At 45.7% G+C, this 60948-nt stretch overlaps 3 protein-coding genes and 2 long non-coding RNA genes across 15 annotated transcripts; 2 read left to right on the top strand and 3 right to left on the bottom strand.

Moving 5' to 3' along the window:
* Positions 1-2201: 2201 nt before the first annotated feature.
* Positions 2202-12533, bottom strand: Spz5 (spatzle 5 Toll-1 receptor). Of its 3 annotated transcripts, none has more exons than XM_076807244.1 (8): positions 11554-12530; positions 11276-11479; positions 8506-8660; positions 4624-4713; positions 4256-4411; positions 3994-4164; positions 3077-3322; positions 2202-2987 (listed from the first exon to the last, which is right to left on the bottom strand). In XM_076807244.1, the coding sequence occupies exons 2-8, from the start codon at positions 11303-11305 to the stop codon at positions 2810-2812; spliced, it is 1026 nt and encodes a 341-aa protein (XP_076663359.1). In that variant the 5' UTR covers positions 11306-11479; positions 11554-12530; the 3' UTR covers positions 2202-2809. The 3 variants fall into 3 exon arrangements, with proteins under 3 accessions (XP_076663359.1, XP_076663358.1, XP_076663360.1); XM_076807243.1 differs by having other exon boundaries at positions 3994-4170; positions 11554-12520; XM_076807245.1 differs by lacking the exon at positions 3994-4164 and having other exon boundaries at positions 11554-12533.
* Positions 12534-12857: 324 nt separating this feature from the next.
* On the top strand, positions 12858-19965 carry LOC143366298 (endoplasmic reticulum transmembrane helix translocase). The gene is made up of 18 exons (XM_076807234.1): positions 12858-13370; positions 13589-13854; positions 13930-14158; positions 14233-14386; positions 14459-14611; positions 14677-14859; positions 14927-15064; positions 15150-15270; positions 15342-15496; positions 15977-16152; positions 16228-16467; positions 16534-16749; positions 16823-17012; positions 17087-17341; positions 17412-17748; positions 17828-18008; positions 18092-18232; positions 18318-19965. The coding sequence occupies exons 1-18, from the start codon at positions 13104-13106 to the stop codon at positions 18423-18425; spliced, it is 3510 nt and encodes a 1169-aa protein (XP_076663349.1). The 5' UTR covers positions 12858-13103; the 3' UTR covers positions 18426-19965.
* LOC143366301 (uncharacterized) lies at positions 19580-23332 on the bottom strand. 3 transcript variants are annotated; one of them, XR_013084714.1, is made up of 2 exons: positions 22223-23332; positions 19580-21976 (listed from the first exon to the last, which is right to left on the bottom strand). It is a non-coding gene; the product is annotated as an uncharacterized LOC143366301 (long non-coding RNA). The 3 variants fall into 3 exon arrangements; XR_013084715.1 differs by having other exon boundaries at positions 19580-21840; XR_013084716.1 differs by having other exon boundaries at positions 19580-21817.
* On the top strand, positions 20221-28835 carry LOC143366299 (sodium-coupled monocarboxylate transporter 1). 7 transcript variants are annotated; one of them, XM_076807236.1, is made up of 17 exons: positions 20222-20849; positions 21206-21261; positions 21386-21721; positions 23331-23536; positions 24091-24250; positions 24357-24422; positions 24814-24865; positions 24939-25006; positions 26250-26401; positions 26473-26613; positions 26816-27040; positions 27154-27337; positions 27413-27499; positions 27595-27764; positions 27985-28143; positions 28215-28326; positions 28416-28835. In XM_076807236.1, the coding sequence occupies exons 4-17, from the start codon at positions 23349-23351 to the stop codon at positions 28449-28451; spliced, it is 1800 nt and encodes a 599-aa protein (XP_076663351.1). In that variant the 5' UTR covers positions 20222-20849; positions 21206-21261; positions 21386-21721; positions 23331-23348; the 3' UTR covers positions 28452-28835. The 7 variants fall into 7 exon arrangements, with proteins under 7 accessions (XP_076663352.1, XP_076663357.1, XP_076663351.1 ...); XM_076807237.1 differs by having other exon boundaries at positions 20221-21261; positions 23313-23536; XM_076807241.1 differs by lacking the exon at positions 21206-21261 and having other exon boundaries at positions 21389-21721.
* Positions 28836-29346: 511 nt separating this feature from the next.
* Positions 29347-34413, bottom strand: LOC143378443 (uncharacterized). Its single transcript, XR_013088268.1, has 3 exons — positions 34085-34413; positions 32623-32808; positions 29347-31870 (listed from the first exon to the last, which is right to left on the bottom strand). It is a non-coding gene; the product is annotated as an uncharacterized LOC143378443 (long non-coding RNA).
* Between the last annotated feature and the right edge of the window lie 26535 nt (positions 34414-60948).

The following is a 60948-nucleotide window of genomic DNA, read 5'->3' as shown; positions in this document are numbered from 1 at the left end:
GTTTTTGGGTGGTTGACGAAAACAGCGGAATTCGAGGCTTCGACTGTTTCTGAAAGAGCAGCGAGTTATTGAAATGTATCATGGTATTTTTGCATGCAGTTGGATAAATTCGTATAAACTCTACCCTGCAGGGCCACTGTCCTACTTTTCCAGATTCTTACGGTAACCAACCCTCGCGATATTTTCAACCCTCCTTAACGATATCTCCATTGAAATGCATTGAACACAGCGAGGTCAGACGTTTTGAGTTGGAAGCTACTGTCGACGGAAGATTCGAGGTGTCTTGAGGCCATCGCTACTGACAGCCCAGGACGAGGGTGGGAAGCGCGTAGAGCACAAGTGCACGCAGATAGTCGATGTAGGTGCGTTGCACGAGCGCTTACGTGCCTAGAAATTCACCCTTTTTTTCTGCTCCGCGTCTCTGTCTCTCTCTTTCTGCGTGGCAGGTGGCGGGATGGAAAGAGGGTGGCCGCGACGGGGGAGGCAGCGCGGCGGGCCAGAGGGCGAGAGGGAGGGCCTCGAGAGTGAATACGACACACGGAGCGGCACGCACAAGTACACCGTTTCGCAGAGTGGAGCGAAATCTATAGCGCGCACTTACGCGGCCGTATATGCGTGTACGCGTACGCGGCCGACGCACCCCCGAGGACACCAGCGGGGAGCTCTCAATTTTTCCTGCTGCCTTCGCGACCAGCCGGAAGCTGAGGTTCTCGCGGAAGAATACGCGGCTGCCATGGGCGTAGCCTAGGCCGCGCGTCACACCCTTTTTAGGAAATTTTTCCATTCCTTTCCTGTTTTTTTTTTTTTTTTTAAATATAATGAGTATCACTCTCAGCGATTGAGGAGTCTCTATTTGCGATCGCAAGAAGAGACGCATTACCTACCCCGAAATGGTCGCTGGTGGACCGATCGGACGGAGCGCCGGAAACGGGACGCCAGCGCGCCGCCGAAAATATTCCGAACGCGTGCGTCGCCCATTGGCGCTCCTCAATCTAACGTAATTTTCTATGCCGGGCGGATTTTGCATCTCGTCGAATTAACGCCCGGCCGATTTAAACCCGTCCGTACGTAATCATCGGCCTCCTCCGCCCCTCCTCGCGCCTGGCGAGGAGAAAAACATCGCCGATCGTTACTATCCCTCGCTTCCTGCCGCCTTTTCCCGGGAAAAGGGATTCTTTCTCTCCTCTCCCGTCTTCCGTCATCCCCGACTATTCCTCGAAACGGAGCGCCGCGGCTCGCCGTTAATGAGTTTCCCGAAATTCGATCGATATCGCGGCCGAGGACCGACGGAACGGAACTGTCGGGGGGGTTGGAAACTCGAGCGATCGTAAAAAACCGCGTAAAACGAAGGGTGTGCGTGGCCTCGCGGTGAGAAAATTCCGCGCATCCTGCGCGTGTCTGACCTCCTGGCAGTTATCCCCCCCCCCCTACCCTCCCCCCTCGCCACACCCCAACCGTCCCAAACTCTCCCCCTTGTGCTTCTCCTTTTGATCCTTTTTATATCAGTCGCGCGGCGCGAGTCGGTATCCTTTTATTTCATGGGCTGCGCGAGGCCGTGCTCGCGTCTCGGCGATATACGGGTTAACCCATATCTCGCTCTGTCCTTGATAACCAGTTACGCTCTCCCGTAAATCGCTTCCCGTTTTGCGCGATATCCTTCGAGCGTTGTATGCGGACCGCCTGCAAACCGGCCCTCCACGCTGGCCCTCGCTGTTCCTTTTCTCCTTTCCAGGGACGGGAACAAGGCTCGTCGAAGTTGATTGAAGCCGCTGCGAGGGGGTACTGTTACGCCGGGGAATAGGGAACGTTCGCGAATGGTTGTTGGGTAGTTTCGTCAAGCTGGTAATTAAATGGGAGTGATTTAACGCGACGCGCGAATGTCGACCTTGGAACGGCGACGTCTGTGTGTGTGCGTAGCTGAAGAACAGTTTTCACGAGCCGTTTAGGAGACGATCGATGGACTGTGAACTCGTGAGCCAGTTCACGTCGCAGCTTTACCGAGGAGGACGCGTCGTCGAAACGGTGTTGTTGCTGTAATTCGTCCGGTGACTGGAGAAATGTAACTTTAGGAGAAAATGATTGGGAGCGTTCCTAGAGATGGGTGTTTAGAAAACGCAAAGTTTGCGATGTCCTTCGAGGAAGGCACGGGGACTTATAATTTCGAGGTAACTAGCGACATCTAATGGCGGAGCACGCGGTAGTACCGTTTCTTACGTGTATTGTTAGCAAGTAAATGTCTGTTGTCGATGTTTTGTAACGCAGCCTTAAATATCCTAAGAATCTATTTACATAAAGGTTACAGCGTTTGCGACGCGTTATCGATCTACGCATGCTCGCCTACATTACCAGCCATAGAAATGTTTGCTCGGCATAGTCCTCCGATGGTAACTACGAAATTGCTACTCGAAATCATAAATACTCGAACTACCTTAAATATCGCGCATTGAAATGGTAGATGCCTACACTAAGCTGAACAGAAAAACTACGTACAGTAAAAAAAAGAAGGTAAAAGCCACTTAAGTCTGAAACAGATAAATGTCAGACTGTATTAATTACTCGAAGTCCACCGTGACTTCGGCTTTCGTTGTATGTTCTCCCCATTGTCTCTTTCGAAGTCTTCGCATTCCAATTTCTACTTCCTATATACAAGAATCATGATGCATGCTCACACATCTTCCATTGCCTGTATTCTTCGCTTCTCCCTTACGACTTGAAAATCTCCTCCGTTCCCAATCCTTGAGTATCTCTCGATTCGTTCTCTAACGGATCACGGAAACCCCACAATGCTGCGTTAACCGAGGATTATGGTTCACTTTGAATAATTAGCCATAATCTGACACGAGCAACCGTGGGGAATCCAGAATACGTCGGTGTACAATTGGTTCCCACTTCCTTCCAGGGCGACCAATCGCTTCTGGACATACTGCTGCTGACACTTGCTGGTGTAACCAGCTGGAATGGAGCAGATACCGTTGCATACGCTTGTTCTGGAAGAGACGAGACATGCGACGGTTGATTTCGAGCTTCGCTTGAAATGCTTACATAGCACGAGGAGAAACATTGCGTGGCTACTCACCTGCATCTCTCGCTCTTCACGAGTTGCGTGTACTTCTGGTTCTGGTCCTGAAGATTCACCACGTACATCCAGTTCCCTTGATTGTTCAGAGCAGCCCTGGGCGTGATGTACTGCGCGTCAGTTGGACAAAGTGAAATGGCGTCCAGATTGGACTGCCTCCTTTTACGCGTCTTGCCCAGTTTGCTGTACCTCAACAATGGGTTCTCGTAGAGTGTGCGGAGTGCAACTCTGCTGCTCCTCGCGTATCTAGAAATAAACGTTCCTTCGCATTAATCAACTGTCTCGCTTGAAGGTTACCAATAGCAGAATCGATTGTTCGTAACATAATTTAATAAGGGAAAGAACGATACGACGATCTACCAGGGCACTGCGCGGTAGATCCAGGAATCTATTCAAAAGAACCAACATCTAGAGCAGTGATGAGCAACCCACGGTCCGCATTTGGCCCTCCTGCCTGCCGCCCGCAATTAAAAAGAACATTTTATTGTAAATCTATGCCAGAGACATCAAATTCACCCCATGCATTACAATTCTTTGATTAGTATAATTAAAGTATTTAATATTGCGGCCCGCGTAGAATATTAGCTTTCCACTTTTGGCCAACTACGGCCCAAAGGTTGCTCATGTAGAGGATACCTCGAACTAACAGAAACCGATCGACGAATCCTCCACTGACACCAGCTCCAAAAATTCAAACCACACGCTCGACAGCTACGGCAACTCGACTTTTATCACTGAAAGCTTTACGCTCCAAGTTTCACCGCGACAGGATTTGCCAGCGCGAGGCTCGACCAACGCCATTCATCATCCTTGAAGCTCGTCGAGGAGGCGGAGGAGAGAAAAAAGGCGGTAATAGAGCGTGGCAACGTTAAACAGTATTATCAGAGCGGTCGTCCAACGCGTCCGTGAGTAATCACCTGTTTGCCCACCATGCTTGACCCTGCCCGAACGAGTTCAAGGATCCCGGCTGAGGGTAGAAGGGACGTTCGACGGGCCCGCGTTGGCTACCAGGGTGTACAGGATACTTGGCGGTCGGCGTTCCATCGATCAGAAACGGATTTCTCTGCGGCTGAGCGGGCGTGGTGTATCTGTAACTGCGATTCAGAAAGAGACGCACGGTGCCGAGGGACACCTGGGTGGTTCCGCCGCGGATAACAGAGGGATTAGCATTCAAATTACCCATTCTGGTTGGTGTCGTTCGACGGGGATCCATAAATTAAGGCCGGCTGCTCTCTCAGAGGATACTGCGACGGCACGAATGGTATCGCTTGCGTGTGTAATTGCGGCTCAACTCGCGGGGTGTAATCGTAACCCTCGAAGTAATCTGGGATTGACCTTGAACAAAATTCATTTGCTCTTCATCGATTTCAGTGGGTGTTCACTAATTCACCACCTAAGGGGGGGAGGGGGCAATCTCAATCTAGATGATCTACAGAGTTATTCTTGTTTGAAGGCTTAATTAGCTATCGTCTCTCGATATTTGTCTTTAAAGTCCCCACTTAGGGGGTTACTCGTCGAAGAGTTAACGAATCCGATGAACTATCTACCTGTACACGTTAAAGTCGTCTTTGGACTCGTCTTTCAGTGCAGAGCTGAAGTCGAAGCTGCACTTGTCCACGAGAAACTTGATCAGCTGCCTGGGAACAGAAGAAACACGTACCTATGTACAATGGAGATAATAGAAATTCCAAGGCGACAGAGTCGATAAAAAGAAATGGGACAGCATAGTTTCTTCGCTGCATTCTCGCGACGAACTTCGACCCAGCACGATGTAAATTACCACTGACATTTGTCACGATACCGGACCCAGCCGTTGCTCAAGACTTCTCGCCGGGACTTTAATAGAATCATTTTGAAGGCGAATAAAAAATTGCTTATCTCCCCATGCGTTATTCATGGCTTCACGGAAGCTAGGTTCTACGACCTATCCTATCTTACTCAAGCTCGTACAGCCAATTTCGGAACGGAAACAGATTAAACAGAGAGGGATAATGGGAATAGATAAAGTTACATTAACCAACGCGCGCGGAGCTTAAGCTCCAGAGGAACACCTTCCGAACTCCCATCGTCTGACTGACAATCGCTTCGATGAAAGCTGCTTCAGGATGTGAAAAGTGGATTGCGCAATCCTCTATAACAGCTCAGCTCTCTTCGATCATCGCTCGCCCGGTGTGTACCTTCCCACTAGCTTTCCCGCAGAGAAAACAGTTTCTTCCCCCTACAAGCTTTCATCTTCCTTATTCCTAAACCGCGTGTTCAACGATTTCAAAGGTACCAAGTCCGCGTATACTCGAGTTATTATCGTTCGCAGGTTCCGCGGACATAAAATTTCGCGATGGTCCGGCGGCGCTAAGTGTCCGCGCAAACACGACGAATTACGACGAACGGGGTGCCCCGTCCGCGGACGCCGAAACTTTCTCCGCGGTGAAAGACACGCTAGAGATGCGTCTTGATGTTTAATTCATGGAATCCGCGCCTAAAAGCTGGTTTCTCGCCGCTGCTCGACCGTCGGCCTGGATCACAGGCTGCATCTCGATCGCGTCGCTTCCCGTCAACGTCCACCGACTTTCGAATAAGCGTTGCTTGTCAATGGACGGCGATCGGGGGACACTATTGACCTCGAAACGACGCTTCGATTCATTCTCATACCCAGCGGACTCCTCGGTTACACTGGCTGATCCGCGGCATCGATAAAACGATAACGATCAAGGAAGCGAAGGTGTGTCGGAGTTTGAGGCTCGAGGAGGAAACGATCCCGGCGTAAACTCTCTCAGAAACGCCGGGAAATGACAGACAATACGGGGTATTAATGTTTCCTGTTATGCATCTTGCGTCACCGCGCGTCCCCGTGCAATTGCACCGCGGAGGAATCGCAGGGAACTCGTTCATCGGCGACGAACGCCAGTCGTCGCTATTTTATCGAAAGGCTGCCCCGGTGTCCCAAGCAGCGGCGCACCCAGAGGGGAGGTAAGGGGCGCTGACATCCCCAAAGAGAGAGAGCTTTGTAAAAGGAAAAGAAAACTGTATTTTAGTATAGAAATAAATTTTTATAATCACCTAACGAATTTGATTGAATTTTTATCCCCTCGGCTCGGCTCCTCCTAGGATTAAATCCTGAGTTGCGCCTTTGGTCCCAAGGACGCGAATGAGTGCTCTGATTTCTTAAACTTAGAGACTTCTCGGAAGAAGCATGTTGCATTTTGCAATTTTCGCGGCACTCGGCTTGAATCGCTCCAGATAAACATCCCCAAGATTCTTACGCAAGAATTCCACGCACGACAGCTTAGTTTCCCAGGGTCAACGGAACTTTGACTTCGCGTGCAAGTGAATAGGAGCAAGAGTAATGCGGAAATGCAGATAGAATTCTGTATCGCGAGGAAGCCTGCGGCGCTGATTACGTATTACGCGAATGATCGCTCGCGACGATACATACACACGGTCTATCAGGTTTGCACGCTCGGCCTCCCGACGATAGGACACCGAATGGCGATCGGGGCCCGATCGTAGCGGTTTCGATAATTATCTAGCAGGGCATGACCGCGGCAAGGCCACGGTCACGCTACGATGATCAAGGAATTAAACGTATCGGAACCGGCGTGGCATTCCTATTTACGCCGCCGCTCTTTTTTACGCAACCGTCGATCGCTTTCGGATCGCGAGCTGGCTTCGGCGTAAGAAAGGAATACGCGGAGACGGTCTAAAAGTAGTTCAAACTTAAGCTGGGTTTACACGTGACGAGTGACTCGGCCGAGTGAAAATCTTCCCCGCCGGATTACTCGGCCGAGTACTAGAATATGCGTTCGGACTGGGCGAGTGCTCGGCCCAGTGGGCTCAGCAATCGTCAGGTGTAAACTAAGCATGACGCTGTTGAATATTAAGCCATTCCGCTATGAAGAAAGAAAGTTAGTAACCGATTCCGTGTATGTGTAGCAGTAACTTTGAATACCTGCGAGACTTGGGCCGATCGTCCACGGCCGCAACGCAACCGCAGGGTTTTGTAATTCTTTAATCGGTCGAGTTGTAATTCCGCGACGACCGTGGACGAACGGCCTAATTTTTAATTTCGTAGAGAAAAAGTCTAAAGAATTTCCTTGAGTTATAGGTACACACGCCGTTGCGTGCAATCGTTTTTCTTTTTTGTTAAATTCCAGTTGCCTTGCGGCGATGGACGAACGGCCTTATTCGGTCAGTGCCGTTAGCCCATTTGTTATAAATAAAGAGATATAAATATACGGAATATTGAGACGTTCTGCGAGCAGGCGAAAAGGCCCAACGAATACAGAAAATCGACGAACAGCCATAATTGTTCGCCAGCCGCGTCCACCGTTTCCGTTACCGAGAAACCTTCCTCGGTCCCGCGCGGAGACCTAGCGAACGAAACGAAGCGCACGTGACGCAAGAACGCGACGATTTGCAGGATACCGCTGGGACAGTTTCGCGCCCACTGTTCCAGGACTTTCCCTTCCCGAAATTCGGCACACACAGTTCGGGCGATTCGTATGCAGAGGCCGTGCCGAGAGCGTCGCGAGGAATACGAATGGCGGGTCGCGTTTCTGTAAATTCTAGATTTTTCGGACACTCACGGAAGCAGTTTAACTTGTCGTTGAGCAACAGCTCGCCAGCTCGCTTAGGGCGTGCCGAGTGCTGCGATTGTTTCGCGAGATCGATCGATCCGGTGGAACTTTCTGCGGGCTAATTCATTTCCAACGAATGACTCGATCGTTTCAAGTGTTCCACGTGTTCTATTGATTCTTGTAGGAAAGCTTTAGCAACCGCCTAGCTCGGCGTTGATTCGTGACCCGAGATGCTGGCGCGTGTCGAATGGTCCCATTCTTTGGATTGCCTCGCTTGATCGACTGGTCCGACAACGGGCTACAGGCGACCGATACCTTGAAACGATATCCCTGTCTCGTTCTTGCGTAGCTGTTAACAGCCGGTATTATCATGCAAATGCGATAATAGGTCTGACATCATAGACCCGCGATGCGGTACCCACGAGCATTGTTCACGCGTAAGTGGCACACCGAAACCACCGATCTTTTTCGCGAATCTCGCGAAAACGCGTCCGGTGGTTGGTTACGTGATCGCTACCGTTCTCCTAATTCATCGACATTCGGCGGGGAAGATTATTCATCTGCGGAAACTGAAAGGGCGTGACGAAGATCATTGAGTCGACCCTCGCGATCAATAATGAAGTTCAATAAAGTTTAATCGAACGCAATGAATACCTTATCGTTACAACTGAGCAGAGGTAACTCGATTCTGATAAAAGAGCTTTGTCAGCGAGATTGCTCTGAATCCTGTAGCGATACCACACGCGCGAAGGAAAGATGATGGTTCCGTTAGACTGTAAATTGTAGGAGTACCTTATAAGCTATGGAATACTTCGTTCATAGTACTAAGTAGCTTAAACGAATTCAACTCCTTACCGAGGATAATGATCGAGGCTTTCACAGAACGTTTGCCCAGGCTTCGCGCAATTAGGCGTGTGCCCTGGAGGCGCAGGAACAAAGGGTTCGTAGTGAGGTCGTCCTGGACACCCGTACTCGAGGCAAGGCCCGCTGTGTCCGTTCGCCAAGGTTATCTGGAATTCAAAGAACGCGCATGACGCCAAAGGATGATCCGGTGTATTAAATTAAAACGCATTAGTGCTAACGATTCGCGAGACCTCGAGTTCCATTTGAACAGAACTGTGGGCAGTGGCGGATTTAAGGGAAAAGGCCCAGATCGCGAACGTTCTGAGGGGCCCATTTTTTCGGGAACATGTAGAGGTCGTTTACTAGGAACAGGCTAAGTGTAGTAGAACAGAAAAAAATATAGTGTTTGGATGAAATCATATTTTTTTTTTGAAGACGGGGCCCTAGGGGGCCTTCTAGGCAGGGGCCCAGACGGCAACTGCTCATCAGCCGCCCGTGAAATCCGCCACTGGCTGCGGGCACTTTACACCCAGATTTGATTAATTTTGAGAAGTTATATGCAGGGGAATGAGATAATCAGTAGGAAATGGATGCTTGTATGCATTTGATGCCAGCGAAGTTTGCATAGAATGCTGATGAAACGAGATTACAGGGACTGACGTAATCAGAGCGCTGGTTCTATAAAACTCTATAAGGGTTATTAGGAGAAATCTGTGGTCGGTTGCGAAATCCGAGTGAATCATGCTTCTATGAAATGGTTTCATTGACTCGAGGCATCCTATAGGTATGAAGGAATACGTACTCGGGTCATCTCCAAGCATTATTCTCATAAATATCAAAGTAATGCCCAGTTGGGTCGTATCGCTGAGACCAGATACAATCGGGGTTGCTATGTATTAGTTAAGTTATGTATTCTAAATAGAAGAGAACGCACCCCTAAAAATTGCAGATATGCAACTGGAAATTGAAATCTGAGTAACAAGTGGCGCGAGCAGGGTTTATTAAAATCCTATGTCCGAGTGTGAGTAGAGTAGCGTAGTTGATCGTGAATCGTGATAGAGATCGCGAAATAGACAGGAAACGCCAGCGTGCGTTATCGAAATCATCGCTAGGTGAAAATGAAGACCCACCATTCATAAATCTACTCCCATTGGCCTATTTTCGGCGGTGAAATTTTGAAATAACCCGTGCTATCTGATTCAGACATTAAACGGATTTAAGTCTGATGTAACATCCTTGCACACCGGCGTTTACAAGCTTTCTTATGCCACTTTCAATTGACTCATAGTATGGCACAGCCGATACCACTTTTTCTCGATCCCAGACTCAGCCCGCAGATCCCTAAGTAGTCGTTCGAATGTCGCGAAGTGGCCGATAAACGCTCAAATCGCGAGATTCAATGGCGCAATAGCGTTGGTACTAATGAAGTGAATAATACTTTGACCTATCATTCGTTAAGAAGACCTCGAATTTCAACATTTGGGAAGCAAAGCGATACCTTACAAAATTGGAAAGTAGAATCAGGTTCGTATATAGATTTTACTGAACCTCGCTATAGGACGTTACAAAACGTCGCAACGCATTGGAACGTAAGCATGTGCACGCTGGGCAGTGTTCCCCCCCAAAGCTTTCAAATTAACTGACACAAAGGCAGTCACACCCTTCGACTACTTTCGTAACTCTAAATTGTTCCTTGAATTACGCTACGCGCCAAACAGAATCGCTACATTTCACTCGGCTTTCACGCTGCGATGAATCACATTTCATAGAACGCTGCCCGATACGACGTACCTACGCAAACTCGGTCACGTGTGCCCGCCAGAAAATGCGTGACCACGAAAGATAGTCGCCTCGAAACAGTTCCACTAGAGCACTAAAGAGGTGTGTATACGCATCCGCCATATTGGATCCTCTGAAGAGGGAAGATTATTGAGTACCCGCCTTTTTGAGTATTGTCAAATTCGCTTTATAAACCAAATATAAACTTAAATGTAATAGAATCCTCTAATAATGTGTCGCGCTACTATGCATCAATATCAACGACGCATATTTTGTTTATAAAGTGAATCTGACAACACGCAAAAAGGCGGGTACTCAATAATCTTCTTTCTCCGGAAGATCCAATATGGCGGATGCGCATACTCACCTCTTTAGTGCTCCAGTTCCACTTTCACGCAACAGCGATCGCTAGAAACGCGCCCAATGTCGCGGCACTTGTATTAGAAACGCCGCGAACGCCCGGAAGTCTCCGCGAAATTTTACGCGATCGCGTTTCACAGGCCGTGACTATCGCGACGGAGCGATCGATGAAACGCGATTTCAGACAGCCCTCGATTTCGAGAATGTTTAATTCACCGGCGAGCTGACGGGTTGCACGTTTTCGTTATCGTTCCCGGCCGCGTTACACTTACATCTCCCCGTAGTAAAAGTTCCATTTCGATCGCCCTATATGTGCACACACGATGGTGCCTTGCACCGTTGCACCGGGCATGAAAACTGCGTGCTCTAATCTCCAGGATCGCTGAACCGATTCGAGCAAAACGTGTGACGCAATCGCTACGGCGATTGCTGCAGGCTATCGCTCGAGCCGCTTCAGTACGCCGCGGATTCTTTTTCCTTTTTCCAATTGACAGTTAATAGGGGGCGGCTTTAATTCACGCAATTACCTCGTTGATACGTATTATCGCGTTGGATCTGTTATTAAGGATCTTAGAGGTTCGCGATGTTACCGCAAGATCGATGTTTCTAATGCAACATAGTCGAAACACGCATTTCTACTTACCATCATCAGTATACCCAGAAACTCTCTCATTTTCGGTCGAAAGATGGCAGGCGTCAGTAGTCGGTCACCGTGGCGAATCCCACTTAAAGGCAACTCACCACTTCTCTCAACCAACCGTGTCACCACTTGTCTTATCGTTCTCAATCAGAACGGAGCGCATACACCTTTCGTGAGGGGCAGGTGTCCCGACGGAAACCGTAACGGCTAAATCACATAATTAGTATCGCGTGAGTCTCGTGAGAACCGAATCCGCCGCGACACGATAAGCTGTCGATTACCTGTTCGTGGAAGCACGTGCCGGTATCCGCGAAAGGATGCACCTCGCAACGATGCGTAATCATCGAGTCGTTCGCGACGCGATCGTAGACAGGTATTGTCAGCCGCGGGAAGATAATAATAGACCTCGCCGGGTGGACAATTAATCTTTCCTCGACGATCGAATTGAGAAACAATCGGGCACGTGTGATTCACTGGGACGGACGTTTTAACGCCCACGCGAGTCAATGGAACGCTTCTTGTCCTTCCGTACAGAGAAAGAGAAAATAATTTGCAAATCTCAGGCGTGACACCCGTGGCTAAAGCAGCGGTAGAGTTCACATGGCAGAGTGATTACAGTCACCGCTATATGGCGGTATAGTCGTACTGCCGAGGAGACGCGCGACCGTCGATGCTTCAGTCACCGTCCACTGTCACTCGTATAAGTATATTGTTGGGTCCAGACTTCGCTCGGGGCCTGTCCCGCGCGATTTTACACGCGACGATCTTGCCTATAGAAACGCGGGTAACACCAGCCGTACGTACACCTATACCCGCGTCCGTACCCCTTCCCCTAGCAAGCGTGCACGAGTTCCGATCTAGCGTGGGGTAGAGTGGGCTGCACGAGCGATATACTTTCACTGACGTCCGCGCTGTACGCTGTCTGAGCGACCTTATACGTTGACAAGATCATGCGTAGTCCTTTTCCTGAAAGGTGTCGTCAGAACGAGATCACTGAAATCGTGTTGGCTAGAAGGCTGACAATTTGCCGTTTTCTTCTTATATTCTTTTTCTGATGGGGGGGACTCGTTCGGAAATTGAGTGGGCAATGAGTATCCTGCGTGACTTGGTACATGTGAGAGTTTCGATTAAGGTACCGTTATTTGTCTACGGTTCCTAACGTTGAACCACGGTTCAGGTATAGGCTAGACCTAACGCCAGTAATGTTAGGTGTGTTCTGTACCTCGTCTGACCTCAAGCTTTATTGGAGTTCCTGTCATACGAACTGAAATACCGACTCGAGAATTCAGATTAAAGTCAGTTTTGATCTCATATATACCTGTGGTTCTACACCTGGTCTGTGGTGATAGGTCAATCCTATATCAGATACCTCGTCTGTGATCTCACGATTCAGGGCACGCGAGCTTCTTTATCGGCTTCGTCTCGCGTGCAACACTATCGATTCAATATCGGGGATTAAGTCGGTACTTCGGCTAGTGCGAGAAACTTCCGTAAGATGTTAGGTCTGTCATACTCCAGTGCCTCGTCTGTGAATGCAGTGAAAGCAATAATGACAGTACAAATGGTTGCCACAAGATGACGTAACGGCGTCCCGCATAAAATTCATTTTTGTCCTATTACTGTAAATTAGTATACACATAGAGCACCGAGGAAAGGTGCGAACAAGAAGTAAACATATTCGGAGCACCTTTCGTACGGTGCAGCTGTTACGTATAATCATTGCTCCGAGTGAGTTGGTTGAGTTGGTGGCGCTAGATCTCATGTGAAAGGAATCTGAATCCCTCGGACTGGAATCCATACGCCCCTGTTACGGCGTATTGTAATCATAAGCATGGCGACTATTACTTCATCGCGTGTAGACGATCTCGTGCAGACTGTTACGCTACATAATCCACGGAAGCTACTGTTCACAGGCTACATCTTGCCCTCTGTGCTATTGCACGTTTTATGGATCTACAGTTGGATTTTCATTTACGGGATCGACGAGTATTATGACGCGGGCTTAGTGGGCATCGCGGCTATCGGCTTGTTACAGATTTTCATATGTTTGTGTTGCCAGTGGTCGGTGCACGTGCATACTTTTCTAAACTGTAGCTCGGTGAGTTGATAACACTTGCGACATAGTAACGATTACACCGATTCAACGGCTCGCACGTGCTAGTCGTCTCGTTCAATATGCTTCGTTAACGTGGCATCCATTTGAACCGGCCTTCTGCTAGTTCAGGTCCCACTACTAATTGGCGGGAACGTTTGAATCCTGCAGCTGGAATGCACATGTAATTTCCCGTGGGAAGGTTAAATATTGCACTGTTTCAGGAGAAAGATCCTTATAAGGCGAAGATAGCAAAGGTAGTTCCTACTCCCAACAATGGAAGCTCGGAACTCGTTAAACTGTACCATTCGGAGCAGCAGGAGCCATGGTTTATATTTCAGAAGACCAAATATCTTTGGGACCCGAATAAAAAACGCTTCGAAGGCCTTCAGTTTCCTATTAATCATTCTGTTAAACATTATTGCGAATGGAAAGGGTACTTAGACGAAAAAGAGGTTACAGCAGCGGAGGACAAATACGGCAAGAACAAGTAAGAATAATACTTCTCCGTCGATATAGAAATCACTACTGTAATCACTTATAATTTTATGTTGCCTTTACGTAGATTAGATATGGTGGTACCAGAATTCAGAGAATTGTTCAAAGAAAGGGCGATTGCACCCTTCTTTGTTTTCCAAATGTTCTACGTAGCACTGTGGTGTTTGGATAGATATTGGTACTACAGTATCTTCACTCTCATCATGCTGATCATGTTCGAATGTACGCTTGTTCAGCAGCAACTGCGAAATATGGCTGAAATTAGAAAGATGGGGAATAAACCGTACATGATGATGGTGGGGTTACATTACGCATTACGCGCGAGTAGGGTTCGCCGACAGTATCTTTCATAATATTATTTTTATCAAAGGTTTATAGGAACAGACAATGGCGGTTCATGTTCACCGATCAATTGGTTCCTGGTGACATCGTATCGATAACAAGATCGCAGAATGATAATTTAGTGCCCTGCGACATGTTACTTCTTAGAGGACCTTGCGTAGTCGACGAGAGCATGCTAACAGGTGATTATTTAAGAGTAAGACGACGCGGTGTACAATGAATTACTTTCACATGATTTGATTACAAACCCATAGGAGAGTCGGTTCCACAGATGAAAGAGCCAATAGAGGACATCGATGGCAATAGAGAATTGGACATAGAGGGCGACGGCAAACTTCACGTACTCTTTGGAGGCACAAAAGTCGTGCAGCATAGTCCACCTAGTAAAACTGTACCTGGCCTTAAAGGTATGTATTTATTTTTATTATCCGATAGATCGTGCCATTCGTTTTTTGTACGGTGAAAATTTCAGCTACCGACAACGGTTGCGTGGCCTACGTGTTACGTACTGGATTCTCAACATCACAGGGTAAACTTCTGAGGACAATACTGTTTGGGGTGAAGCGAGTTACTGCCAATAATTTGGAAACATTCGGTTTTATCCTATTTCTACTAGTTTTCGCGATTGCTGCCGCGACGTACGTGTGGATTAAAGGTACATGGCGTAAGAATTCAAAACGTTCGAAGGTGCGTTCAAGTTACTAATAAGTTATTGGTTATAGGAAGCGAGGATCCTACTAGAAACAAATATAAACTATTTTTGGAATGTACACTTATTTTAACATCGGTTGTTCCACCAGAACTGCCTATTGAGTTGTCGCTAGCGGTTAATACGTCTCTACTAGCTTTATCTAAATTAGGTATGAATGAAATATATCGAAGTAACAATCATTCGCGCACTTGTTACGTGCTTGTACAATAACGTTCAGAGTTTCTTTTCCACAGGTGTCTTTTGCACCGAACCCTTTAGGATTCCATTTGCTGGAAAAGTTGAAATTTGCTGCTTCGATAAGACTGGTACTTTAACTAGTGACAACCTGGTCGTTGAGGGTATAGCGGGGATCGAGTAAGAATCAAACACTTCTTCCAAATAATACGAATCGTGTACGATACACGAGTAATCGTTCACTATTCAAGGGGAAAAGCAGATGTTCTACAGCTCGCTGATGCGCCTTTAGAAAGTATTCAGGTTCTTGCGACGTGCCATTCGCTTGTACAATTAGATGATGGAATTGTTGGAGATCCACTTGAGAAAGCTACACTGAAGGCTGTTAACTGGAGCCTCACGAAAAGTATGCTGCTGCTTCATTACAATTTACAGACTTTAATCCAGTGAAGGCCGCATCGGGCCATTTGGGAGCCCGGTCTTCCTGATGTTTACCATAGCCGCGCGGAAGGGGAGCTCGAAAGCCAATGGTAACGTGGGCGCGTCACGGATAGGGAAAACTGTAAGAGTGTAAGTAGTAGCGTGCGGTGCAGGCTCGTACCTCTCTGATGAAGTAACTGGGCCTCTTAGGAGCCCAAGTGGCAGCGATCACTGGGGCCCCCAAGATTCCCAGTCATTCAAGCCTATCGTACGGGTATGAGGCTGCACCGCACACTAATACAGTTTTCCCTATCCGTGACGCGCCCAAGTTACCATTGGCTTTCGAGCTCCCCTTCCGCGCGGCTATTGTAAACACCATGAAGACCGGGCTCCCAAATGGCCCGATGTGGCCTTCGCTGCTTTAATCCCTGGTACTATAACAATTCTAATATTAATCTTCTATCAGATGACTCTATGATACCCAGGAAAGGGCAGTCTCCCGTTTTGAAAATAGTGCAGAGACATCATTTTTCGTCTGCGTTGAAGCGCATGTCGGTCGTGGCCGGGTACACGATGCTTGGGTCATCGGAAATTAATTATATGACCACCGTAAAAGGAGCACCCGAGATTCTCAAGAGCATGGTATGTAGCAAAATGAAAAGCTGAATTTCCTTTATCGTTACCATATGTTGTAAATATGATTTCTCTCCTTCTCAGTTGTCATCCGTACCAGAGAATTACGACTCTACTTATTTATCACTTTCTCGTCGTGGCGCAAGGGTGTTAGCTCTAGGATACCGAAAAATCCCCGGTCCATTATCGTCTCAGGATTTGAGGGAACTAACGCGGGAACATTTGGAGAAAAATCTCACTTTTGCCGGATTTGTGATCATAAGCTGCCCTCTTAAACCTGACTCCGAGGCTGTCATCAAAGAGATCGTGGATGCTTCGCACTCGGTGAATATTTAATGCTCTAGTTATTCTCGTCATAAATGGTAGAGCAACATAACTTTGGTTTTACAGGTTGTCATGATCACTGGCGATAATCCGTTAACGGCCTGTCACGTTAGCCGCGGTTTACACTTTACGAAGAAACCAATTACGCTTATACTAACCGAGGTCGATGGAGAGTGGATATGGGAAAGCGTGGACAGAGCCATAACTGTACCCTTCGGAGTGGAAAATGCTTCTCGTGGCAGTGAAATTTGGCGGGAATACGCTCTTTGTCTAACAGGAGAGGTAAGCCAACTAGTATCCGAAATACTTTCTTTAATGTACATTTCACTCGCTATTCTTAACGTGCAACTTACAGGGTTTAACATATTTAAAAGAATGCGAACGGGAGCTTCTTCGTAAAATATTACCGCACATTGTGATTTTTGCAAGGTGCGAACCAAAGCAGAAAGAATTTATAATCGTGTCTCTGCAAGATTTAGGCTACTCAACGCTCATGTGCGGCGATGGTACTAATGATGTTGGTGCTTTGAAGCATGCTCAAGTGGGTTAGTTGATGACTGAAATTCATCTTTTCTTGTAACGAGCAAAAGTGCTCATGCTAATTGGTTGATTCTGTTAGGAGTCGCGATCCTCTCTAGTCCACCCGAACGGGTACACACGGATAAGCAGGACCACGTAAAGAGCGAGCGCGCGCTCGCGAATTCAACAGTAGCTAATGGCCCAAGAATGAATTCGAGAGGCTCCGGTAATACTAGAGTGAAATTACAAAAGATACTGAAGGAACTGAAAGAGCAGGAACAATCTGTTATTGTGAAGCTTGGAGATGCTTCAATTGCGGCGCCTTTTACTAGCAAAATGTCTTCGATTCAGTGCAGTGAGTAGGGTGTCTATAAAAAGCTAGGGTAAGCCTGCAGTATATAACTTTGGCTTCCGTTTCATTGCAGTATGCCACGTTATCAAGCAAGGACGGTGCACTTTGGTCACGACTTTGCAGATGTTTAAAATTCTGGCACTTAATGCATTGGGGCTCGCGTACAGCCAGTCTGTTCTCTATTTAGACGGGATAAAATTCAGCGACGCCCAAGCCACGCTGCAGGGCGTTCTTTTGGCCTCGTGCTTCTTATTCATATCAAGCTCGAAGCCACTGAAAACATTGTCCAAACAGAGGCCGCTTCCCAACATTTTTAATCTATATACTATATCTACCGTGCTGCTTCAGTTTGCCGTGCACTTTTTCTCACTCGTATACTCGGTAAGGGAAGCGACTTTACTGTCTCCAAGGTAAGTGTAAAGGAATGCGAGTTAAACGAGCTCGGGCGTTGTAATGGATCGCATATTAAGCTTTGTTGAATTTAATAAGGAGCGATAAGTTAGCAGCTATATTGGCTACAAATAATTCAGTCAGTCACAATGTAACTTCTACGGGTCTCGGCGATGGCGATGGCGATGACGATGAACCATTTGAAGCGAATTTGATAAACAGCACGGTTTATATTATTGCCATGTCGCTGCAAGTCTCCACATTTGCAGTCAATTATCGGGTAAATCATGAGGCTAAATGATATATATTAATGAGGATTATGCGAATATTGTTTTAATTCGAGGTAATGTTGTCACTGTATAGGGTCATCCGTACATGGAGAGTCTACTACAAAATAAGTCCTTACTGTACAGTCTTATAGGCATTGCTGCAGTTATATTGGGATTGTGTGGATTTTTACCTGAGTTAGCAGCGCAATTTGAAATTGTAGAGTTCCCGAGCGATGTAAGTGTCTGTAAATATAATTTAAATTACTTTGAATGCTTATGCAAGTGCACGGATACTAATTCGTAATATTCTCTGTTTCCAGTTTCGTACATTTTTAATTCAAGTACTAATAGCGGACTTCGTCCTTGCGTATATAGTCGATAGAGCCTGTTTATGGCTTTTCGGAGGAGGAAGACATCAAGAACTGTGATTAGAATGCATTCTCTATATTTCACTTTTAAATCCAAAAACACGTGCGCAACTGAACACGCAAGTTCGTTCCCTTTTTGTTTCACAAAGAATACATTGATTATCCGCATTATTATTCCTATATTTTACGAATTATATCGTTATAGTGTGAAGCATTACTTTTGCAAAGACTGACTGATACAATGGAAAGTTCATTACTTAAATATACGTATTCGTTGTGTTAATTGTACCGTACTAGTGATACATTTTCCATCTGCTGTAAAAGCTGATAATACTAATTCTTTGTGGAACAAGTTAATGAGAAAGATTGAAAAAGAAATTTATATATACATATATATATATATATATATATATATATATATGTATATGAGTACGTTGTATGCATGTGTTAATGAGTATAAGTATTATTACGCAAAGTGAAATAGAGGAATGAGTATGTGATGCGAGTATGTACAAATAGAAGTAAATAATTATTACGTCATTTCACTTTACTCGTGTTTCAAGGTCCCGGCTTATAAATGGTCACAAAATGTATCGGTTCCAATGCGTTGTAGAAAGAAAAGCGAAATGAGATGAGGAATTATTGCGAATCTGAAGGTTTATTGCATTCGAAAGTTATTCTATTCAAGTAGGACTTTATGATTCTTAAACTAACTGCAATTTGAATAATTTGCAACGTCACCTTGCAGGTAACACTTCTCACAAACTCAACGAACAATGCACATAATTTAATTTACATTTAATTTAATCATTAATTCAAGAAGTACATATAAGTGAACACGTAATAATGGGACAATGTTTGATGAAAAGCGAAAAAAAAACTTGTAATTACATTTACATTGAGTACGTGCTGTTAACGTTAACATTACAATGGAAGTAATTATAGTGGGATTTGTAAACTCTCCTGTATTTAGTCATTCCACTGAAGTGTGATCAATGATTATGAATAAAATTCGCGATTTTGATATGAACGTTATAAATTCTGTACGTGTCGCTGTGGCTAATTTTACGATCCACGCTTAGTTCGCGAACGAGCTTCTTGAATTATAAAAGATTAAGTTCCGAATGTGCTATAGATTGTACTGTTACGTTAAAAAACAAAAAATCGTTTTTTACTGTTCAAGGTAGTGTCGTATTGCCACATTCCAATTGTCCTCAAGTTTCACATTATTTGACTAATAAGGCAATTACTTTTAACCGCACCACAATATCGCTTTCATTTCGGCGGGTATTATTATTTTTACATTTATCCGAAAGACAAACAACATACTGCGCGCACGACGCGCGTGCAATTAGCGCGTTTAACGGACGTGTGTGCTTCAATTGATAGTACGATCTCGCGACTAAATCGAATGGCACGTGTTGTAAACAATCTCGTTTAAACTTCAACAATATTGCATCCATCGTGACGGTGGTGAACATTTTTACTGCATCATTCTTTTAGGCAAAGTGTTCCAGACAGAAGCTAATTGTACATCGTTGCCTTACGAACGTTTGTAATTCTCTATGATTATTGATAAAACGATATGTTGTAAATATAACGTCCAGTCTTTCCATCGGCATGCCCCCAAATTTCACTATGAACAGCCAATTTTATCCCAATTCTCCTACCATTTCTATCATTAATCAAATCGAAAGCAACGCACCGTCCGATATCAGTGGAATACGCTTGGGAGCACCATATGCTCGCGGCCATTGTTGAGAAGAAATCAGGAGTTACGCATGGCGTACGGACACGTATTCATGGGGGAGGGAGGGACCGTGCTTGTTCTCCATGGTAGAGCACTTGCGAGGTTATCGTTTCAATCGGAAATGGTCTAGGGAATTCATACCCGTCCACTGCATCTTTGCTTGACATCGTTTTATTAACGTTGAAAGCCGTAACAAGCTACGCGCTACGTGGTGTATTCAGCGTATACTTCTCCGTTCCATATTCGAACGAGTAATCCGCCATTCGATCGTGTTCCGAGGGTAATCCCCGCAGATCGCGAACGTATAGCGGGATTCATTGTTCCGTGACGGCCGATTGGATGAGTTACCGTTCAAATTTTGCTGGTTGTTGGAGTCGAACTGGAGGAGTTAGGCCTAGATCGAGGAAACCGGTTAGCTGACTGCTGGGCCTCCAACTTCACGACAGTCCGTCGTCGATCACGGCAGACAGTCGATCGTAACGTGGTCCTCCTCCGTTCGACTATATTTATTCGTCCCCGCGCCGTTACGCTGGACTTTCCAAAGATATTCCAATCGTGCGCGATTTAAGTGTCATATTCGCCGGCACGAATCGCCTCATCGAACGTGTAGCCCCGTACCTTTCCTCTACGATTTTCGTGTCCGTCGCTCTTATGCGCATCCTTCGCACAAATTAGGAACGCGCTCGATCGCTCGATCGATATTTCCGAAATTGTATGTTCTGGTGAACCGAGGCGTGAGTAAAGAAATTACCAACTGTGGTTAGATAACTATTCCGAAGGAATTATTTTTAGTAAATTATCACGTGCTGAAATAAAATGTCTGTTGACAAGTTTCAAGAGGATCCGAACGGTTTTCGCGTTTAATGGGTATAAAGGTTGTCTACTCTTGGGGCAGTTAATATTGCATTGTTTCGAGTAATCATATGTAACGGATTCGTGGGTCGCGATTTGCGTATTCGTCGATCGATATTTCGCTGTGCTGTCGCAACGAATTTTTGTGACCGCTGATTCAGCCGTAACCGTTTCGACGATTCATATCGGCGAATATTTGTATCACTTTTTTTTCCATTCGATTTGAAATTCTGATCAGCTGTTTGATTTCACGCGTGTTGATACGGTTGGCGAAGTAAGCAAATGCAAATAATGGTAATCAATTCTTTAATTAATTACGGTTCAAAGGATACTATCTGGGTGTGGGCTACGTTGTACGAGAAAGTAGCACGTTTTTATAGGAATAACAAAATGCGAGTATAGACGAATTACTTTCTAGAAGTGAGCCGATCGCGGACAGTATCCGTTGGAATCACGAGCCGCGAGGAAAGGCACTGGCCAGTAGGGAGCAAGATATAAAGAAAAGTAAAAGGAACAGCAATGTCATAACATATAATTGAAGGAAGTTACCTGTTTCTATTCCCTTACCGATCGTCGATCAAGATCGAGGTGATTCCAGCCGGAAGTACAATTAGAATATGTGGATATTGCGGGGCAACTGTGATCGTGACAATCTCGCTTAGTGATCGTGTTGAGAAGACGAACTTTGGATGTGTAACGAGACTGGACTGCTCGTTGTGCTAAATATAAAGAATACTATTTATAAAACTGAACAGTGAGTAGGTGTTTATCAACGGTCGGTACTTACCCTCTCCCTTTAACTGTTGGTACTGCTGCTAATCACCCTTCGTGTTGGTAGTTTTCTCCTTTACTTTAATACCACGTTGCATGGCACTCCATGTACGGGGCAATAAAAGGAAATATAGGTACCGCTTATTCTAGGAAGTAACTCGCGTAGCATGCAATTTATCAAACTCCTCCTCACAATTCAATGTAGTGGAATAATAAGAGACTGGAAACTGTCTTTATTCTGCGTAAACATTCTCTTTTGAATTTCTCTATTCAAACGAACTTGCGATTCGTGTGTAATTAAGTACTGACTTGATTCGAAAGTTATAAATACTTGATGGTAAAACAAACTTGTCGAAGTTTTTTGGTAAGTTTAAATGCAGGCTCGAAAATATTGTTTGTTTAAGCCAGTGAACACGGCATGACGTCACCGTGGCGAGAGACAGAAAGAATTCCGGTTTCAGGAAAAGAGAGCACAAAGCCTTACGTCTTCGATGCATCGTGTTTGCGCGAGTTCCTTGTCCCTTGTCTGGTAGTCATATTGCAGTTATTGTCCGAGTTCCTGGAATGCTCTGTCATTAAATCCTTTTACGTCTTTCACTTTGTTTCACACTCTACTGCTCCCCGATCATTCGTATTGCTCGGTGTACGGTGCTTATTCGACTTTCTCGAATTACAATTTTCTGCACCGTGCTGACATCTGCGGCACAGCAGCGGGTACTAACACCAGTCCCGCTACTTTTAATTGTCTAATATCATTTAATATACAATAATTGATCCTACAGGTCGATTGAAAGAATGCAATATTGTATCTCGGGAGGAACCTTTAAGAGTCATTTTCATCGTGTAATATAGCGAAAGGAATACCGATTAATGTTTCGAACACTGTAATCTGAACAGAACCTGAGGAAATTCCTTTAAACGAGGGTTCGAAGTAACATTTCATTGATCCTCTTTCTTACGCGACAAAGCGACAGGGAAACCAATATTTTACGTTATGGTATTCTCGCGAAGTGTAACGTTTATCAAGCTAACAAGCTTTATTGGAACACTTACAGCTGCGAACCGCGTTAGGGTCATCTGTCAAGTACCAATTAGGCGGCTGCATGTATTAGGTGTTGCAAAAACATAGCGAACGAGCGAAAGAGTAGCAGTTTTTACTCAAAAACTATCGAACCGTTTGTTAATATAACATCTGTTTCCAACGATTACAGTTGAACTGCAATCCGACCGTTTCCCTTAACTCATCAGATTTCCCTAAGCTCGTCGCTTGGAATACTAATTTTTCGAGCGGTAAGTGGTAACGCAAAGAGTAATGATTTTACACTGCTCGGACAGAACACGATATCTTCCTTCCTCGCACTCGCGCTCCACAACGCCCCGGCAACCATCCCATTTACTTCGGCAAACAAATTTATACTTTCGCGTTGCGTCGAATGGTGGCGGCGAAAACTAAATCCTCGTTGAAGATCCATTATGCGTATCATCGCGAGGGGCCATTAAGCTTTCATCCGTGTTACTTGACTCCATTACCGCTATTATCGGTGTTATCAAGCGGATCTGGCTTCATAAATCAGGTTTCCGTTCGCTTCCAGTTTCTCGGGAGTTGGGGAATGGAGGAAACACCGTGGAGAGGATACTTTCATTGGGCAGATTGGCTGGTGTTCGGGCTGATGCTCGCCGTGTCTGCAGCCGCTGGATTATGGCATTACAGAAAAGCACAGAAGTCGAGCACGGAAGATTATCTCCTCGGGGGAAGGAGTATGGCTCTCTTCCCCGTATCTGCTTCCCTCGTCGCAAGGTATCCCCGTCTCTGATCTTTCTAATTGCCGGTGAATTAAATCGTTACGCGTGCCCCTCTTGCCGATCTACGGTAGTTCTCTCAATATTGAATTCACTTGAACAAATATTACTTCATTCTTCATTCTGAAATGGAAAAAAATATCGTAAGAATTTCCCAACAGACGAATAGTCGGAACCCATTGGTGTTCGCTGTTCGACAATCCGTGATCGTCGAGGCAAAGCCATCGGTTCCGAGTCTTTAACATGTAAATATGAAGTACCGCGAATAAATGTATCTATTCCGGGAACTTGTATTCCGTGACCGCATCCGTGATCATTAATATAGACAAACGAAAATAGTGGCGCTCGGAAACTGATTCTTTCGAAGACGAAAGCCGGCGGCAGAAAAATTCTATTTCGTATTCCCGGCGTATTTTTAGCCTGGGAATCAGTGTATTCTAGATTGTGCTGCGAATCACGGAATGTATTGTATAATAACTCGCTTTCTCCCGTCTGAATATGAGTCCGAATCGTTACATGAATAATTCACGTGTTTGGTAAATGTTATCGTAGTTTCATATCTGGTGTAACGATTCTTGGGACACCATCGGAGATATACAATTTTGGGACCCAGTACTGGATCACCATTATCTCCATCCTGTTTTCGGGGCTGGTGGTGGCCGTTGTCTACGCTCCTGTCTTCGTCGAGATGAGGCTTAATTCCGTTTACGAGGTACATTTCTTCAGTCAGATAAACGCGAGAAAGTAAAAGGCACAAATTGCTCGCAATACGAACCCGTAGCACCCTCAACTTTTCTATTCTAACGATTCTGTTTCAGTACTTAGAAATAAGATTCAATCGAAGCGTAAGGACCCTCATATCGTTGATCTTCGTCATCGACGTGGTAAGCGAGACACGCGTCAACGAACTCTGAATACAGGCCGACATTTATCTAGATCTTGGACAACGTAAAGCTCGCGATACGCGGGGTAACGCAGATTAGAAACTTCGGGGAAAGTAATTCATCATTTACTTTAATTCGCGAGGGGGGCCCATTTAAAAATGAAGTTATGTCACGCTACGTTACGCGACAGAAACGCGAAACTTTAATCTGCACGGCTTATCAGAACACTCGAAAAAGCTAAACCCAAAGCGCACCGATTTCTGCAACTCTCGCGTCCAACAGAAATTATCGGTAGCGATGGTACAGGCGATGGTCATCTTCCTTGGAGAATTTTCTGTGGGAATGGCCGATCGGCCGTTCTGTTAATGATTCCGTAATGAACCAATTTCAGGTGCTTTACCAATCGATCGTGGTCTACGTTCCAGCGTTAGCGCTAAACCAAGGTATTATGCGGCCATATTATTCGTAGATAGAACACCGAGCGGGCACTATGAAAATCTCTGTGATTAATTACAGTGAGTGGCATCGACGTGCATTTGATCGGGATCACCGTGTGCTGCGTGTGCGTGTTCTACACCGTTCTGGTAAGTTTACGACGGAAAATTGTTGCCCGACGGTGTAATCAATCAACTAACAAGCGAAAGGGGGATTATTATTTCGAAGCGTTGCTCCTTCGCTGTCGAACAACAACCCGTTCCCCGTCGCGACATGCCGTTTGTGACGGCGCGCTCGCCTTTAGTTTGCCTCCACCGCATAATCAGGTTTACATATGCCATTACGGGCATTGCCCACTCGAAACTCAAACACTCGTGTTACTTGCTCAGCGTGACGTTCAATTTGTAGTCGTTTTCGACTGCCCCTGGACACGTTCAACTTTTCCGCGCGTCTCGTTTAAAACGTTCACTGGATCACCTAGGGATCAGCGCGCCATTTGTACTTAAATTTCCCTTCTGTTCCCAATTATAATTCTTTGTGCGACGACGAATGTTACATTCTATCTGAATTATCAACGTCTCTTAAAAGAAATAGCGAACAGGCCAACGATACTCCAGCTTCCCAATGTTAGGTCGATTGTTAGCAGCCACGGCTTGGCAGACGTTCGCGCTAAACGCATCGCGGCAATCAAGGCGATATAAGCGCGTGTCACTTCGACCATCCGCGTTCGGCGATCGTGACGAGGCAGATTCATTGTCGGGCGCCGAAGGAGTTAACAAGGCGTATCAACGATGAAATGTATGGAAAGTAAGGGGAGGAGGGATAGGGTTAAGTCGAGCGGCGCGTTAGCTGTATGCGAGCTAATTTTCCAAGGACCCTCGTTCAGCGAATTCTGCCGGGGATAGCTGGAGTTCCTCCGGCTGCCGGGCCATGCCCGTAGGAAACAATTTTCGGTGGACAATGCCGCGAAGAATCTCTCACGCGGACCCGGCTACTGGAAATGTTTATGGACGGAAACTGAAAGCTCGACAATGGCCCGCCGGAAACAATGGCGTGGAGCACGCCGAGTGCTCGTTCCCGTAGTAGCAGATCACAAAGCCACCGGGCGAAGTGATTAATCGCATGCTCGCGCGTCTGTAATTATCCGAGCAATTTGTTGTGCCCCCGAATTAATGAAAATTTATCGCGGCTGAGTGACTCTTTGGAAATTTGTTTATTATCGACGCCGGCCGGCCGCGGCCCTTCTTCTCGCACGCTTAACGATCTCGCGCTTGCTCTTCTTTAGGCGCGTCGGCAGCGATTCTTCTTCCCGCGATGAGGAGGGCGTAGTTGAATCGTGCCGTTGACATCGGCCGTGTAAGGTGCTCGTTGATGGCAGATTTTGTTCCCCAGGGCGGCATCAGAGCGGTAGTTTGGACGGATGCGCTGCAGGTCGCAGTGATGGTGGCTGGGGTTCTGACCGTCAGCGTGTTGGGTACCTATCGGCTAGGCGTCACGGAGATATGGAGTGAAGCTCTGAAGGCCAACAGAATCGAATTTTTAAAGTAAGAGACTACCTTCGTTCTGCTGGGAACAAGGAAATCTGTGATTCTAATTGAGATATTACTGATTGCAGCTTCGATCCATCCCCCTACACGAGGCACACGGTGTGGACGGTGTTGATTGGCTCGTGGCTTTACAGCACCGCTTACATAGCCGTGAATCAAACCATGGTACAGCGGTACAGGTCACTGAGAGATCTGAAAACGTCGAAACTGTAAGTGAGTACGCCGGTAACATTCGACGCATGATAATGCTTGTTCGTTCCTTATCGGGTTGACTCGCGGGTGAGTCAATAGCGTAGCAAGGGAATCGCATTTAAAGCGCTAGAGTCACTGGATTGCAAGGAACAATAGGATAAGATGACAGTGGAGTGTTGATGGAAGGAACTGATGTGGCACCACGCGTTCTGATTCCAGATCCCTGGCGATCTTCACCATCAGTATTATGTTATTCATTTCACTGTGCTGCTGGTGCGGTCTCGTTCTTATAGCCTGGTGGTCCCCGCCAAAGTGCGACCCCAGGGCGTCCGGTTTAATCACTGCCGATGATCAGTTACTGCCTGCTTATGTTATGGAAATCGCTGGCCATTTACATGGGGTGCCAGGTCTTTTTATCGCTGGGATTTTTGGAGCCGCTCTTAGGTAGCTATAAAAGCTACTTCCCTGGAATTATGTTTCTCGTCTTTTCTCTATCGCTCCTTGAACATCGCTGTGGTGACATGTCCGTATTGTACAGTGGATTTATTTTATTTCAGTACCCTCTCCGTGGGCTTCAATTCAACATCCGTCGTGGTTCTGGAAGATTTCGTGAAAGGCCTGTTCGGTATGAAACTAAGCGATCGTTGTTCCTTCATCTTCGTCAAAGTTTTAGTCGTTCTTCTTGGATCGATAGCTCTGGGGTTGTTATTCTTAGTTGAAAAACTGGGAGGGGTGTTAGTCGTGAGTACTTTTCTCGATTAACCTTTTTGCAAACCGAGTGCCTAGCAGCGTTTAATCTCTATCGTCCCGACGCAGATAACCGGAAGTTTAGCTGCGATCGCTGCTGGTACTTCCTTTGGGGTGTTCACCCTGGGCATCCTCTTCCCTTGGACAAACTCCAAGGTAAATGATTCGCCATTCATTCTTGTTTTAAGCTTGTAGCGCGAAGTAACCGGTGGATGGGGAAAAAAGATTGAGTAATTATTCTCGTCGAATAGGGAGCATTCACGGGCGCCATTGTGGGATTCGTGATCGCTGGCTGGGCGAGTCTAGGCGCAAATTGGTCTCTCGGTGCAGGGCTGCTGGTCCCTAAGAAACTTCCGGTGGCCCTTTCCCATTGCCCAGCCAATATCTCCGAAAGTTTCCTCAAGCAGTTTGATCGCCCGAAGTAAGTCAACTCTGGCCTTCACTGTAATTATTAAGTCTTTCATAATCAATTAGATCTTAAGTGGCCATTAGCCAGAGCCTTGAGGGATCAAGGTCCCTCGCAGAACCGAAGAGAATATTAATTTATTGCTTCACACGAAGATGAAAAACAAAGCACGCTTTCTCATGCATTTCTGTGCCAGTGTGATTAGATAGGTATATCAATACCAAATTTCTTTCAGCGAAGGCGATGTATTTCCTCTTTACCGATTATCGTACCATTGGTTCACCGGCTTGGGCACCGTAATCGTGATCATCGTGGGCAATTTCGTTAGTTGGTGGACTGGCCCCGTGGATCCTTCTACTATCGACAAAAGATTGTTGTCTCCAGTGATTCACTCGTAAGTTGGGGTGGCTTATTCGTTGTACGATAGTTAAAGCAGGTATTACATTATAACTTTGTGTATTTTAGGCTGTTACCAAAGCCGAAGCGTGAGAATGGCGTTAACAGCGGAAGTGTAGCCGGATCTACCGAGGCACAGGCATGCTCCAGTCTCTTGTTGACTGATTTGAAGAGGATGCGAGTAAGTAGTAAGATGAAGATGCGGACGTAATTGTAGCATCTACGTGATTCGTGAAATGTCCTATGACAAATGTGTTTACTCGGTTACAGAGAAGTCAAAATTTCCCGAATGGTATTAAAACGTAGCAGGCGTGTCGAGGTTTGAGTATCTCGCGAAGTTTCTGACAACACTGCTGGGCCATGTTGTTGAAAACATTGCCTTGAACGGCTCTACTTCCGACTTTTACTTCTGAGATTTCAACTTCCATGGAAGGATCGTGAAATTTCACTTCTGCTCGCCAACTTTCGCGGTGCTTATATAAGAGTAAACACCGATGTAGACAATAGTGTACGAATTCCGTTCACCAGCAGTATTCTTGAACGACGGACCGTCGTGATTTTATGTAGAACCACTGGCAAACTAGAGCAACTATGTTTTTCTACTCTCATATGTTATGATGCGTTACCACGAACGTTTCTGCATAGTTTTATAATTTTTAGAAATAGGAGAAATGAATCTTTTTTATGAAACCGTTAAACCTTATTATTCCACGTTACACGATCTAATTATTTCGGGCACGAACACTTCAAATCCCTTTTGAAAAGCTCCATTGTTTCCTCAAATACCACTTAACACTTTTCCGACCACGACCGGTCAAATGACCGTTTTTTAAATTTCGATTAGAATTTCCTATATACAACGTAATTGAATCGCCTTTAAACTTCACGACTTTTCCTCAAATATACGTATGCACATGAGATACTTCTGAATAAAAGAAACTATATTTTTATACTGTCAAATTTGCTATTATCTTCATTCTATATTAAAAAATATAAGTTGTGCTAAAAGACCGGTCATTTGATCGGTCGCGGTAGGAATAGGTATACGCGAAGTGTCGATAGGAATAGTGTTAAATACATTTGACTAAGCTCTGATTCCTGCAAGAAACGAAAAGGTAGGTAAATGTCCAGCCGATTCCTAACTGCAGCGCAACAAAGTGAACCGAGACTCACGGTGCGCTACCAAAACCCTCGAGATTTTGTTGCGTCACCTGCGCCGCGTGTGGTTGTTCGCAATTGTTACGCAAAGAAACAAGGCTGCGCTAGATGCGTCTGGCCGTATAGAGGAATCGGTGGACGGCGAGGGTGGGTTATGGCGTTTCTATCAGATGGCTGGGTCCTCGTTGCTTCTCACACCAAGTTCTCTAACTGAGTTTGTTCGGTTTTCAAGCTTTGGTGATTCCCGACGGTGTCCGCCGTGCGGAAGGTGAGCGGCTCGGCGGTAGAAACAGAGAAGAACGGTGAAATAGATGGAGAAAGAGGATGAGAGGGAGAGAGTACATCGAGGAGCCAAGGCCCGAGGATATTAGCCGGCTTGTTAAGGGAAAGCCAACGCCGTCAAACGTCCTTATTAAGGCCACGCAAATAGCTAGTGCGCTTCTCCTCGCTTACCTCCTCACTTGGCTTCCTGGAAATTCAATTTTCGCCTGGCCGAAATGCGGTCGGTCAAAAGCGCCGTCCTCAGCCTCGATATTGTTCACGCCGGCGATCGTCAGATCGATCCACACGCTTCGACAGTTTTTGCGCTGTCGCCACAACCGGGACGACGCGATTGGTCTGCATCCGGGATTCCACGGCCAAGTGTTGCGAAGCGATTCGGAACGGCTCGACTGGAAAAAGATGGGACTCGCGTACATTCCCTTGCAATTTCCGAGAATACGTTTCCCCGCTTCTACCTACATATGAAACTCTTTTGATGAGTAATGAATTCCTTGTTTCACAGTAGACTGTCTATTAAATCTGCTGTTCACAAAGTACCTACCTATGCACCGTTGTAACGTAGAAAGGATTTGTGGGCATTTAAATGAATTTGTAACTATTCCTTCCGGACATTCAGAGAAAACAGCGTTCCATATTCGATAGTTCGCTTATGTCAACAGCTCCATCTCGCATATTAAATCGAATAATGCCGGTTCTATCCTATGAGGTACCTAAACACACGGCGGATATGTTCGCCCTGCAGGCTGCAGGGGTTGAAACCGTTTGTCTCTCTTCGCGTCGAAGCTTAACGATCCCCACTGTAAGACAGGCGTTTTTTCCTCCCCCCTCCCCCCTTCATTCGGCGGGGCGAAGTGTGTTGAATGTGGGGGTACAGCCGCGAATCGCGCGAAGGTTTCATTAAGAGGAGCGCGCGACACGTAGCGTCGGAAAGAAAATTGCGAGTTGCGGGCCGCGTGCGGGGCTTTATTAAGCGCGCTTCATGCGCGATTTGCATTCGTCTGGGTCGGTGATAGATTCGAAATTCCCACGTAGAACGTGCGCCGGTTATACAGGGTCGAGAATTCGAATCGGGGCGAACGCCGGTGACGGCTGCCGCCACGTATGTACGTACCTATGTAACCACGCGTGATTGTGTCGACATGGCGGTCGAACGGAGAGGGCGAGAGGGTTGGAGAACGAGGGAGAAGCGGTGCGGCCGCGGAGGTGGGAAAGCGAGGGAAGCACAGGGCGGCGAGGAGAGAGAAAAAGAGAGAGAGAGGGAGAGGGGGAAAGAGAGAGAGAGAGAGAGAAGCAGATTCAAGATGAGCGAAAATGAAGCGGAGCCACGCGGGTACAGGGGGAAGAAAGAGAGAATGAAACGGGTGAAGAGCGGTAACGACGTGAAAAGGGGGCAGCGTGGAAAAGAAAACAGTGCATCGGAGAAATGCGGGAATTTGCGAACTGAAGAACCGGGTTAAACGGGATACAGAGTCTGCGAATCAGGAGAAAGACGAGAAGGTTAGATGGACGGAACGGTGGAAAGCGTCGAGAAGCAAAGCGGGCTGTGGGAGGGAAGTGAATAGACGCGCGCGAGATAAAGGATGTTAAATGGAAAGCAAAACAGTCGCTGGCGCGCGGATAAAAAGAAGCGGGCCGTGTAGGACGGGCGGGAGTATCGCGTTTAGGAAGGGCGAAGCGAATAAAACGGAAGATTACGTGTGCGGCGGAAGAGCTGGTCGAAAATTAGAGGAGGACAGAGAGGACACGATGTGCAGAAGAAACGTGCAGGCAAGAAATACGGGCATGTGTCGGAGGGGATGTGACGCGGAGGGCGAGGATGTTCCAGAGAGCAGGAGGGAGGATCAGCGGTGAAGCTGGGTGCAAACGAGACGGAGGAGGAGGGTTAGGGACGAGCGAGACATACAGACTCCTGTGGGGGTGACGGTGAACGAGGCGCGGAGGGTTGGAACGAGCGAGATACAGAGGTATGGTGGCGGATAGAGATGGATGGAGAGAGGTCGTGGCGGCTTGAATGGGGCTAGTTTGAGATAGTTAGCGGGCCTTCAGAGGCACAATCGGCCGCGATTGGCGGGCCTACAATCACACGTCGCATTATATGTCCATCAGCGGAGCGGATCTTGCAAATACGTTAGCGCGCGAGCCAACGAGTTACCGTCCGCAAAAATCTTCAATTCAAACCGTCTGCCCTGCGGGTGCCGGCTTGCGGCCACGATGGATCCTTAGACGCGTTCCGTTTCCCGTCCAGCGCCGGAGAAGAAAGGCCGAGTCGAAGGAGGGACGTAAATCTGTAAGAATAGGTCCGCTTAAACGCTGGCGGTCTACTTGGATCGCGCGCAAGCTAAGGGCGGACCGAGCGGGCCCGAAGAGGCCTCCGGATTTCTGAGACACCCCAGCCGGGTCCCGACGAAGGACAAACAGTAAGCGATATTAAGTGAAGGCACATCTGCGAGGCAATACGCGATTAGACTCTGAAGCGGCGGGGCAAATATTGTCTTTTCTAATCTGCCGGCGGAGTCGTGCTATCTTGGAATTGCCATGGGACAGGATCGAATTCTTCGGGAGTTAATTGGCTCCTGGCTAGGGATTTCGCGCGAAGATTCCGGATGCAAAGACAAACGGGAATGGTCATAACCCTTAGTCCTGTTTACCCAGGGGTAGAGTTACGTTCAAAGGATGTACTCCGGAACTGTTATCCGATGATAAACGGACCTGGTGCGCCTTCCATTAAAGCTTTTCCGTATTAATGCGCGCAATCTACGCCGCGCTACCGTCCCCGGCAGGCGATAAATAACAGATTGCGTTTAAAGTACATCTCTTACTCTTGCTGTACAACAAATTATGCCTCGAAAGAAATGCTTTAGCGACGCAGCGTACCTGCTAATAACGTAACATGTTCCCCTTTCGGTATTTCAACTGTTTCAAACGGTTGACTGTGCTGAATCCTTCTGTACATCCACGTAGCTGGGATGGTTGGGAACCCTCCAACGGCGCCCAATATAAATAGGCATGATTATTCGAAACCTCAGATCAAACGTACCTAGACGAACAGCACCAGGCGACTGACGGAATAACTAATTTATCAATTCTTCGCTTCGGTTGGCTCCGATACCTATGGCTATATTTGCGAACTCGTGCAAACAGACCTCCGAACTCCCAGGGCATGTTGTCGAGCCGTCCTCGTTGTATTTGGCTACGGAAGATCTCCAGAAAGCTCCAGCTCTGCCTGCAACCCGTAAAATTACGTATCCTTGCGTTTATTCGTCGCAATTGTTTGTATCGCGTTACTTTTAACGATCGCACAATAAGGACGGCATTGAGTGGAATTAAACAACTCTGGCTGCGTGAAAACGATAATCTGGAAGCGAACTCTATCAATCGTACAATCATATAAAAATGTACCTCGAATTATTATTATTTCACGCTTCCATGAATTAAAACTATTTCAATGCGCGCAAACGGTTCGAAGAGCGCCTTTCAAATGGAGAATGCCGCAAAACAAGCGTGCAGGATGTAACGCGCAACGAGACACGGGAAAGCGGTTTATCCCGAAAAATGGACAGGCCGGTAATGACGCCAATTAGCGTACATCGAGTAGCACCATCAACGATTGTAACGGATCGCGTTCAGAAATATTGTTCGGTGATACATCGGATCGTTAGGATAAAAATTTCCCCGCTCAAACGTGACGTAATAGCTGCGAGTGTAACCCATAAAAGGGGTATAATTACTCGACGGACCGTTCGATAAATTCTAACGAGCACGGGCCAATAAATCCGCGACGGGGACATGTTTAAAGGAAACCGTTTTTCCAATCGAAGAAAACTGCACGCGCCAAGAGGCTTTTAATTAAATTGCGCGATCCGGTAAACGGTCTTTATTTATCCACCATTTAAACGTAATTAAAAAAAGCGGCATTACCAAAGGCGTCTACTAACAGTCGTTATCGCTACATGTATATTTTTACTAGAAAGATATTCCTCCTTTCACCGCGTTTCTACTTCCGTGTTGAAGACAATACTTCCAAATATGGCGGCCTTCAATAATATTGGTGAAACTACGGAGCAACTGAACCAGAGTCCTTCGTGTGAGTGTACGCGATTGAGAATTTATTTTTAAACCTTAATAGTAACTGTTTTGTATTTTTTCGTACACAGTTATGCAAACGTTCGCAGCACGTCGAAAATTATAATACACGCGCGCGCACGCACGAACACTTCAGCTTGTCCCTCGTATGAATTTTAAACCGATATCATGGTTCAATTTCGAATTTTTTAGCACGTAAACGCGATCACTCCTGGACGTGACTATTATTAATAGGGGTAGCAAAAAAAAAACCGCACCGTGTGGTGTGCTGCTGGTTTTATCGTCTGTCAAGATGAAATTTATAACAGCCATCATGGTTAATTTGTTTCGAGTGATCGAATACCGTTCGAGCTTTTCCCCAGTGCACGAGTGTATACCGCTTTTAGTGCGACTAAAACGTAAGTTTCAATATTTACCTGCGTTTTATTTGCCAGCCTGTGCGCCACACATCTTGCGTTTGATTTTTATACCGATGGTCGATATTACGTGTTTATTCATTCCTCCTTAGCATTCCATAATGAATAACATTATCCTCTTGAATAGATTAGCATTGACACTATTTGCACTTGTACTTTCCTTTTGCTGCAATGTGATATCATGCGTAAATAAATAAATTAAATTAAATTAAATGATGTGTAGAGTGAAATACTATTTCAATTCCGATTGTATTATATGTATAAAGTCTATGGTTGCTCCTGATATAGTAATTTAATCTCAGGTGAAGTCACTAATGTATCTTAACCTATTAACCGTCAATCACGCGAGTTTACACAGTAACCACAGGCGTGAAGATAATGGCGCCACTAGTCTTCATTTTCATTCGTCTATGCCAGAGTTGCACAAGGAGCCGTTTTTAGCGCCTACCTTCGAGCAACCAGCCGAACGTCGAGCTGTCCTGTTGCTAACGGTAGAATCAGTGAGGAGAACCGCAGTAGTGTAGGTGCATGCTCGTAGGCGCATAGCGTAAGTATATGTATTTCGGCTGCTCGACGCTCGGCTGGTTGCTCGCAGCAAAGTCGCTAAAAACAGCTCCTTGTACAGCCCTGGTCTATGACGTGACGTCACAGGACGAACAGGCTTCAACTTGCGTTAGTTCTTTCGCGCCGCGGTCTGTGGGGGGGTCGGTAGTTTTCGTTGTTTTCGCAGAAGTTGGGTAAAAGTTTTAAAAGTTAGTGAAATTCTATTGTTCGGAGTGCGAGGAAGTGAGACAAGTGAATCTGGAGTTTGCAGCGATAGTCAGTTCAATGACTGGCACCAGTTTCTCGTCGTGGGTAAGAAATCTTTCGATTCCCTAACGATACGCCATTTTGTAGTAGTGTGAAAACAGTCGAACTTGAAATCGAACGATAGATATAGATTGAAATCCGTGGCGTGTCGTGACTTGTTCGCGACGTATGGATATTCGTATTCCAGTTGCTTCGTTCCAAACGGTACGTAATAGGGAAATAGATTATTTAGGTTAGAAATGCAACTGACTCCTCTTTTAACCATATCTACTCTGCCACTTTATCCACATCTTTTTGGCGTTCCGACGTTACAGCAACGACTATATTTGTCTAATATGCTAATCTAGTTTCTATTTCGCTTCGCATCGTCACTCGAGCGCACGTTGAAACGCAAAACACGTCGGCCGACGAAAAGCTAGAGCAGATATTTTTTTTTCTACAGATGGAACGTGCAGCTTGTGCACCCATGGCGGTTGGGCATTGTTTCGGAAAAACTGTATATCGTGCGATCGAGAATTCATGTAACCGTGGTTCTTGGGACCGAGTGGACATTCTACTACTTCGTCGGTATGGTGAGGCAACGCACTTTTTTTATCATTTGATTGTTAACGTTCAGTCGATTTTCGACGAATCTAACAATTTCATTTTGTACGTTACCATTGTTATTAATTTCGACATTAATTCGATGGAATATAAATATTCCGTGTCTAATGTCGATTATAAACAATTGTCCACATAGGCAGGGTAGAGTGGGCTTAAAAGTCCAGCGGGTAAAACGTCCCGAATGCAAAATCTCCATTCGTAAACAATCGATCTAATATTGCAGCATATCTATGTGATGGCAAGGGTAATGAGGAGGACCGCAGAGTCGCCAGTCGTTGTTGGGCTTTCGTGCGTGTCATATGACGCCTTTGTTATTATGTACATCAAGAAGCGAAAAAAGTACGTCGTTTTTGCTTGTGTTATTCGAAGTAAACCACAGTTTAACAGCGTATAAGGTGAAAGAGTTAAGATTGTATGTTCCTTTAGTAATGTGTATATGACATTGTTTATTTCTGAATGATAATATTTTCGAACCTATATATACGCGAAACAATAGAGGTACCATTCGGGCAAAAAGTCCCTTACTTATATTTTTATTTTTTGATAAAGAAGTCATCTTAAAATACTAAAAAGAGTGATTGTCTTTGGTGAAGTAAACCAATTAGTAAAGTCATAAATTATCTATCCTTTTTCCTGCTTTTTTTATATTAAAATAATTTGAGTTTAAGAAATCTTCATATTGAGCCAAGATTATTGTGCAGTTTTTTGTTCAAGCTGAACTAAGCCCTGTATTTTTATTCTTTTGTTTCAAAAAAGGTGGCTGTAATATTTCCTTTCAATATGGTATACCAAAAAAATGGTTTAACAAATATTTGTTGATTTCAAAAGAGTTTCTTACTTATTTTGTTTTATGTTACAACGAAAAGCTGGTTAGAAGCTATTAAGGACTTTTTACCCCAAGCAATGGACTTTTTGCCCCGGATATGGGGCAATATAATAACTCAACAAAAAATAACACTATTAACCACCAACTTTGTAAAAGTACAGCATAATGGTTGTAGTTTATACAAAATAACACCGTATACCTCTAGATTGTTATTACTAAATTTTACATAGCTTTATATGAAAAGCAGGGCTTTCAGCCCGCCCCACCCTACCCTACTTATAACGACCATGCGATTGAAATTGTACTTTTTCGTTAATATTAATTTTCTATTACGTTAACTCTGAAGTTACAGTCATCATGCATTTCATTTGAGCTTCCCTTTTACAAATTTTGAACCCCTTCAAATATCTCAAAGCCCCTACCTTTCTTTCTAATCTTACATAGTGAATACCAAATCAGGCAGCCATATCGATCACCATTCTTATTCCAACACTATTTCATCTCGCCGCAGCCTGGATTGCAGCTCATTCCGCGCGTCTCCATTCCTCCCATGCAAACATTGTTATTCTAAATATCCAGCAGAGACTCGCACTTTCTCTTTCCACGTATCCTCCTTGCGCAGGGCCGGGCGATGCAAGAATAGATCGTAGAGGAGGCAATTAATCATAATGATGCTATAATTACTTAATGCACCGCGCAACAAATGCGCTTGTCGTCGTTAGCAAAGCGAGCCCTCCGCGAAGCGCGGGTGTTCCGAAGGGACACGGCGCGAAAGACGGTCCCGCGGTAATTTTTTAATCCGCGCGGAGATCACCTGGGACGGGGCGCATAGAAGTTCCCGTCATATCGAGATTACGAGGAAGCGGCGCGTATCGAGCATCTGCCAATCTCTCTGTTAGTTTCAATGAGGGTCCACTGGGGATGTTACGACCTCGAGTCCGACGTAATGACGGTCGGGATATTTTTCGTAGGCATCCAGATTGTCGCGGGGGCATCCCGCGTCTCACCCTTCCCGTAAAAGCCTCGCGCGTACGTACATTCAGCGCCGTCGATTCATTCTCGGCGTCGCGCGCCTTTCAGCCACCGTTTCTTTCACGCCCTAAAATAGAGTGGGTGACGGCGGTATTCCGATTTTTCCTATGAGTTTCGCGATTAGTCCGGACGCCCTTATTTCAGCGCTATTAATTCCGGGAGAGTGCTGTATTTTCGTTAAAGATAAGCTCCCTTAACTCAGGGCCGAGCTTGTAATAGTCTACCAAGCTTTCTACAAATAAGATAATATTACTGCGGGTCGACGATACTATCATCTGGCGATAAGAAGTAGAATTCAAAACAGCGTCGAACGTGCCAGAAATTGTTCACTCGGGAATCTCATGCTTTCGACATCCTACACTAGGGTGGCCCTGCGATTTCTTTTGCTCTTACCCTCTAATATGGTTCCATTTCATAAAGAAATAGTCCTTGAAAAAGATTATTGGAATCGGACAACAAGATAGGGTGCCGACCAGGCCTTAAATTTTAAAATTCATCAATGGTTTGAATTTGAATAATTTCTCAAAAATGGTAAGCCCTATCGAAATTTTCTTGAAATAATATTAAAAGAGCATTCAATTTTCTACAATTACTGTATATATATATTTTTTTGTGCTTCCAACCATTTTTTGGATAATAGCGTTTGAATATAGAGAGGTCCGCACTTCGCGCGTCCCACCTGTACGGCGGGCGTGACTAGGGAATTCGATCCCGGGATCGTAATCCCGGGATCCCGGCTGATTTTTGGATTCCATTTTTATATTATTCAATTGTCCATAAAATAATTTACGTTTTTAAAATTCTCGAAATTCTCGGGATAAGTTATAACTTTATATATCAAATGGAGTCTTAGAATCCAAAAAACAGCTAGGATCCCGGGATCCCGGGATTACGATCCCGGGATTGACTTCCCTAGGCGTGACGTACTGTATATACGCGCGTAGTGCGGACCTTTCTATATTCAATCGCTATTATCTAAAAAATGGTTGGAAGCACGAAAAAATTATGTATACAGTAATTGTAGAAAATTGAATACTCTTTTAATATTATTTGAACAAAATTTCGATAGGGCTTACTATTTTTGAGAAATTCTTCAAATTCAAATCACTGATGAATTTTAAACTTTAAAGCCTGATCAGCACCCTGTCCTGTTGTCCGATTCCAATAATCTTTTTCAGGGACTATTGTTACAGAGAGCAAAGAAATACAAAAAAGAAATTCGACACGTATAAACAAAGGCCACCCTATCTTACACATCCAGCAGGATATTCTAATAGTCGAATGATTAACGAAACACTTATTCCTTGGCAATCACGTCATGCCACCCTCTCCCTCCCTCGCTTCCCCTCGCCACCCCGTACGTGGAACAATGGCCACCAATTAATCTCAGAATTATTCGCCCAGCGCGATAAAATAAACGTCCAGGGAACTACATTCCGAGGATCAAACAGCGTCTATGCGAGGGGCTGCTTTGTTAGAGAAAGCAATGATTCTCGACGAGGGGGCGTAGCTCGGAGACGGTCGTGGTGGTCGTAGCCGCGGCCGTGGCCGTGGTCGTGGTCGGTAATATTTCACGGTAACGGTATTTAGCGGAACCGTCGCGACTGTCATCCGCGATGAAACGGTGGAGGCAGGGAAGACATTAAGCGTAATGAATTACCAGCCGGGAGGAGTAATGTGTCTTAATTACGGGCCCGCGGCACAATAATTATGTAATTAGGCATTGTTTGCCGACCGGCCCCTAATCACAATCCCGATGTCGCAGCCTCGTCACGGCTGGAGGTGCTGCATCGCGTTATCGACCAGCTCTCCGTTTCAACGTCGTTCGCCCGCAAGTCTAGACTACGACGGTTCGCTGCTGCGACCAGCTTTCGCGCACTCCGCCACCCCTTCGCGTTACCAAATAAATGAAACGGCAACTGTTTCGAAATTCTTCCACCTCGTTAACTTAATCATCTAATAATTGAAACGCGTTTCTCGTTCAGCGCAAAGGTGTTCCATCCTTAACGTCGAGAAATCCATTTGCTTCTTTCTCGATTCCAGGTTTCTAGTATTCTTGTCGTACAGAATCTAATTGTACCTGTGTCCCTTGTTTCTTCCTCTTCACCCCCCCGTTTGTTGCAGTAGTGTTCACCCCACTTGGGAACGATTACGTCGAGCTCAGACGTGCATTCTCCCTCGCCGACATGGCGGCTTTAGGCTCGGTCTGCACGAGTCATGCCAAGTATTAGCAGCACTGCTGTCTCACTTGCAGATTCTTCTGAATGTTGGGAGGACAAGGTGGAATTCTTTCAATCGCGCGGATGCAGCCGTCGCTGACTGGGCGTCTCAGCGCGCAGAGGTCGGGTGATCACGGTGCATTAATATTTATACGGGAAATCAAATTCGTAAGCTGGGAGGTTCCGACCTGGCGGAAACGTAAGCACAGGAATCGAGTCACCTAAAACGCAAGACAAACAGGATGGCGTGTCATGGCCTCCACAGATTTCCTCCAGGTATTTGGGATACCCTCTCGCCTACCAACGCAAACCGTTCCCGCTCTGTTCCAAAATTTACATCGCTCGCCGTGCTCGCGCTTCCTGCGAGTAACGGAGGATCCACGGCGGCAGGATTAAGGTTCGGCTTTGTATCAGGCGCGTGTAAGACGCGCGCAAAATACCGTGTTTGCCTATCCGTGAAATAATACCGCGCGGGCGTCGATACCACCTTGCCTCTGCAGGTATACCTTGAAATCCACGAAAAACGTTCATCGCAACGATTTTCTGTAACAAAAAAATGCACCACCTGAATCTAATTGAAATTCAAGGAGGGCCTCGAGTGATCCTAAAAGCTCGGCCAAAGATTGACATGCATTATATGACAGCGTGTCGTTGAGTGTAAATGAAAAGATGCTTGTAGGTAGGTACTCCGCTGGGCGAGTGCAGGAAATCGTCCAGAGCGACATCGAACGGAATAGTAGTTAAATGAGGGACATTCCGTTCTCTAATTTACTTCCTTATCTCATTTGGTATAAGCCGAGGCCTACACGCTAAATTATTCCGCGAGGAATAACTGCGTAAACTGGTTTGCAGAGTTGAGGGTACAGGAGAGGCAGCCCGTGCAAACCAGTTTGTGCAGTTCAGTACGCACAGGCAACACGGCGTATTTAGACGGTCCTACATGCTCGGCCTAATCCGTGGAAACCAGTTTGCGCAGTTAAATACGCGCGAGCAACGTACTCGAAATTCTTGATTATGCCTCTGCCCGCGGGCTGCGACACTCTTACTCGCGCGTCCATCGGTTCTTACGAATTGCCGAGAGCCGATGATCAATCTCGAATTTTTTTGGCAAAAACTTTCGCCCATGTACCTCTGCGCGCAATTCGATTTTTGCAACTCGCCGTTTGATCGTTACTAGAGATCCCTATTTCACGTGTATTTAAATACACGTGTACACGTGTATTAAACGTATCTGTACCTGAATCCGTGTATCTTTTAGTACACGGGTACCCGTGCACTATTTCACGTGTATTTAAATACACGCGAATTTAGATACTCGTGTATTTATAAATACACGTATATTAACGTATCCGTATTTTGATTCGTCTGATTTCTAATATCTATAGATATCCCAGAACTCTGGGGGATTGCGAAATTCATAAAAGAATTAATGTATTTAAATATATTTACTAGAATAATATGCGGAAAGTATGGTTTTACAAATTTTCAGATTGTAACTAATAGCACAATTATAAAATTAACAAGATTTATTTAATCGATTACCTATTTTGATACAAAAAATTAAGGCGTTACTGGTAATAAGCGAGCTTCTTTTTAGACGCAACGATAATCCTTAAAATTGAGAAACATCACTCGGTTTTATTACACTTATTGCTTAAGTGACCGCCAATTGCCCATTCTCCCGTAGTTAACGCCCAATTCTGATGAAAATACACAAATACGTTGATACACGTGTATTTAAATACACGTGAAATAGTGCACGGGTACCCGTGTACTAAAAGCTACACGGATCGAGGTACGGATATATGTAATGCACGTGTACCCGTGTCTTTTTACTACACGTACCATACCATGGTCTCTAATCGTTACCAACTCGGCTACCTACCTGGAAGGTTAATACAGATCTCTCTGGCGGGTTATGAATTTTTATTATAACCCCTCGAGAATGTTCGAAAGCGGCGGATTTATAACCGCATGCGGCATTATCAATCAGCATGGGCGATATGAAAGCGCGGCCCATACTTGGCCGTATAAATCAGCCATGAATTTCGAAGCCATTACGGCAGAAAAGGGTTCATTCTTGCCATTCCGAACTTTTACATTGGCCTTCTTATGGCTGATTCATGAAGTCCGTTACTACTGCCCACGAATCTATTACGCCCGCCTGCCCCTCAAACGGGCGGCGGCGGCGCTCGACCTGGACGGTGAACGGAGGAGATGGACGGTGAGCTTGCACGGTCGTTACGCGCGGTGGTCCATTTCTGCTTCTTTTGGCCCGGCTTGCTTCTTGACCGACGCAGTTATAAATTGGCCCAGCGTCGGGGAATAATCGACCACGGCGAATTAGCGACCGTGGGGAAGCTCGCGCGTCCCCTGCGAGACGCTGGCCAGTCGTACACGAGCGGCGCGGAATTAATCTCGGGTCCATCGAACTCGCACGACTTTGATCACTTTCCGCGGCCGTTTAACGCGCCGCAGTAGGTATATCGATCGCGGAATAGTTCGTTCGGCCGGGGGTGGCCTCCACGGCGATGATTTAGCGGATACCTGGTGTATCTGAATGCGCCGTAATGAAACGGGAAATCCACGGCGACGTCTTCATTCTCCCGACACTCCGGCGATTATATCGCGGGAAGGGATAGACTGTTGGTTTGCCGAGGGATCGCGGCGAAGCCGAAGAAGGTACCGCGGGGGGGGAGGAGTGCAGCCGCGAAATGACACAATGGCACGGAATTATTCATAATTTTCACGCAAGTTAGTTTAATAAACTTAAAGCGAAGGTGAGCATTCATCAGAACGCGCCCGGGAAACGCGGCTGGAGGGTAGGAAGGAAGGAAGGGGTTATAAATACGTCGCCAAGACACTCTTTAGCCGAGGAAGAAGGAAGAATGAGGAAGATGGGAGGGTGGGGGTTAGTTACACACACTTCCCTCGGCCCTGATTTGCATGTCTAAAGCTTGAGTTTAACATCCACCGAGTGTCGCGGGGACGGCCCATTTAATCGTAAAAAGGAATGCCAGGGAAAGAACCGAGTGGACCATGGGACTTTCGCCTTTATGGTGATCGAGACTCTTTCAGTTACGTCACAGCGATCAACGATTTTGGCTCGGGGCGGGGTTCTCGGGTGGGACTCACCTTTAGAATTTCGGGGGCAATGGAAGGGCCAACTCTTGCTTTTAATTTAAAACACGAGACGCTGCGTGGCGAAGGCAGAAAATGGGAAAATATTAAAGAATGTGGGAAGTACATGTATAAGGTAATTGCGGGTAATAAGGCGCAGCAGGTAATAAGGTCCACCTGTCATTTATCCTTGATAGGTCAATCTACAATACTGGTGCCATTTATTGGCTTTATTACCTACGAAATGTCATTCGAAGAGTTTCTGCGCGATTAAAGGTGCACCCCACCCTGAAACCACTAACAAAAGACAAAGTTCGGTATTTTTTGTTCGTATAAATAAAAATATAGGGCTTGGATTTTTTTTATATATTGTAGTTTTAAAGCAATCTTTATTTTGCTAGAATTTTCTTTTTATGAAAAATTGTATGGATCATCTGAGATGAAAATACAAAAAGATATATAAACAGGAATATTGTCTATGACCTAGAGTAGGATTTTTTGAATATTTCAATTATTCGATTTTTTGTAAGCATTTCAGTGCAAATTTTTATGTAAAAAATTAAAGTCAATTCTTCAAAGAGCTATTATTTCCAAAATAATTTGAATTTTGCGAAAATCCTACGCTAGGTCATAGATAATATATTCGTGTTTATATATCCTTCTCAGATGATCCAGTCATTCCCGGGAGTGTGGGCCAGTTTTTTTGCAGTGCTCCGGGAAGTCATGTTGTTCACCACCATTTTGTACAATTTTTCATAAAAAACTTTTTTTCTAGTAAAATAAAGATTGCTTTAAAACTATATAAAAAACCAAGCCCTATATTTTTATTTAAACGCACATAAGAATCCCTAAATCAGCAGAAATTGGGACATTCACCTTATACTAAGATTCTCAGGGTAGCTGTTAGGGTTACGGACCTTAGATCTGAGGAGAATTATTGTAGCGCAATCAAAAGCATATCATTTTTGAGAATCGTGAGATTTGTAGGGCAGAGACTGTTTTTAAATAAACTGGTAGAGTCGTAGGGAGCATTAATGCTGACTGTTGAATCGTACAGTTGCATGGCTAGTTCTATTGAATATGTATACTGGTGATCCCAGCTAAAGCGAAAATAGAGATTTCAAGGGATAAAGTGGTATTGATTTATGAAGGCTCCCAAGCGTCTATCAGAGCGAAATAGGGATCGTGAATCGTAGGTTGCGGGGTAATATAGCTGTGATATGAAAACGATATTTTTCCGCGTAGATCCCCCCTTTGTTTAGCAGAGGAATTTATTCCCACTTTCAAACGAATCAATAAGCTCGAACATTATTCATCCCTTTCGTTCGCCGGATAATCTATTGCAGTGTCTTCGTGAATGTTAACACTTCGCAAAAAATGAATCTCGATTCATATAGCAGTTTTTATTTTACACAAGCTCGACTGATGTTGGTATTATCGTACGAAATAACTATAAAGCGACCAATTAAAAAGCTTACGGAACACCGAACACCGAAGTAAGGTGTTGGAATAAATGGAACGCTGGCGATTCCCTCGCCCTTATCTGTTTCCAGCGTGTCGCTGAAATATTCCAAGGATTTTTACACTTTAATAAAATAGTCCAAGTTCCACTTATCCTTATCCTCCGGTCTTAAAGTAGACACGACATGGAGCACTGCATTAAACTATTAAAGTAGGTGAAACTCGTAACATTTTACTAACTACGAGAGTGTGGGCGGATTACTTGATGAAACGAAATTCACTCTATGGAACAGCTCGGCAACTTTCGCGTTGGATTTGGTCGCCGCAAATGGATGTAGGGAGTCCCGTCACTCTCTCAGAAAGACTTTTCTAACTTTTACTTCGTTCAAGAGAGCTAACTTTTGTTTCCATAATGTATTAACGAAAACGTTTTAACGCGATCGAAGATAGAGGACTGTTTGAAATGTGTATCTTTCTCGATCGCGGTATATTGGCTGCTCTTCAGACAGATAAAATCGAATGCCACGTAAGTACCTCCGCCATAGAGCAAAATTCTCTAACGTACTTTTAATTCATGGCACACAATTCGACCCAGGTACACCGAACAACAAAACATGCAGAGAACTTAAATAATTGAAAATTCAGCTTAAGAACACAGTTTCGTTATCTTTTTCGGCATCAAATTAACATACAGTTTCTATCCAAGAACGTAGTCCCATTATTGCTATAAATTCTTTAACTTAACGTTGATAAATGGAACCAAATAGGCGGTTAATTTGCGGAGGCACATAGGAAATGGAAGGAGGGTTGGTGGAATAACTTGAAAATTGCCTACGACCTCTCGAGCCATCCGGCCCAGCAAATTAGAGACCCATTTTCCATAACCAACACGGCAACCAATGCCCCCGCTGCAATTGTATGTAAATGAAAAGTATTCTCTATCGTTTGTATCTGCGTGGGTGGTAGTGGTGTCGCGGTGGAGACGCCAGGGTGGTCAGGGAGCCGCTTCCCAGTTGTCTATGCAGCGCGACGAAGGTGGAGAAAAGGGGGGCGCCAGGGATTTATGTCTCGAGTAATATTGCTCTTAACCGTAGCCTATTATGGAGATTTCCTTAAATTGTCGGTTGCCTCCGCGGGGAACAATGCAAACAGAAAATGGATAATTATCGGACTGCAAATTGCGGCGGGCATTCGGTAATTTATGATAATACCGATCGTAAAGTAAATTCCAGCGTGGCGCGACTGAAGCGCGTACTTTGGGAGCGTGTGCTTCCCTCGGAAGTACTAAAACCTTCGGTATGCCGTGTTCTTAAACCGACGGCGCGGCGGGCCGAGTTAATCGTGGCTTACCCGTCCACTCCTCGAAGCAGCGGCGAAACTTGACTCGCAATTCCTCCCTTCTAGACTGCCCCTCCATAAACCAAATTCAGAGGTCCAGATCCCTGCTGATCACGCGGCTACTCCGCTTCTATCTTATCCATCGACCGCCCCCACCTCGTAGATCACCGATTTTCAATAACCGTCCTTGGTAGCGTCCCTTTTTAAAAAGCAAATTTTCCAGCACCGCGCTTCACCTCTCCTCCCCCGGGCACTGGCATAGGAGAACCGTGTGTGTACATATAGTACAGATATAGTTGAGTGGGTGGCAGCCGGTTACGTCGATCGCAGCCGACAATCGCAATTATCCAGTAGATAACGATTCCCGGAGGGCCGTCGCTAATTAATATAACCGGCGACGATTCGTTCGCGATTGACAGGAAAATGCGTGGAGGTAGGCATCGCGCTTCCGTTCGCTCGCTTCCAGCGGAGCTGGGCATAGAGAGTAGAGGGAGCTCACCACCGTCGAGGGGGCGGGGGGTGGGCGACCGGGGGCTTGCAATTTGTCAGGTGACAGCCGAGAGACTGGAATAAATGGACAATTACACAAATACAATGTTTGACGTCATTTCAATGACGCGAGAGACACCTGTGATTGATTGTTAATTGCCTCGGTTTGTTACCCCGACCGGCGATGGGGCGGGGGCGGGCGGCAGGGGATCGCGGGTGTGGGTGATGCTGGGATGACGGCAGGACGAGAGGACGGGAGAGAGAGAGAGAGAGAGGTAACGGGGTTGGCGCGAATAATTTAATTGAACCGATCGATGCGCGCGGAGTGTTTTCACCGCTTTTTCCGCTACTTTGCCTCCTTCTTTTTATTCAAATCGAGCTCGTTCGTCTTTGGCAGCGCCCAGCGCCGCTCTCAAATTCCACGTTTCCATTACTGGTCCCGTTAGGGGATGTTTCTTTCGCCCCTGAGATCCAGCCACTGGCATGTGACGTGTCTTGACTCGAGACCACGGTAACGATCCTGTTATCGATAGGCAGGTGTCTGACAGTGATACCACGCGTGTGCATTAATTTCTTCCTCATCGAGAAACATTAAATGCTTTCCTCATCCGTTGCACAACACTGCCCTCTTTAATTAAAATGTCCTATTTAGCATTTCGAAATATCCGAGAAAACTGAAGTTTTACCATTTTTTTTGTGCGCGGTCCTTGTAAAAAAGTAAATGTATTAGACTGTTTCTAGATCTCTACGAACCTAGTAGGGTTTTCTAACTTTTCTAAAAGGTAAACGACGTACGGTGCTTTAGATATTTCAATATTTCTTGAAAAATGGAAAAATGCTGGGCAAGATATTTTAACTAAGGAGGGCAGAATAGTTTCTGTTACTTTCTCGCGCAATAAACTCGAGACAACGTAAACAGTAACTGGGTCTCTGTAGACAAGAAACTAAGGAGGACGAAGTTGGACGTTCATCGTGTACCCATATCCCAGTTTCCTTATTTCAGCTCGTCTTGACGTCCTATCGGTAATCGTTGGCAGTATTTCTAGTCCTGACACGTGCCACGAAAAGTTTCTCTGGTCGTTACGATTCCGGGGTGCTCCTCCCTTTTTTTTCCTGTATCCGTTCTGGACGTTACGACCGCGGGAACGAGCGCGAGAATTCCGCGACCCGACGTTTCAACGGACGTTGGCTTGAATGTGTAAGAGGGGCATAACTCGGCGACTAAGTGGTAAATAATAGAAGCGTCGTAAAGCGCTGGGGGTGGATTTTTCAAAGATACCCGCGCGAAATTATTCGGCCAGCCCATGGGCGACGTGTACCTGTATCGCAATGTACGCGTGGCTACCTTCGAAATACGGCCGGCGCCTATGAAACAAATGTTTAATTTCCGAACTAAGTTATTAATATCCGTGCTTTCAATAGCGGGGAAATTTATTAGCAGGCTCTTTGTTTGCCTCCCTGTAGATTCGACGTGCGTGCAGGCATGCGCGAAACTTTCGGTCACGCGTAATTGCGAGATGTTGAATCAGTTGCGCGGTTATTGTTCCTTGCATCGATTTCCAGTGTAAAATCTGCTTCCGTGTACACTCCCGGACGAATTGATCCATATTGCGGCAAAACGGCTTTGGCGGACCGCCATTTTATTTTTCTTTGGCTACACGTTGGTGGAAAGAGTCACCCAAAAATGAGGCTTTTTTAGCCTCTTTTTGGTCTCTGAATTTTGTGCCAAATAATGCCTTATGATGAGACATCAATCGCAACAAATTTTCCAGTCGAGGTGACAATTAGAAGTGGAAATTCGTTAACGCGTCAACCCATCGATGTACGAACTTCTATGTCAGTCCGATAATTTAAAGAATTATTTCCAGGGTTTTGCTGACTGCTAACAACGAATTTGAACTTAGATTTTCAAAATTCACGAAAAAAAAATCAAGAAATATAAATGACTGTGTAGTGGGTGCTTTTTTTAATTTCGTCCACCATATTGAATCGGCCATTGTGAGTTTTGCTGACTGCTAACAACGAATTTGAACTTAGATTTTCAAAATTCACGAAAAAAAAAAAATAAAAATCAAGAAATATAAATGTCTGTGTAGTGGGTGCTTTTTTTACTATATCGCCCACCACATTGAATCGGCTATTGTAAATTTTGAAATTCTAAGTTCATAATTAAATCAAATCAAATAAAATCAAATTCATTGTTAGCAGTCAGCAAAACCCCTGGAAATAATTGTTTAAATTATCGGACTGACATAAAAATCCGTACATCGAAGCGTGTGGGCTGACGCGTTAACGAATTTTCAGTTTTTTGACCTCCCATATCTCCGAAACTAACTGTCACCTCAACTTGAAAATTTCGTGTGATTGATGTCTCATCATAAGATATCGTTTCGCATAAAATTCAGTTCCAAAATCGTGGGAACAAAAAGAAGGTATTTTTTGGGTCACTTTTTCACAGGAAAAGTATGATTCAGTGTCTTGCATTTCTTCTTTGTGTTATTCTAAGAAACCTCGCGTTTCCCTTAACGGTATTGAATGACCCTAACCCAGACCCCAACTTGAAAATTTCGTGTGATTGATGTCTCATCATAAGGTAGGGTAGGTGTACCGTTTGTGGCCATTGCACCGTTTTTGGCCATGTGCATAATTATCTTATTTTTAAACTGCTTGCAGATCATTATTATGTGAAGAATTTCACATCATAAATATTTTGTTTAGTATACCGCCAGAAATATAAGGTTATACTTATTGCGCTTATACGAAAAAATATTACCTTTTTTAAGAAGTGACCGAAACTGGTACAATACCTTAAGGTGGCCACAAATGGTGCATCTACCCTATCGTTTCGCATAAAATTCAGTTCCAAAATCGTGAGAACCAAGAAGAGGCTATTTTCTGGGTTCACTCTTTCACAGGAAAAGAATATACCAGTGTGCTGCATTTCTTCTTTCTGTTATTCTAAGAAATCTCGCACACCCTTAATGGTATTGAATGACCCTAACCCAGACCTCAACGTGAAAATTTCATGTGATTGATGTCTCATCCTAAGATATCGTTTCGCATAAAATTCAGTTCCAAAATCGTGAGAACCAAGAAGAGGCTATTTTCTGGGTTCACTCTTTCACAGGAAAAGTATGATCCAGTGTCCTGCATTCCTTCTGTATGTTATTCTAAGAAACCTCGCGTTTCCCTTAATGGTATCGAATGACGCGTCGCAAGAAACAGTAACGAACTTCCTTCTCCCAGAAATAATAACATTACAGAACGATAACGGCAAGCCCGCCTGGTTGTCCAAATATTTTCGTTGCCCGCTGTAATTCGCGCAATCTTCGAGCCCGATCGCTGCACGCGAAGAAGTAATGAAAAGTTCGTTTCACGCGCGATTACGCCCGCAATTTGTACGCGCGCGAACGGACGGTTTTCCCCTTTCGACCATCTGATACGCGTAATCGTTTCCCGTGTCGCGCCGCCGTCCGTTCGCGAACCGTCGAAATTCGCGGCCGCGCGGGCCGAATCGATTCATCGAGGCATCGAGTCGGAACACGTCCGCCGTGATAACTTCGCGTTAAGAACGAATCGGGCCGCCCTATCGCCCGGCGCGGCGCGGCGTCGGAAACGCGCGCAGCTGCTCGATTAAAACTGCCAAACACACGTTTCCATCCGAGCCAGCTATCTTTTCGGAGCGCTGAATTATCAGATGCTTATAACCACGTAAATTAAAAGTTTCCATCGCGCAATGGGAACTTTTCCCCCTTCGAGGAACGCACGCAACGCGAGCTACCGCTCGGATCATGGTTCGCTGGGAGGAATATTCCACGTTCCCAGCGATTCTCCCGCAATATTCTTCTTTACACACGATCCATCGGCTGGACAAATGTGTAATTACACGTACAGCCGGCAGAACTTATTTAGCCGCGCTGCATTCCCATTGAAAGGCAGAAAATCAACCCTCCCAGTTTCTGGGACCACCCTCGCTTTCGAACGTCCGCCCGTTGCTCGCTCGCCAATTTCCTCCAGCGGAATAAAATCCCGCGAGCCGATAAATTCCGCGGGAAGATAGACGCGCCATTACAACAGCGTGTGTATAAATTTAATTTCCCATTAAAATGCATCCACGCGGCCCCGTTTATTCACCCGTTTATTCACCGCTCGGCCGCAGTTTCGACTTCTACCGGGCTCCTGCCGCGCTTCTATCACGCGGTAAGCAGCCCCGGCGATTGCCTCGGACACGGTAGAGCGAATAAACGAGTGTGAACGGGCGCGCGGAGGAAGAACGGGGGAGGCCGGGGACAGAGGGAGATGGAGTAGGATTCAGAGTATATACATCGTAGATTCCTAGGCAAGCCCGGCAAACACAGATAGTGCGTGAGCGTGTTAATGGAGCTATCAGTCAACATACACGGTTGAGCGACGTCTCAATCAAACACCGATGCACTCCTGACCTACGTTACATCAACGTCCCTGTTTTCGCGTCGTGTTCGATTCAGCATCGACCGGATCCGCCGTGCCACCTCTTACCTCATTATGCTCGGTGATTACGGTTTCCCCTCCCCCGGGGGGCGGTAATTAATGCCCGATTCTCCTAAGTTTTAATTGGTCGATTCGAAGCCGAACAACGAACGGAGGGGAACGGCGATTGTAATTCCGGGCGCGTTCGACCGGGAGGGAATCTTTTCCGCGCGGATATCCGCCAAGCTTTTTTCCTCCGGGGTAGTTGGCGAAGGCGGATTGCTTGTCCAAATAGGATGAAATTGAAGGGTATTCAAGGCTCTGCAGCTGGACGTTAACAAACCTCGCCCACTCCGGCGAAACAAGGATGAGACAGAAATCGACGGGTCCGTCGTTCGCGAGACGCGGAAAAGACGCGCGTACCAGCGGCCGGGGGAAAATTAATTTTCCCCGTTTCCGTATTTTACGCGGGACACTCTGCATTGGGAAATCCCATTTAATCGGTCGTATTTCAACGTCAGCCTCGTTAGCCGATTTTATAAATTTTCCCGAGAATTTTCCCCTTGTAAAATTAATTAACGTATATATCCTTGATTCGAGGGCCTGGCCTCCCCCCGATCCTCGCGCGCTTTAACCCGTCCCTTGCCAATTTTCTTTCCACGTTTTCCGCCGATGATTTCGACCGGTCGCCCGTCTATATCCGTGGAAAATTCTCTCTGTCTCTCCCGCGGAGGGAGAAAGACGGAGAGAGAGAGAGAGAGAGAGGAGGATGGAGGGTGAAAGGGGGAGAGGACATCCGTCCGGGGACGAGTTGTCCGGTATGCAAATTCGTTTTATTGTCGCGGCACAGAGAGTCGACCAGACGTGGACCCGTGTAAACGGCCATCTTCGCTACCCGCCTTAATTTCATTCATGCCCTCTGTACCCCGTGGCTGACCTCCCCCGACCGCCCCTTTGCCCCTCTGCCCCGCTTTAATTACAGCCAATTGCCCTTGCCGCACGCGAATTATGTCATTTCCACATGAGCAGCACTTTAGCGAAATTTTCGCTAGGTAGTCAGAAACGAGACGACCGCGCCCCGGCTTTTCTAGCCCTCTCTCTACTTTTCCAGGGTCCCTCCTCGCGCCAATCCACCCTCGCACCCGCTCCCTCTATCTCTCTCTTATCCCCTCGACCAACCGCCCCCTCAGCTCCACCCTCGTGTGCCCTGTCGTAATAAGGGAATAATTAATTAACTGCACTTCCGTACTTCGTTTTTGCGCTTCAACCTTCCCAGGAATAAAATTTATGTGTATCCGGGACCTTAATTAAACGGTACAATTTGACGGAACTACTGTATGGAAGTTTATGTTAATTTGCGAACGTACTTGCCGGCCCGCGGTGCACGGAGCCGCGCTGGTGTCGCCCGGCGAAATTGTCCTTCGTCCCGCGCTTTTAATTAACCTTCGAACGACACCTGCTTACGAACACGTATTAGGTTGGGTAGTAAAGCTTGTTTGAATTTATTAGGAGAACGTTAAGCGATATCACGTTGCGCAGGCTAGCAAACGACGGGCGCATTCTCCTCCTCTGTGCAGGCCCTTGCGAGCGTTCCAGTCGTGTCTGCGCTTTATTCCTGAGAACATTTTCAAGTATAGTTTCAAGTATAATCCACATTTCGAGTACCTATCCGTCATGATCGAACGGGTTCGACATAAATTCCTTCGTTTTATGTCATATCAGTTGAAGGATCCCATGCCAATCGCGTGCCATACTTACCAGCCAATACTGGCTAAATTCGGGCTGATAACGCTAGAAAATCGTAGGACTATTTCCGACCTGTTATTTATATCTCCATAAGAAACTTCAGAAAAGTAAAAAAATTACGCCAAGTACATGAAAGCAAATAAATCACAAAAAATAGAAGATAATAATAATTATAAAATAAAAGAAGATGTGAAATCAAAATGAGCTGCACGTACATAAAGCTAATGATAAATACAAATAAATATTTTAATACGAATAAACATTTTATTGAAATCGGTCTTATTCGAAAGCTTATATGCGGTTTACATAAGAAAAATGCCTTTAAATTTAGGAAATAATGCAGGCGTGATGAGATATTAATGAAATAAGTTTCAGGTTAGGTTGGATTAGCCGGGCGACGAGTAAATGATAGCGGTAGCGACAGTCGACATATACAGGGTGTCTTTCCTGTACTTTCTTTCCTGTACTTGGCGTCGAGACGCTACCTCGTCTCTAGATACAATTTGCTTAATGATAATATTGACTGTTCCGTTATTCTTCGACTTATTAAATTTTATGCACCTACTAGAAATATAAGACGAACTTCCCTATTCTACATCGAACCTCATCAGCCAGTGTTGGGTAAATTCAACGCTATTAATCGTATTGCCTCTCACATTAATAATTATTCCGGTATGATTGACCTTTTCGACTGTTCGTTAAACTCGTTTAACCAATCAATCTTCAGGCGTCCTCTATTCAATGTTACTTATGTTCGCTTCGTTGTGCTCACCTTGTTATTTTTGTTCTTTTTCTCCCTTATGTATCAAAGGGCTTCCGTTAATAAACGTATTATTATTATTATTATTATTTTTATTATATGCGCCAAGTAGCGTTCGATATGCATAGATGTTTGGATCGCTGTTTTCATCTCTGTAACTAATCCATCTTTATTTCGTGTTACTGGACGGTTCGAAGGGGGATTGAGTCGTACTGCTTTAACAATTTCTCGATAGAATATTAATACTTCGCTACACACGGGGCCGCTGATTTAGAGAGGATTAACAACAGAATCTCCTCCAAACGTTCGATTCTCTTCGCCCTCTCCGATTTTCATCCCGCTCATTGAAAAACGCGTTATCTGGAGCTTCGGCGCGGTAATGCGGCGTTTTCGAAGCCAGAGATGAAATAAGGCGAGGGGGTGGCTCGGGTTTTTTGCCGGCGCGCCGGCCACAAATCAGTAGCGCCCGACCCTCGGTAGTCAGACTAGCAGAATGCTCGTACGAGAATAACACCACTAATGGAGAAAAATCACCGAGGTATGATAACATGCCTCCGTACTAATGCAATACACGATGCTACAACTACCGTTACCAGTGACGCCGAAAATTTCCCGCGGCCGCCGGGTTCCTTGTTAACCCCCCGCACCCCGCACGGGAAAACCTGCAGACGTGTCGCGAGCCCGTGAAAAAAATCGTGCTAAATTTAGGGACGTTGCAGCGCCCGTGTTCGATTTTACTCGAAATCTATGTGGAGGAGTGGGACGGGCCTCTCGAATGCCAGCAGTCATTTGTAATCCCCAGAAACGATCGACCCGCAACTAGGACTCTCTCGTGCAATCGATTTTAATAATCTCATTGGTCTGTATATTCGTCAACTGCAGAAGAATTGAAGATAGCGTAGCGGAGTGCATGCATCTCTTGGAATTCACGGAGAATCATTCTAAACCGATCCAAATAGATCCAGTGATACTTCGCCGGATAATCGATTTCGAAAGTTGTTAAATACCAAGGAAGATGGGGATGGACCTTGACAAGCGTTACGTCACTCGGTCCGTTTACCCTTCTCGCTCACCTCGCTGGAGTCCGATTAATCCGTCCAGAATGACGAGTGCATGGTAACCGTCCATCTCGGATGAGGGATCGAGTGGCCCGCGATTTTCCACGAAATTAGCTCGAGGCTCATTTTCGAATTTGCTGGAACCATGACCCGGGCGAGCGACGAACCTCTTCCACGGCTGGAGGGGCACATTCGTTTCTCGGTTGATTTTAACGGCGGAATGGACGAGGCTTCTTCTTCGATTAAACGTGCGCGGCGATGTGTGACGCAGGAGTTAAGTAGGGTCGGGACGCGCGGAGCTGGAGGGTTGCGCGGAGATCTTTCGGAATGGTCGAAATCGAGAGACGTGAAACTTTTATGGTGCCTCCCTTCGGGGGCAGTTGGAAACGTCGAATCGTCGGTGCTGACCGTTCGATGGGGATTCGCCCCTCCGCGAGTCCCCGTTTAATAACTCGAGCGAAGGGGTGGCTGCTACGCAGTCGGGTATCGGTAACAGGGGGTAATCATATTACGTGTCTTCCTCGCGTCTTCTAGGTCTTCTTCGATTCCCGTTTCACTCTACATACGAATGCAAAGTGATCTGCTTGTACTTTTAATATTCTTAAATCACCTATTAAGGGGACTAGGCAGTCAGAAACTCGATTTTTCTGTTGTTGTGTTTTTTTTTAAAGTACCACCCTTCCCGAGTAAAATGCCGTTTGGTTTATGTTAAAATTCGCAAAATTAAGGACTTTACAGTCCAAAAGGTCGAGCGCGTCATAAATCGTTTCCGAGCGTACGCAGGTAGACTAATTCCTCTTTGCGAAAAAACGGAGGTATAAGTCGATTTGAAAAAAATTCAGCATATGTGAAACATGTCTAGCTACGACCTGAACCTAAGCTTAAGTCTGTGAAAACTTCTGTTTTGACAAAAAAAAAATAAATAAAATGGCTCTTTTCCCTGGCGAAAAATCAAGTTTCTTTAAAATTTGCCGTTTTACAGCCGCCATTTTTATAATTTTGATTCTCTTTTTTCAATAGGTTCAGGGCAAAGTATCAATTTCAGAGGATATTTCACAATTCAATTTCTTTCGGCCAGTATCACTGTAAAATTACAGCGGCTCCAGGGAAAACACCTATATATCAGGCAACTGTAACGCTGTCATACATATGTATATATTATTCAATTTTTTTTTTACTGTTTATAGTATTAACGAACATTACCCAAAAGTACTAGTCACAATTTGTATTCATCTCGTTGTAATTAATTCGCAAAAAATATTCGATTTCCAAGCAATCTGACTGCCTAGTCCCCTTAAGTAGTCCTATTACTCCAGCTTTCCGATGTCAACGAATTGTACACTTTATAAGAGAAGCGAGGCAGCCGCGCCGTTTCGTCGAGAGTGAAAACGGCCAGGTATGGGATTAGCCAACAAAAATTTCAGTGGAAGGAAAGCTGACAAATACAGCCCCAGCCTTCCTCTCCGATCCTTCGCGGACGCCCATAATTTGCATAATTGACGTCAGTCGGGCCAGGTCGTAATGAGATATCCGATGTCTTTTCCAGTAGCTTTTCAGTCAATCACGTCCATTTTACGTTCCGATTTTATTTCGCTAATGAAATCCGTATTTCGCCTCATTTTCTACGCTCGTTTAAAAGCCAGACGGTATAACTCTGCGCGCAGTCAGAATCAGTCTACAGTTGCGCGTTTCTGTGGCTTTAATCAAATCCGGGGAATCGTTCCACGTATCGTTACGCGCCGTTATTTATTCGAGGCATTAAGAGGCTAAACTTGACACAGTACAACACTCTAAATTATACCACTTTTACCAGCTACTAAGTCTCTCGCTGTTGATTTAAATCTCTACTTCCAATCGTTCCCCTGCGGAGATCACATTATCACCCCAAGGTCCATGTTAAACCTGAAACCCCCGACTTTCGAGTCACCGCGTAGACTCGATCAAAACCGTTCGCCAACGTGCCCCGATAAGGCTGAACAATCGTGTTTGAATCCAAATATCGACGTGGGAGGCGCGGAGGGTTGGAAGACGCGTAAATCGGCAACATAACCCCCTACCCACTTCTCATCCCCCCCCTCCTGGAAAAGTTCGACGACAGTTCCCGATGACTGTATCCGTCGTCGTGCCCGATCCATTAGTGTAATTGCAATTTATTTAGTAATTACTTTAATTAGTGAGCACCCAGCCGTGCTACGAAGAGGTTCGCGGGAGTTTCCAGGAGGAGGCGGACGCGGAACACGAAGAACCGGGCGGGCACGGGGACTAACGGAATTAATTAATGAATTAGCCTTAAGGGATAAGGCGTAAAAACAAGTGGAAATCGGGTTGAAGCGGCGCAGAACGAGCGCCCGATTAAAGTAAGTGGTCTAAGGAACGTAAGTAAGCGAGTAACTAACTAAGTGACGACTAAACTGCCGTCACGTCGGGAAAGAACGAGGATGGAACGGGGGCGCTGCTATCGGTAGGGTCCGAAGATGAGAATTAATGGCGACCTAGCCAAATCCTTTCTTATCTGGCCTGCTTTAACGCAACGGGCCGATTCGATGCAAATTAAACGAATCAGATCGCCTCGTTCTTCTTTCCCCGTAATCCCTCACCCCCCCCCCCCCCCCCCCCGCACCCCTCCGCTGGCTCGCTTCGCCTTCATTGTAGACAAGACGCTAGGGGTTCTTGCTCCTTCCAGGGATTGTTTTCAGCATCGAGAGGTGTATCGCGTTAACTCTACACTGCAGAATCGTGGGAAGCCTGGTTGTCGATTACCGAACTGATTCACTTAATGAATTGACCGGGCACAGCTCCACCGCCGGGCAACTAAATATTTCGGTTGAACGCGAGGATTAAAGGGGCGATCGTTTCCGAAAAATATCGCGCACCGCGCGCACGCCACCGCGCTCCGCAAATCTCTGAATGGCGAAATTTTTCTATGACGCGCACGGAACAAAACGGAAGCGGAAAAAAAAACCGGCGGACACAAAGAATTTCACGCATGAGATTTTGCCTTTCGGTGATCAGGTTTTCAATTATTGCCGTGCACGCGAGGAACTGGCCGTGGCCTTTGATCGCGCCGCGTTGATTTCTGCCCTTTCGCGATAGGGAAAAAAATATGGCGAAAGAGCGACAGAGGCCGAAACAGAGTGGAATAAATCGCCTCTGTCCGCTCTGTTTGATTTCGACTAAACAATAATGATCAGTAATATCGACTTGTTTATTGTTCCATCGGAGGGCGACGGCGGAGCGGCAGCGTTTTATTGGGAATTTTTCGCCGAGCCGGGCTTTATAAAAATGAATAACCATCCGCCTCTGTTCCCATCGCCCCCTATCCACTTTGGCTTGACTCTGTTACAGAAATAGCATTCGCGTTCGCCACGGTTCCGTTTCCACCGATATTGTTATTAAGTCCCCGGCCTGTCCCGCCCCGATCCGGGCAGAAATTAATATCCACGTTCGTTCCTCTTCGTTATGATTAATGAACGCTGCCGTTCGATACCTCGAATCTCGGCTCCTGATTCCGCCGAAAATATCGCCGCCCGACACTTTCCACTCGCGGCGCGGAATCAAAGTCGCCCGGGTCTCGATCGAGTATTAATACCCCCGCTGGCCGGACGATTTTTTCTCGCTCAATTTGATCAAACAGAGATTGCACAGAGGCATTCTTTGTGACATGCTGCGCGCATTTAAGCTCGTGCCTTCGGCGCACGGATACTGTTGCACAAAGACACCCTGTACCCGTTGTTTTTACACACCCCCCATTCCGCGGATTGGCGCTCGCCGATCCCTCGCGCGAGGACCGTCGGCTCTTCGCTCTGCCGGCGAAACACGATCGGTGGATATTTCATGGGTGCTTAAAATTCAATAAAAAACGCATTTCGACATTTCGACGGACACTTGGAGAAGGTCAGGGGGCGCCGATCGCGACAATGATCGCGTTTGGACGCGGCGGCCGCGCTGGTATTGTCCCGGGGGTTGGCTCGCGCTTTGTGGCGGGAAATGAACTGGAAATCAGGAAATATGCCGGGCGCCGCGCGCGCCCGCCCGATTTTACCGGCGCGCGGGGTCATGTACCAAACCTCCCCAGCGTCCGGAAGGAAGATGATCGATTTGTATGTATCGTGGTTTCGCCACCGTTTTCGAATCGTTTTTGCATCCGCCCCGCTGCACCCTGTTCCGCCGTATTTCGCCCGTTCGGGGCATTTTATTTTATTATGTGCCCCGTAATCGGTATCCCGTCAGCGCCGATCGGACCGTGAGCCGTCCATGTGCGTTCGGTCGTTTAAATCGATTAGAATCGTGGCCGTAAAACGTGAATTTTAATAATTCACAACCGAGGGTCTGGGTGGGTCATTCCGTTCGCGCGCATGTTCATTTCACTTCGCGATAATACCATTCCCGGCGGAACCGTTGGCACAAAGGGCGCGAGCTTTCGAGGGTTTTGAAAGATGTCCTCTTTCGCCTCAAATATCTCGGGCGACGCGAAAACGCGCCAACGCCATTTAAAGTGTTACCGTTCCCTTCGGCGCTGGGAGTCGAAGATGGAATTCGTGTGTTTCTACCATCGTCGGCGTTCCGTTTCATTAGATCCTCGCCTCGTGCTTTTGCAAACGCGATCACGTTCGCTTCGTTCATCTCTCAAAGGGGCGCGGAAAGCGTCCCAGTCGCGAGACATCGCCCCACCGCCCGTTACAGCGTCGCGTTGTCCCGATGAATGGGATCCCTATCGCGCCCCGATTGAAAAACTTGGGAATAGGTCTGTCGCGGCGGGAAAGCTCTCGTTCGCGAGACGGCGGAGGTGTAGACGGGAGCATTGAGGCGGCATTTGCGTTCTGACACGCTCGGCTGCCATAAGCCAACTTCAATCGAAACGCGGCTGGGGTAGTGGAAGGTGAAGGAGGACGGACGACGTGAAATGAATCGGGCAAACGGACAGACGTGACAGACATAATTCCCCGGTAAGCAGTACTTAGAGGGGCTACCCACCCCCGGGGGACACCTGTCGATTCCCACCGGGGAAATATCGCCAGGGCCACACGAACTGTCTTCCCTCATGTTTGGCTGATACCGTCCTCTGTGCAGCGAATGCACATGCGTCTGCCGATCGGGAACACCTTGCGCTGCTGCGAAATCGTTTTGCGAGCCCCGTTGTTCAGTTGTTATCGCGCCAACTCGCTAGCCGCATCGACCTTACGCAGCTTTCCCGCGACCCTGTCCATGATCCAGCTGGGAGGATAGGTGTAGACAGCATGGCGGTTACAAGCTTGTTGCATGATAGCTCGATGTGCGCGTATGTGAGTAATGAATATTTAGTTATGACCGGTGTTGTACGCTAGCCACTGCGGTGATGTTTGTTTAGTAGAAGTTGCACTTTGTATAAGTCAGTTGGCAAGCGAAAAAGAACGTGATTTTCGGGAATTTTTTGCGAAAAATGTGACGTATGTTTCTTGCAACTATTTCCTTATTTTAGAAGTACATGTATTCAGCAACTCTCAGTAATTTTGTTATAGGAAAATATTAAAGTATGAACGAATAACAGCCACTCTCGCGGAAGCTGTTTTTATAAAGGCCCTGCACGATGAGCACGACTTCTCCAAGCCGTATCATCTAAAATCAGAAAGTGAAGAAGATTTTGTTAACACTTATATGAGTTTATCTGGTGCCTGGATGAATGATTTTTCAAAAAAATGATTACAGACAAAATGGCAGCCGTTTAAGGGGTCATGCTCGGTCAGGAGGCCGAAAAAGGGTGGTCTTTGGAAATTTTGTACTCAAAAGCTATGACACATTTCTCAAAAAATCTTTTTTCCTTTTAAGGATTGCATCTAGTACCGTGCATCGTATTTTTTTTGTTTAAAAATATTTATCAATAACTAAGTTATTGTCCATCACTCGAAGGTTCTCTAAAAATAAAAGCTTCTGCGGTGACCATTGCTGCTCGAAAGTCGATCACCTGAAATAAAAAATTCAAAAGAATTTACTTATTATATTATATTATCTAGTATTTGAACGAAGGATTTTCGAAATATTGATTTGGGAAAAAATAGCTGATGTTTAAAGTAAAAGTTTCAATTTTTATCATAAATCCTGCCTGATTTTCGTCAATTAAAAGAAAACTAAGCATCGGATAAAAAAATCCTTCCTTCAAATATTAGATAATATAATACAATAAGTAAATTCTTTTGAATTTGTTATTTTAGATGATCGACTTTCCAGCAGCAGTGGTCACCGCAGAATCCTTTATTTTTAGAGAACCTTCGAGTGATGGACAATAACTTAGTTATTGCTAAATATTTTTAAATAAAAAAAATACGATGCACGGTACTAGATGCAATCCTTAAAAGGAAAAAAGATTTTTTCAGAAATGTGTTATAGCTTTCGAGTAAAAAATTTCCAAAGACCACCCTTTTTTCGGCCTCCTGGCTGAGCATGACCCTTTAACGCAGAAACATGATTTTTCGATGCCTGAATTATTCGTTTTTCGTGAATTAAAAATAGTTTTCTTCAAAAACAAAAATCCTTCGTTCAAGTATTAGATAAACTCATATAGGTACGAACAGAATCTTCCTTCATTTTTCGATTTCAGATGATCCGGTTCGGAGAAACCGTATTCACCGCTAAAAAAAATAGCTTCCAGGAAAGTGGCTGCTGTTCGTTCATTTTTTAATATTTTTCTATAACAGAATCGCCGAGAATTGCTGAATATATGTACTTTTAAACTAAGCAAATAGTTGCGAAAAATATGCATTTGATTTTCCACAAAAAAATTCCGAAAATCACGCTCTTTTTCGCCTGCCAACTAGGCATGACCCCTTAAAATAGTATTATAGTGTTCAGTTTCATTTTCTGTTGCGAACATTTACTGCATATTTCACTAATATCAACTAAACAGCATAATACAATTTTTTTAGAAATTATTAGAACTATTTAGTTGACGTTCTGCATTAAAATTTGGTTGCAACAAA

The sequence above is a fragment of the Andrena cerasifolii genome, chromosome 2, assembly GCF_050908995.1.
Source record: "Andrena cerasifolii isolate SP2316 chromosome 2, iyAndCera1_principal, whole genome shotgun sequence".
Classification (NCBI taxonomy): Eukaryota; Metazoa; Arthropoda; class Insecta; order Hymenoptera; family Andrenidae; genus Andrena; species Andrena cerasifolii.
The sequence above is the reverse complement of the archived record's forward strand: the minus strand, read 5'-3'. Positions and strand labels throughout refer to the sequence as shown.

Coding starts and splice junctions, on each gene's coding strand:
- Spz5 (XM_076807243.1), bottom strand. CDS start 11,305: ATGAGAGAGTTTCTGGGTATACTGATGATG. Junction 3,323..3,993: donor CAAGCATGGTGGGCAAACAG/GTGATTACTCAC, acceptor GTTTATTTCTAG/ATACGCGAGGAGCAGCAGAG. Junction 2,988..3,076: donor GTGAAGAGCGAGAGATGCAG/GTGAGTAGCCAC, acceptor CGTCTCTTCCAG/AACAAGCGTATGCAACGGTA.
- LOC143366298 (XM_076807234.1), top strand. CDS start 13,104: ATGGCGACTATTACTTCATCGCGTGTAGACGATCTCGTGCAGACTGTT. Junction 14,159..14,232: donor ATAAACCGTACATGATGATG/GTGGGGTTACAT, acceptor TTTTTATCAAAG/GTTTATAGGAACAGACAATG. Junction 16,153..16,227: donor CCGAGATTCTCAAGAGCATG/GTATGTAGCAAA, acceptor TCTCCTTCTCAG/TTGTCATCCGTACCAGAGAA.
- LOC143366299 (XM_076807242.1), top strand. CDS start 23,349: ATGGAGGAAACACCGTGGAGAGGATACTTTCATTGGGCAGATTGGCTG. Junction 25,007..26,249: donor GCGTGTTCTACACCGTTCTG/GTAAGTTTACGA, acceptor TTTGTTCCCCAG/GGCGGCATCAGAGCGGTAGT. Junction 26,402..26,472: donor AACAGAATCGAATTTTTAAA/GTAAGAGACTAC, acceptor TACTGATTGCAG/CTTCGATCCATCCCCCTACA.